Raw genomic sequence first — 58,057 nt, forward strand, 5'->3', positions numbered from 1 at the left:
GTCTCTCTCTGGGTACATTACTCTCTCTGGTTATATTGCTCCCTCTCTCTCTCTCTGGTTACATTACTCTCTCTCTCTGGTTACATTACTCTCTCTCTCTGGTTACATTACTCTCTCTGGTTACATTACTCTCTCTCTCCAGTTACCTTACTCTCTCTGGTTACATTACTCTCTCTCTCTCTGGTTACATTACTCTCGCTCTCTCTGTCGAGCTGCGATTCGAAACCTGTCTGGCGGCGCGTCGCATCTGCACGCATGCGTCTCCGATTGCTGTTGGAATGTGAAGCGGGATAAGTGGTGGTCATGTCCCTGTCTTCGTCGGGAATTCCTCCAGAGAGGAGAAGCGGAATCCCGTGAGCAACTGTTCCCGGGAATGAAGAGGGGTCAGAATGTCCAGGAGTGGCGGGAGGAGGTGCACCTGGTGCCTTTCCCTCTGCTGTGTTTTACTTTCACTGGTAAGTGTGTTGGAGCTGTTGTATCAGTGTCTCCACTTCCTGGTGAGTCATATTTTATAAAGGCCGAAACAAGATTCAGGGTAACAAGTGAACTCGATTTCCCAATAACTTTTGTTATTTAAGTTAGATTAGTTTTGTCTCTAAATTAACACCGGAGAAATCAGGGGTGAACCATTCGGACCAGTAATCAGAAGTCATTTGATGTCAGATTTCTTCATCCTCAAGCACTTTAACCCTTTCATCATGATTAGAACTGTAGTATTTTTATTGGTTCTTGGGATATTAGCATCACTGTCAAGGCCAGCATTTATTGCCCCTCACTAATTGTCCTTGAGACAGTGGTGATGATAAGTCGCTTTGAATTGCTGCAATCCATGTTAAAGCCTGGCTTGGGTATAAGATTAAAACATGACCCGTCCACAGCCAACCTGTACCCAGCCAGAGCCCTTTAATTTTTTTTCGCACCCGATCCGACCCAACCCGAATCTCCTTCATCTGTTCCGGCAGCTGGAGTTGTGGGGAATCATGGGGAAGCCTGATCCCGTGACTTCCTGGAAGCAGTGTCCAGCCCAACTTGGACTTTCGACCCAACCCAACCTGAACCCAACACACGTCGTTGGATCTAGTCGGGTTTGGGTCGGGTAGCCAGGCTTTAATCCATGTCATTGAGTTATTTACTGCATAGAACGAGGCCATTTGACCCATCAAGTTGATGCCAGGTCTCGGCAGAGCAATCCAGTCCACTCCACTCCCCCACTCGATCCCTGCAAGTTTATTTCCTACAAGTGTCCATCTTCTTTCCTTTTGAAATTGTTAAGGGTTTATTCAGGGAAGGTTATGTCTTACTAAATTAATTCAGTTTTTTGAGGAAGTAACAAGGACGATTGATGTGGGTAGTGCAGTGGATGTTGAGTAAAGCATTTGACAAGGTCCCACATGGCAGACTGGTTAGAAAAATAAAAGCCTGTGGGATACAGGCGAATGTGGCAAGTTAGATCCAAAATTGGCTCAGTGGCAGGAAACAAAGGGTAATGGTCAAGGGATGTTTTTGTGAATGGAAAGCGATTTCCAGTGGCATTCCACAGGGCTCAATGTTGGGTCCCTTGCTGTTTGTGGTATATATTAACAACTTGGACTTAAATATGGGAGGCATGATTGGGAAATTTGCAGATGACACAAAAATTGGTCGTGTAGTTGATAGTGAAGAGGATAGTTGTGGACTCCAGAATGATATCAATGGTTCAGTTGAATGGTTGGAAAAATGGCAAATGGAATTCAATCCAGAGAAGTGTGAGGTAATACTTTTGGGGAGGACAAAAAGATCGAGGGAATACACAATAAACAGGAGGATATTGAGAGGGGTAGAAGAAGTGAGAGATCTTGGAGTGCATGTCAACAGGTCCCTGAAGGTGGCAGGACAGATAGATAAAGCAGTGAAGAAGACATATGTGATGCTTTCCTTTATTGACCGAGGTATAAATGACAAAAGCAGGGATGTAATGCTCGAACTGTATAAAACGCTGGTTAGGCCACAACTGGAGTATTGCGTACAGTTCTGGTCACCACATTACAGGAAGTACATAATTGCTCTGGAGAGAGTACAGAGGAGATTTACAAGAATGTTGCCAGGGCTTGAAAATTGCAGCTATGAGGAAAGATTGGATAGGCTAGTGTTGTTTTCCTTAGAGCAGAGGAGGCTGAGGGGTGAGTTAATTAAGGTGTACAAAATTATGAGGGGCCTAGATAGAGTAGACAGGAAGAACCTGTTTCCCCGAGTGGAGAGGTCAATTACGAGGAGGCACAGATTTAAGATTATTGGTAGAAGGATTAGAGGGGACATGAGGAGAAACCTTTTCACCCAGAGGGTGGTGGGTGTCTGGAATTCACTGCCAGGAATGGTGGTGAAGGCAGAAACCCTCAACTCATTTAAAAGGTACCTGGACATGCACCTGAAGTGCTGTAACCTGCAAGGCTACGGACCAGGTGCTGGAATGTGTGATTGGATTGGGTGGCAAGTTTTTTCAGCAGGTGCAGACACAATGGGCTGAATGGCCTCCTTCTGTGGCCTGTTTCTGTGCCGTAACCTTTCTGTGGTTCTATGAAATCATTGATTGCCTCCATTTCCAGCACCTTCACGAGCAGCACGTTCTGGGTCATTACCACTTGCTCTGTAAAAAAACAAAATCCTCACATTCCCCTGCATCTCTTGTCTTAAATCTGTGTCCTCTATCCTTATACCATCAGTTAATGGGAACAGTTTTTCCTTGTTTAACTAATCTAAACCTGTCATAATCTTGTATACCTCTTTCAAATCTCCCCTCAATCTCCTTTGCTGCAGGGAGAACAGCTCCAGCTTTTCCAACCTAATTTTTCAGCTAAAATCCCTCATCCCATGAACCATTCTGGGAAATCTCCTCTGCACCCTCTCAAGGACCCTCTTCTTCTTTGGCCTCCTTTATCTCGAGAGACAATGGGTAAGCGCCTGGAGGTGGTCAGTGGTGTGTGGAGCAACGCCTGGAGTGGCTATAAAGACCAATTCTAGAGTGACAGACTCTTCCACAGGTGCTGCAGATAAAATTGGCTGTCGGGGCTGTTACACAGTTGGCTCTCCCCTTGCACTTCTGTCTTTTTTCCTGCTAACTGCTAAATCTCTTCAACTTGCCACTCTTAAGCCCCGCCTTTATGGCTGCCCTCCAGCTCTGGCGATCACTGGCAACTGACTCCCATGACTTGTGATCAATGTTCACAGGACTTCATGTCGCGTTTGCAGACGTCTTTAAAGTGGCGACATGGACGGCCGGTGGGTCTGATACCAGTGACGAGCTCGCTGTACAATGTGTCTTTGGGGATCCTGCCACCTTCCATGCGGCTCACATGGCCAAGCCATCTCAAGTGCTGCTGGCTCAGTAGGGTGTATATGCTGGGGATGTTGGCCGCCTCAAGGACTTCTGTGTTGGAGATACAGTCCTGCCACCTGATGCTAAGGATTCTCTGGAGGCAGCGAAGATGGAATGAGTTGAGACGTCGCTCTTGGCTGACATACGTTGTCCAGGCCTCGCTGCCGTAGAGCAAGGTACTGAGGACACAGGCTTGATACACTTGGACTTTTGTGTTCCGTGTCAGTGCGCCATTTTCCCACACTCTCTTGGCCAGTCTGGACATAGCAGTGGAAGCCTTTCCCATGTGCTTGTTGATTTCTGCCTCGAGAGACAGGTTACTGGTGATAGTTGAGCCTAGGTAGGTGAACTCTTGAACCACTTCCAGAGCGTGGTTGCCGATATTTATGGATGGAGCATTTCTGACGTCCTGTCTCATGATGTTCATTTTCTTCAGGCTGATGGTTAGGCCAAATTTGTTGCAGGCAGCCACAATCCTGTCGATGAGTCTCTGCAGACACTCTTCAGTGTGAGATGTTAATGCAGCATCGTCAGCAAAGAGGAGTTCCCTGATGAGGACCTTCCATACTGTGGTCTTTGCTCTTAGACGGGCAAGGTTGAACAACCTGCCCCCAGATCTTGTGTGGAGGAAAATTCCTTCTTCTGAAGACTTGAACGCATGTGAGAGCAGCAAGGAGAAGAAGATCCCAAACAGTGTAAATGCTAGAACACAGCCCTGTTTCACACCACTCAATATAGGAAAAGGGTCTGATGAGGTACCGCTATGCTGAGTTGTGCCTTTCATATTGTCATGGAATGAGGTGATGATACTTAGTTGCTTTGGTGGGCATCCGATCTTTGCTAGTAGTCTGAAGAGACCACGTCTGCTGACAAGGTCAAAGGCTTTGGTGAGATCAATGAAAGCAATGTAGAGGGGCATCTAATGTTCGTGGCATTTCTCCTGTAGCTGGCAAAGGGAGAACAGCATGTCAATGGTAGATCTCTCTGCACAAAAGCCACACTGTACCTCAGGGTAGACACGCTCAGCCAGCTTCTGCAGCCTGTTTAAAACGACTCAAGCGAAGACTTTCCCCACTATTCTGAGCAGGGAGATTCCACGGTAGTTGTTGCAGTCACCGCGGTCACCCTTGTTCTTATAGAGGGTGATGATATTGACATCGTGCATGGCCTGTGGTACTGCTCCCTCATCCCAGCACAGGCAAAGCAGTTCGTGGAGTGCTGAGAGTATAGCAGGCTTGGCACACTTGATTATTTCAGGGGTAATGCTGTCCTTCCCAGGGGCTTTTCCACTGGCTAGCGAATCAATGGCATCACTTGAGTTCCAATTTTGTTGGGCTGTTCGTCCAGCTCATCCATGACTGGCAGAGACTGGGCTGAATTGAGGGTGGTCTCAGTGACAACATTTTTCCTGGAGATCAGTTCCAGGTAGTGTTCCATCCAGCATTTGCTTGCGTTGGTCAGTGATTATGTCCCCTGATTTAGATTTGAGGGGGGCGATCTTCTTGATGGTTGGCCCAAAAGCTCTCTTAATGCCATCATACATTCCTCTGATGTTTCCGGTGTCGGACGCCAGCTGAATACGACTGCATAGGTGTTGCCAGTAGTCATTTGCACAGCGCCTGGCTGTTCTTTGTGCAGCGCTTCTGGCTGCTTTAAGTGCTACGGATGTTAACTCGCTGGGGGCTTTCTTGTAGTTCGACAGTGCAATGCGCTTAGCGGCTATGACAGGTTCCAGCTCTTCAAAGTGAGATTGAAACCAGTCTGCATTCTGCTTCTCACGTTTGCCATAGGTCATAGATGGTGTCTCTGATGTGGGCCCACTTGGTCTCTGCATCCCCTGTAGGAGTGTTTTGAAGGGCTTTTTCAAGTGAATTTAGAAACTTATGTAACAGCTGTGGATAAAAAAATTCTGTCCGTGTTGGTGCGCTGGTGGCCCTTCTGCTTGGAGTGATGCAGCTTCTTTGGTTTGAGTGTAACCTTGCTGCACACCAGGGAGTGGTCCGTGTCGCAGTCCGCACTGTGGAAGCTGCACGTGATTTGAACGCTGTTTAAAGAGACTCGCCTTGTGACAATGAGGTCCAGCTGGTGCCAACGACGTGATCTTGGGTGTCTCCAAGAAACCTGGTGACAGGGTTTAGTATGAAAGAATGAGTTGGTGATGCACAGGTTATGATAGGTACACAACTCCAGCAGTCTCTGTCCGTTCTCATTCATCCTTCCAATGCACAAGGCAGGAGGGCCATGAGTCATGGTCAGCCCCAACCCTGGTCTTAAAGTCCCCCAGCAGGAACAGATGTTCGGTATTGGGAATGCTACTAATGATATTATGGAGTTCCTCGTAGAACTGGTCTTTAACTTCAGGTGGGGAGCTGAGTGTTGGAGCATAGATGCTGAGTAGGTGTACTGGACCAGAGGTGGTGAGCAGTTGGATGGACAGTATGCGTTCTGAGCCATTTGAGGGAGGCTCTATCATACTGAGCAAGGAATTTCTGATGGCGAAGCCCACTCTGTGCTGTCTTTGTTCTTCAGGATCCCTACCCTGCCAGAAAAAGGTGTAGTCTTGCTCTCTTAGAGATCCGCTCACAGGGAGGCGTGTCTCCTGAAGTGCTGCAATGTCTACATTGAGTCTACTGAGCTCGTTGTTAATGATGGTGGTCTTCTGAGAATCTTTGATTTGTGTAAGGTCTTCCGACAGGCCAGGACACATAGTTCTGACGTTCCAGCTTGCAAAGCGAAGGGCTGCTACCTTCTTTCCTTTTTTTGTCGTGCTGTTTGGTGCGGTGTCACAGTCCACTTGTCGGGCAGCGACCCTGAGCTCCAAGCACCCATTGAAGCAGGTGGACTGTGGCGGGACAGAACCTTACTGACCGGGGATTGCCCGGTTTGAGGCGGGTGGTTGCTGTCCAGTGAGATGCGAAGACCTCTCCCACTGACAAAGGCAACCCATGGCGCCCAATCTCTACGCCAATTGAGCTGGGCTTATAACCCGTAACTGCTGCGTTATTTTGGTTGCTGTGAGGCGACTATGGAGTGACCTCTCCATGGCGCATGCCTGGGCGGATGTATGGAGGTTGTGAGTTGCCCAAGCGTCAAAACCCCCCTCTCGGCCTTCCTGGTTGGGTCCAAAGGAGTGCAGAGCACGACGTTTGGCACCGGTATGGCTGCAGGAACTGCCGGAAACATGCCAAAAGTGACACATGACCGGCTTCGGGGTTCCGCTACGGATTTTCTGTTAGGGTTTACTCCCTTAGCTTTGGTCTCTCTCGAGACGCCCACAAGGCAGTGGGGTTGTTAGGGCCCCTGCTCAGGTACAGGAACTAACAAGTAAGCTGTGTGATTTCATGGCGGAAGGGGGAAGGGGGTGCGTTGTTGCCAGGGGGAGGAGGTGGAGGGAAGGGGTTGCAAGGTGGGGATTGGGTGCGGGGGGAGGAGGTGAGGTAAGGGGGTCCGAGGGGGAGCTGGGAAAGGGGGGTGCAGGGGAAGGGGGTGCGAGGGAAAGATAGGGGGAGGGGGTGCAGGGGAAGGGGATGCGAGAGGGGAGCTGGGAAGGGGATGCGAGGGGGTGGGGGGAAGGGAGTGTGGGGTGGGGGGAAGGGGGTGTGAGGTGGGTGATCTGGGAGGGAGTGTGAGGGGGAGGGGCAGGGGGTGGGGGGAAGGGAGTGCGAGGGGGGTGAGCTGGGAGGGGGAAGGGGGTGTGAGGGGGAGCTGGGAAGGGGGTGGGGGGAAGCGGGTGAAAGGTGGGGGGAAGGGAGTGCGGGGGGTGCGGGGGGAGCTGGGAAGTGGGTGCGGGGGGTAGCTGGGGAGGAGGTGTGAGGGGGGAGCTGGGAAAGGGGTGCAAGGGGGGAGCTGGGAAAGGGGTGCGGGGGTTAGGAGGTGGGGGAGGGGGGTGCGGGCGGAAGGCGGTGCGAGGGGTGAGCTGGGAAGGGGGTGCAGGGGGGATGGGGGTGCGGGGGGTGAGTGGGGAAGGGGGGTGAGCTGGGAAGGGGGTGCAGGGGGGAAGGGGGGGTGCGGGGGGGAAGAGGTGGGGGAAGGGGGTGCTAGGGGGCAAGGGGGTGCTATGGGGGAAGGTGGTGTTGGGGGGAAGTGAGGAGGCGTCCGGCGGGGGTCGCGTCCCTGGTGAGCTGGCCAGCGCACAGCCTACACGGCCTCCTCGATATCAGCGTCCTCCAGGCTGACGATGCGCTCGTGGTCGCCATCCAGCTGACAGTGGAGCTTCTTTCCCGGCTCCCAGCAGTGACGGCGGAAGGACGACCGAAGCCGGATTGAGGCCCTGAGCCTCGACGACAGCCTCATGGGCACTCAGGCCGCCTTTCATGTCCCTGGCCAGCGCCTTCCAGGTGGGCGCGTCAAAGAACAAAGAACAGTACAGCACAGGAACAGGCCATTCGGCCCTCCAAGCCTGCGCCGATCTTGATGCCTGCCTAAACTAACACCTTCTGCACTTCCGGGGCCCATATCCCTCTATTCCCTTCCTATTCATGTATTTGTTAAGATGTCTCTTAAGCGTCATTCACATAGTGGCCGCACCAGGACAAGTAGAACTCCACAACCCAGGCGGACGACGCGTTCCTCAGCAGATGATATCCAAGCAGTAACTTGCAAGCAGTAATAAAGCGGTAAGCGCAAAGGATCAACATTACCCTAGTCCTTTGGAGAGTCGCTGATCAGGTCACATTGAGTTACTTCGGGCCTACAGCGTTCTGGTAAATCTCCTCTGCACCCTCTCAAGGACCCTCACATCCTTCCTAAAGTGTGGTGATGCAATACTTTAGTTGGGGCCTAACCAGAGCTTTATAAAGGTTCAGCGTAACTTCCCTGCTTTTGTACTCTGCCTGTATTTATGATGGCCAAGATCCCATCTGCTTTGCTCAACACTCTCTCAATCGGTCCTGCCACTTTCAAAGCTCAATGCACATGCACCCCCAGATCCCTCTGTTCCTGCATACTGTGGTCCACCCACAATCCTGTAAGGGAGGAAGGTCCAGGATTTTGACCCAGTGACAATGAAGGATCAGTGATATATTTCCAAGTCAGGATGCTGTGTCATTTGGAGGGGAACTTGGTGGTGGTGTTCGCTTTGACATTCAATGGCATGAGCATCGCTGAATCCCCTACCATCAACTACTCGCGGCTTTTGTTGCTAAGTTTGATCAATAGCAAACTAGATTTAAGAGTTTGTTTTTCTTTACATTGCAACAGTTACTGCAATTCAAAATTACTTCACTGGCTGTGAGGGCTTTGAGACTTCTTGAGGATGTGAAAGGTGCTCTATAACTGCACATTATTGTTTTTCTGACATGTATTCTTTACTGCTGTACAATTTTCATCTAATTGCATGTAATTTAGATTAGATTAGAGATACAGCACTGAAACAGGCCCTTCAGCCCACTGAGTCTGTGCCGACCAACAACCACCCATTTATACTAATCCTATATTCCTACCAAACATCCCCACCTGTCCCTATATTTCCCTACCACCTACCTATACTCGTGACAATTTATAATGGCCAATTTACCTGTCAACCTTTTGGCTTGTGGGAGGAAACCGGAGCACCCGGAGAAAACCCACACAGACACAGGGAGAACTTGCAAACTCCACACAGGCAGTACCCGGAATTGAACCCGGGTCCCTGGAGCTGTGAGGCTGCGGTGCTAACCACTGCACCACTGTGCCGCTTGTCAAGCATACAAACACTCCAGGCCAGGTGGAAAAGTCTGGGAACTTCCTGTACTTGAATCAATATCCATACATCATCTGTCTTAAAAGGAAATACATTTTTAAATTACATCGCATGAATAGCAATGATAGAATTTCATTCAAAGTACATTTTAACAGTACAGCTAATAAAAGGTTATACAAAGCTGAAGCGAGATGAAACTTTTGTTAGATAGTCTGCATGCTCTTCCAACATGTAGTTCGACTCCTGGGTCTCTCCACAAATAATAGTTTCTGTTTTCTGACAGTGTTTCCAGATCCTCCTAAAGATTCTTCCATCATAGGATCTTACAGTGTACAATCTGATACCCACTTTCTGTTGCATTTCTCCTGGCATCCATTTCCTTGTTCTTGTTGGCTGAATTGTAATAATGTCTGCTTCTCTAATCTTATCAAGCTTATATAAGGAAATCGTGGTTTATCTGCCAAATAGTCTTTGAGTTGGTGGGGCTGCCCATTGTCTCAGTTGAGAAGAGTGATTTAAGAGTTTGACAGACTTGTGCACTTTTTCCTGAGAGTGCTGTCTACCCAGGTTCATCGGTCACTCTTAACTGCATCCTGCCTGCTGTGGTCAGCACTGCACCTTTACTGCTTTGTGTTCAATTAAATGATAGCATGCTCCATGGAACTGTAACATAGATCGCTTGTCATGTATACTGGTTACTTTGGCCTTGCATATGCTCTCCTGCCGTTACAGAGGAGGGAATGAAAAGCACACTCGTGAGATACCATAAAAAACAAAAAATTATGGGGCTCTGCCACTATTCTGGGCCAAATTCACTTATAATCCAGCTGGTTCCGGATTTGGGTTACAAGCACTATGGGAGCTTTTGTATGTGCCTGAAGAGAGAGAGAGCTCTGCCAATGTGTGTTTGGACAAAAAGCTTTTTAAAAAAATAATTAGTAACTGCAATGAGGATTTCATCCACTTTGACTCAAAGCAAAGGAGACCATCTACATGGATGAAAATATCTGTTTTCTCAAGGATAGTCCTGTTTGCCGATTGACCTGTGTGTTTTCCATTTTTATCATGTAACAGCCTGATGCAAAATCTCTTCCACACTACAAGTCCAAAATATTACAACTGCCTTTGCAATTTCAACAGTAATCTCTGCCTCAACATTTGACTGTGAATACTTTAGTGAGCTGGTGACATGACTGTGCTCAAATTGTGTGAAGTATTGGAATTCCCTGTTGTCTGATGTAACCTCATTTGAAACACCATAATGTGCAAAGTGAGCTTTGATCTTAGCTATGACATTTTCCTTTTTTGAAAATCAGATAATCTGCTTCTTTAAAATAAATCAGCACAATAATAAGAACACACAAAATAGTTTCTTCCATCAACTTCAGACAGATCATGCGCAGTTTACTTTCAGGGTGGGGGATGTTTCTGGTACTTGGCTACTAATAAGCACTTCTCTCCTTTATTAAAATTGTTGGCATACATCACATCCTAAACTGTGTGTCTCTATGTCCTTGTTTGTTAGAACTTGGTAAATCTAGCTGTCTAGAGTCAACTTTGCCTTCTGGTATAGCTTAAATGAACTCTGTTTCATCTCTTCTCTGATGGAGTCTTATAGCTATTTGATAATCCTTGACTATTGGACCATCCTCCATCCTCTAGAGTTCATTTCTAATGTTTACACACATTGCAATCTGGAGTGGTGCTTCTCTTGTGTCAGACCATATTTTGCTGTCATTCAGATTTTCATTGCAGATTTTCAACTATACCAGTAGCTTGCTTAATGTTGATCAGTACGTCCTCATATGGTAAATATTGCAGCAAATTGATGGTCTTTGAACATATCACTTACCATTTTCCTTATTGTGAACCTTTCTGATCATAGATAGACAGGAAGAATCTGTTTCCCCTAGCGGAGAGGTCAATTACCAGGGGGCACAGATTTAAGGTGATTGGTAGAAGGATTAAAGGGGACATGAGGAAAAACTTTTTCATCCAGAGGGTGCTGGGTGCCCAGATTCACTGCCCAGAGACAGAAACCCTCAGCTCTTTTAAAAGGTACCTGGATGTGCACATGAAGCACTGTAACCTGGAAGGCCGTGGACCAGGTGCTTGAAGGTGGGATTACATTGGGTGGCTAGTTTTTTTCAGCTGGCGCAGACATGATGGGCTGAATGGCCTCCTTCTGTGCCATAACCTTTCTGTGGTTCTACATGAGTGCATACAGTTTATACAGTATACCAGCAAGAAACAGCCTTTGTTGTAGACATGAGATTTGTATTTTTGAAGATGGAGCATGGTTCCCTGACATCGATTGGATGCACAAGTGAAACCCTTTTTCAAAACTTCTTTCTAAAAGAATATTGTTCAAATTCCTCCAAACCAGAAAAAATGGCTGTCAGTTCTTTTTGATCAGAATATAATCGCTCTCCATTTCAGTTAGAAGTTTAAGGCGTAAGCCACAGGCTGACTTTGTGCATGATACATGCGCTCAATTCTTTTCTATTGTGTCGCATTTCCGAGGTACATCCTATTAATGCCAGAATATTTTAATATTGATTGATTGGGAGATCATCACTGTTTGACCTCATCCAGATGCTTGGCATGGTGATATCCCCACGTAAAGTCAACCTCTTCCCACAGTACCCCCTGCTTGATCCCCATAGCCCCGCAAGTTCATTTCCTTCAAGTCCTCATCCAGTTTCCTTTTTAAATCATTGATCATCTCCACTTCCACCACTTTCGTGGGAAGTTAGTTCCAGCTCATTACCACTCGCTGCGTAAAAAAGTGCTTCCTCATGTTGCCCCTGCATCTCTTGTCCAAAACCTTCAATCTGTGTTCCCTAGTCCTTCAACCATTAGTTAATGGGAAGTTTTTCCTTGTCTAACTTATCCCTAAGCCTGACATAATCTTGTACACCTCTATTAAATCTCCCCTCAATCTCCTTTGCTCCAGGCAGTTTGACAGATTTTTGTTGGCAGTGCTCCAAAGGCTGTAGATAGACTAGAATGCCATCCACCATGACAGTTTACATTCAGGTTTTCAAGTGCCTCATGAAGTCGTCTTTTACATTCACAGCGGCTAAAGTGACATTGTGCTCTGGTTTTACAATCATGTGTATCTTCCAAATTGTCCTGAAAAGGTAGTTAGCAGATTACATACTTTATCTAATACAACATGCCAAAGTTCATTCTTTGCATTCATAAACATGAGTAGTTTTGCTTTCACCAGTTCAGGTAGAATATCATCTATAACTTGAAGTGGGTGGGCAACTATTATATTTGAACACTTTTTAAAATGGCTTTTGATGAATGCACAGGTGATCTTTATCACTCTCTCTTTCAGCACCATCACCACCACTGAAGCACCAGTCACTATCTTGACTGATAGATCACTCATGTTTTTCCTGACATGCTCTTTTATAGCTAGAGAATTTTCTGTCTGGCAACTGTATAGGTGGAATCTTAGCATAAAATCTCTTAGCATGGGCAGCACAGTGGCGCAGTGGTTAGCACCGCAGCCTCACAGCTCCAGCGACCCGGGTTCAATTCTGGGTACTGCCTGTGCGGAGTTTGCAAGTTCTCCCTGTGACCGCGTGGGTTTCCTCCGGGTGCTCCGGTTTCCTCCCACAGCCAAAGACTTGCAGGTTGATAGGTAAATTGGCCATTGTAAATTGCCCCTAGTATAGGTAGGTGGTAGGGGAAATGAGGAAAGGTGGGGATGTAAGAGGGTAATGGGATTCATGTAGGATTAGTGTAAATGGGTGGTTGATGGTCGGCACAGACTCGGTGGCCTGAAGGGCCTGTTTCAGTGCTGTATCTCTAAATAAAATAAATAAATAAAATTGGAAGTGCAGCGTTCCTTCCTACTTCCAGTCTCCTTTGAGGATTAGGAATTGTCGTACTTGATCACTGCATTTTATTTTGTAAGTTTTGACAAACATTCCATCATCATAATGTTCTTTTCATTCACTGTCACAAGTAATATGTGTTGAAAGGCTCTTGCACCCAGAAGAGATCTACTCGACGAAGCACTATTGGAACCTCAATTAGATCACAGAATGACAGAATCATTACAGCACAGAAGGAGGCCATTCGGCCCATTGTGCCTGCACCGGCTTTCTGAAAGAGCAACTCTTTCAGTTCCATCCCCCTGCCTTCTCCCCATAACCCTGCACATTCTCCCTTTTCATATACCCGTCTAATTCCCTTTTGAATGTTTCATTTGAACCGGCCTCCACCACATTCTCAGGCAGCGCATCCGAGACCTTAACCACTCGCTGCGTGAAAAAGTTTTTCCTCATGTCACTTTTGCTTCTCTTACCAAATACTTTAAATCTGTGCCCTCTCATTCTCGATCCTTTCACGAGTGGGAACAGTTTCTCTCTATCTACTCTGTCCAGACCCCTCATGATTTTGAATACCTCTATCAAATCAACCTTCAATTCTCCAAGAAAAACAGTCCTAACTTCTCCAATCTATCTTCATAACTGAAATTTCTCATCCCTGGAACCATTCTCATGAATCTTTTCTGTACTCTCTCCAAAGCCCTCACGTCTTTCCTCAAGTGCGGCGCTTAGAATTGGACGCAATACTCCAGCTGAGGCCGAACTAGTGTCTTATACAAGTTCAACATAACTTCCTTGCTCTTGTACTCTATGCCCCTATTAATAAAGCCCAGGATACTGTATGCTTTATTAATGACTCTCTCAACCTGCCCTACCACCTTCAATGCCTTACGCACATATACACCTAGGTCCCTCTGCTCCTGCACTCCTTTAGAATTGTACCCGTTATTCTATATTGTCTCTCCATGTTCTTCCTACCAAAATGAATCACTTCACATTTCTCTGCTTTGAGATTCTTCTACCACCTATCACTTCATTCTACCAACTTGTCTATGTCCTTTTGAAGTTCTACACTATCCCCCTCACAGTTCACAATGCTTCCAGGTTTCATATCATCTGCAAACTTTGAAATTGTGCCCTGTCCACCAAGGTCTAGGTCATTAATAGATATCAGGAAAAGCAAGGGTCCTAACACTGATCCCTGGGGCACTCTACTACAAACCTTCCTCCAGCCCAAAAAACATCCATTAACCACTACTCTTTGTTTCCTATCACTCAGCCAATTTCGTATCCATGTTGCTACCGTCCCTTTTATTCCATGAGCTACATGTTTTCTCACAAGTCTGTTGTGTGGCACTGTATAAAACGCCTTTTGAAAGTCCATGTACACCACATCAAAAACATTGCCCTCATCAACCCTCTCTGTTACCTCCTCAAAAAACTCCAGCATATTAGTTAAACATGATTTTCCCTTAAGAAATCCATGCTGGTTTTCCTTAATTAACTCTCATTTCTCCATGTAACTATTGATTTTGTCCCTAATTATTTTTTCTTGAAGTTTTCCCACCACTGACGTTAAACTGACAGGCCTGTAGTTTCTGGGTTTATCTTTACACCCTTTTTCGAACAAGGTGTAACATTTGCAATTCTCCAATCCTCTGGCACCACCCCTGAGTCTAAGGAAGACTGAAAAATTATGGCCAGTGCCTCTGCGATTTCCACCCTCACCTCCCTCAGTATCTTTGATGCATCTCATCTGCTCCTGGTGCTTTATCCACTTTAAGTACAGATAACTTATCTAATACTTCCTTTTTATCAATTTTAATCCCCTCTTGCATCTGACTTACCTCCACTTTCAACATTGCCTGGGTTGCATCTTCTTCCTTGGTAAAGATAGATGCAAAGTATTCATTTAATACCTCAGCTATGCCCTCTGCCTCCAATAAGATTTACGGTAGTTATGGAAAAGGACAAAGACGGGCCAGAAATAAAGGTACTGAATTGAGGGAAGGCCTATTTCAATATGATTAAACAGGATCTGGCAGAGTGGACTGGGAGCAGCTACTTGCAGGAAAGTCTACATCAGACCAGTGGGAGTAATTCAAAGAGGAAATAGTGAGGGTTCAGAGCCAACATGTACCCATTAAGGTGAAAGGTCGGACCAACAAGTCCAGGGAACCCTGGATGTCAAGGGATATAGAGGATTGGATCAGGAAAAAAAAAAGAAGCTTATGGCAGATTCGGAGTGCTGAAAACAGCGGAGACGCTAGAGTATAGAAAGTGTAAGGGGGTACTAAAAAAAGTAATTAGGAGAGCAAAGAGGGGACATGAAAAAACACTGGCGGGCAAGATAAAGGAAAATCCCAAGGCATTTTATAAATATATTAAGGGCAAGAGGATAACCAGGGAAAGAGTTAGGGACCAAAGTGGCATTCTGTGTGTGGAGCCGGAGGATATAGGTGAGGTTTTAAATCATTACTTTTCATCTGTGTTCACTATGGAGAAGGACGATGTAGGTGTAGAGATCAGGGAGGGGGATTGTGATATACTTGAACATATTAGCATTGAAAGGGAGGAAGTATTAGCGGGTTTAAAAGTGGATAAATCCCCAAGCCCAGATGAGATATCCTAGGCTGCTAAGTGAGGCAAGGGAGGAGATAGCAGGGGCTCTGACACCAATTTTCAAATCCTCTCCGGCCACAGGGGAGGTGCCAGAGGACTGGAGGACAGCGAATGTGGTGCTATTATTCAAGAAGGGCAGCAGGGATAGACCAGGTAATTATAGGCCGGTGAGTCTAACATCAGTGGTCGGGAAAATATTGGAATAAATTCTGAGGGACAGGATTAATCTCCACTTGGAGAGGCAGGGATTAATCAGGGATAGTTGGCATGGCTTTGTCAGGGGGAGATCCTGTCTAACTAACTTGATCGAATTTTTCGAGGAGGTGACTAGATGTGTAGATGAGGGTAAAGCAGTTGATGTAGTCTGCATGGATTTCAGTAAGGCTTTTGATAAGGACCCGCATGGGAGATTGGTTAAGAAGGTAAGAGCCCATGGGATCCAGGGCAAGTTGGCAAAGTGGATCCAAAATTGGCTTAGTGGCAGGAGGCAGAGGGTGATGGTCAAGGGTTGTTTTTGCGAGTGGAAGCCTGTGAACCAGTGGTGTACTGCAGGGATCGGTGCTGGGACCCTTGCTGTTTGTAGTGTACAGTAATGATTTAGAAGTAAATATAGGAGGTATGATCAGTAAGTTTGCAGATGACACGAAAATTGGTGGTGTCGTAAATAGTGAGGAGGAAAGCCTTAGATTACAAGACGATATAGATGGGCTGGTAAGATGGGCAGAGCAGTGGCAAATGGAATTTAATCTTGAGAAGTGTGAGGTGATGCATTTTGGGAGGACTAACAAGGCAAGGGAATATACAATGGATGGTAGGACCCTAGGAAGTACAGAGGGTCAGAGGGATCTTGGTGTACTTGTCCGTAGATCACTGAAGGCAGCAGCACAGGTAGATAAGGTGGTTAGGAAGGCATATGGGATACTTGCCTTTATCAGCCGAGGCATAGAATATAAAAGCAGGGAGGTTATGAAGGAGCTGCCTAAAACACTTGTTAGGCCACAGCTGGAGTACTGTGTACAGTTCTGGGCACCACATTATAGGAAGGATGTGATTGCAGTGGAGAGGGTGCAAAGGAGATTCACCAGGATGTTGCCTGGGCTGGAGCATTTCAGCTATGAAATTTCAGTGCTGTATCTCTAAATAAAATAAAAATAAAATAAAGAGCGACTGAAAAGGCTAGGGTTGTTTTCCTTAGAGCAGAGAAGGCTGAGGGGGGACATGATTGAGGTATACAAAATTATGAGGGGCATTGATAGGTTAGATAGGAAGAAACGTTTTCCCTTAGCGGAGGGGTCAATAACCAGAGGGCATAGATTTAAGGTAAGGGGCAGGAGCTTTAGAGGGGGTTTGAGGAAAATTATTTTCACCCAGTGGGTGGTTGGAATCTGGAACTCACTGCCTGAAGAGGTGATAGAGGCAGGAACCCTCACAACATTTAAGAAGTATTTAGATGAGCACTGTGGCGCAGTGGTTAGTACCGCAACCTCACAGCTCCAGGGACCCAGGTTCAATTCTGGGTACTGCCTGTGCAGAGTTTGCAAGTTCTCCCTGTGACCGTGTGGGTTTTCGCCGGGTGCTCCGGTTTCCTCCCACAGCCAAAGACTTGCAGGTGATAGGTAAATTGGCCATTGTAAATTGCCCCTAGTGTAGGTAGGGAATATGGGGTTACTGTAGGGTTAGTATAAATGGGTGGTTCTTGGTCGGCACAGACTCGGTGGGCCGAAGGGCCTGTTTCAGTGCTGTATCTATAAATAAATAAATAAAAAAGCACTTGAAACACCATAGCATACAAGGCTACGGGCCAAGTGCTGGAAAATGGGATTAGAATATTTAGGTGCTTGATGGCCGGCACAGACACAATGGGCCTATTTCTGTGCTGTATAACTCTGTGATTCCATGTGTAAATCCCCTTTCTGGTCCCTAATTGGCCCCACTCCTCCTTTTACCACCCTTTTGCTATTTAGATGCCTGCAGAAAAATTTGGGATTTTCTTTAATGCTAGCTGCCAGTCTCTTTTCATGCTCTGTCTTTGCTTCTCTTATTTGCTTTTTCACTTCCCCTCTGGAGCTTCTATATTCAGCCTGGTTCTCAATAGTATTTTCTACCTGGCATCTGACATAAGCACACTTTTTCTTCTTTATCTTAATCTCTATTTTTTTTGTCATCCAAGGAGCTCTGGATTTGTTTGCCTTACTTTTTTCCTTCGAGGGAACATACCTGACTGTGCCCGAACTATCTCCTCTTTGAAGGTAGCCCATTGTTCATCTACCAGTTTTCCTGCCAGCTTTTGACTCCAATTTATTTGTCCCAGCTCCATTCTTACCCCATTGAAGTTGGCCTTCCCCCAATTAATTATTCTTACCCTGGATTGCTCATTGTCCTTTTCCATAGTCAGCCTAAACCTTATGATATAATGATCACTATCCCTTAAATGCTTTTTGATGTTTGGGATTTTTTAAACACTGACTCCTTTCCCCAGTAACTTCATTTCTGTTTTGTTCAAAATGAGTGTGACACCATGTGTTATCAAACAATTTCAAGATATTCAATCTCAGTTTGAACAGTAACAGTAGCTCTATTTTCCAGCTGAAATCTGATTTTGTTATGAGCACATTGGCTTATTGGTGTTCCAGAGATCCATCCACTTCAATGAGATAATGTGAACTTCACTTGAGTTAATAGCAACTCGATCTACAGTATATAGTTTCTATTTGCCTTTTTCCAATGTTTGGACTTCAACATTATGCTGAGAAATAGTTCATTTTTCCAGTGTGTTACACTTTGCACATCAAGCAAGACAGACTTTTTTATATGGTGTTTTCCATAGTAATAGCTGACCTCCTGTGCCATTGCACATACAGAGACGAGATCAAGTGCCAGAAGCAGGTCAAGCAGGGGTAGAGGGTGGGGGAAATAACTGGGTCCAGACTGGTGTGGGGAAAGAGGAGCAGGAGGAGGGAATAAATGGATAGGAGGAAAGGAGAGAGCAGGGAAATAAATGGGAGAGTGATTGTAGAGAGGGGGCAGGGAAGAGGAAATAGTGAAGAGGCAGTGGTGAAGGAGAGGGAGATGTGGAGGAAGTAGTGGAAATGGATGGGGAAGGAAGAGGGACAGATGGAAAGCCAAATGCTGCTTATGGTAGGATGAGAAAGACTGGAAAGCAGTCCAGTGTGAGAAGTTGTCAGGTTAAAGTATTGTACGCTAAGAGGTGAGGAGGGTGGCTGGGGTTGGAGGCCCAATGGTGCTTCCTTGAGTGAGTATGGATAGGTGTGATTTTAGGGGCTCCCCTGAGGCGGGGGGCGGCATAGAGTACCCCAATGGCTGGTGGGGTGGACGTGCCGGGCCTGTCGCCGAGCAATCTTTCTGGGGCTTTCCCACCCAGAGGCCAATTGAGGCCCTTAAGTGGCCTATTAAGGGCCTCTTCCTGCCACCGGCGGGATCTTACCAGCGGCTAGTGGGTGCCTCCCCCATGTGGGGAGGATGCCTTGCAACACGAGGCAACCTCCCTACAGGTTTGTTGGGGGGGGCCCTCCTCTGTGAGCAATTTTTTGCCCAAGGAGCACCCCCGCCGGGAACAGCTTTACCCTCCGACATCTCCCCCCACCCCCAGATGTCACGCCCACCCCCCTCGCCGCACCAGTGAACCCTCCTCACCTATCTCTTGTCCATGGTTCCAGCGCTGAGCCTGGGTCCAAGGCCTCTGCGGTACTGGCAGTAGCCACTGCTCCCCGTGGTGCTGCTGATACTGCTGAGCTGTTATTGGTTGGCTGCTTATGGAGGCCAGATCCCCGTCTTTAAAGGGATGGGGATCCCAGCTCTTGAATCTTGACTTGAAAAACACCGGAGAATTGCTCTGGGGGGGGTGCGGAAGTACAAAGGTGGGGTTCCTCCTGCCTTTTCGGCCTGGCGCTGGGAGCCCCGCCTCCTTCATTAAATCCAGCCCGATGAGTCTGAAATAATTCTCAGTTTTGATTTAATGACTTTCTGCAACATTAAATTGTTTTAGCTTGCTCAGAATTGCCTCTTACACCAATTTTCATCTGTCTCAAACGGAAAGGCCCAAATTTTCAGGGCCCCTGAGCCCATACTGCTAATTAGTGTAGCATTGTTCTATAGTGTACTAGTTCTATTAATAGGGGCATAGAGTACAAGAGCAAGGAAGTTATGTTGAACTTGTATAAGACACTAGTTCGGCCTCAGCTGGAGTATTGTGTCCAATTCTGGGTGCCGCACTTGAGGAAAGACGTGAGGGCATTGGAGAGAGTACAGAAAAGATTCACGAGAATGGTTCCAGGGATGAGGAATTTCAGTTATGAAGATAGATTGGAGAAGTTAGGACTGTTTTCCTTGGAGAAGAGAAGGCTGAGAGGTGATTTGATAGAGGTATTCAAAATCATGAGAGGTCTGGACAGAGAGATAGAGATAAACTGTTCCCACTCATGAAAGGATCGAGAATGAGAGGGCACAGATTTAAAGTATTAGATAAGAGAAGCAAAAGTGACATGAGGAAAAACTTTTTCATGCAACGAATGGTTAAGGTCTGGAATGCTCTGCCTGAGAACATGGTGGAGTGAGGTTCAATTGAAGCATTCAAAGGTAATTAGACAGTTATATGAAATGGAAGGATGTGCAGGGTTATGGGGAGAAGGCAGGAGGATGGAACTGAGAGAGTTGCTCTTTCAGAGAGCTGGTGCAGACACGATGAGCTGAATGGCCTCCTTCTGCACTGTAAGGATTTGATTCTGTGATTGATGAAATGTAATGTTTGTCCTGAATTGTCTCAAAGGTTTTCCAATTGTTTCCTCGATTGTTTGCCAGCTCTACTTTTTCAGCACAGTACATTTCGAAGAAGAGATTTAATTTTGACTGACAGTTAAACAAAAAAAAAACTACAGTACTTGGTTTAGAGTCCATGTAGATACTGCGCTGAACAGCGTCTGGAGTTGTAGGGATCTGCCCCGAATGAAGATTAGAAGATTATGGCAAACCCTTCCGTTATTTCCATCCCCACTTACTTTAGCAACCTGGGATGCAAACTATCCGGACCAGGTGACTTATCAACCCTAAGCATAACTAACCTTTTAGTACCTCCCCCCTCTCAATTTTTATCCTATCCATTGCCTCTACTCTCTCCGCTTCTACTGATATTTTGTCAGCCTCCATTTCCTTAGTGAACACTGATACAAAGTTACTCATTAATTATATTAGCCTTGCCCTGCCCCTCTAAGCATATATTACCCTCTTTGTGCCTGATTGAGCTCACTCCACCTTTTACTACGGGCTTACTGTTAACATGCCGGTAGAAGATTTTTGGGTTCCCTTTGTGTCCACTGCCATTCTATTCTCATATTCTCTTATTCTCTCTTTGCCAGTCTTATTTTCCTCTTCACCTCCGTTCTCAACTTACCGTATCTCGCATGGTTCTCACTTGATGAGTTCACCTGACGTACATCATACACCCTCTTTCTTTTGTTTCATCATAATCTCTTTCTCCCTCGGCATCCAAGGAGCCCTGTTCTTGGTTCCCTTACCTGCCATCCTTTTTGGAATGTTACTAGCCTCTACCGGAAGCATCTATTCCTTAAAGATAACCCATTGTTTTGATACAGCTCTTCCTGTTGGTCTTTGTTCCATTTTACCTTGGCTAGATCCCTTCTCATCGTGTTGAAATTAGCCATCTTCAAATCTAGACATTCTGCCTATTTTGTTCCTGGCTTTTCTGCATTACTAGTCTAAGCCTTATGGTACAATGATCATTCTTACCCATGTGCACCCCCACAGACACTTGGGCCACCTCATTTCCCAACAACAGATCCAGTAATGCCTCCTTTCTAGTTGTGCTGAGAACATACTGATCAAGGAAGTTCTCCTGAACACATTTCAGAAATTCCCCCTCCCCTCCTAACCCTTTACTCTAAAATTATCCCAATCGATATTTGGGTAATTAAAATCCCCCAGTATCGCCACTCTCCAGTTCTAGCACATCTCTTTCAATCTCCCTCTCCCTATTTGGAAGCCTATAGAATAGTCCTAGTAACGTGATCATAGTTTTTTTTGCTCCTCTAACCAAATGGATTCGGTCCTTGCCCCTTCAAGGATATCCATCCTTTCCAGTACTGCAATGTCTTCCCTAATCAGGACTGCCACCCAACCTCTCTTTTATCATTTTCTATCTTTTCTGAACACTTTCTATCCCTTGTATATTAAGTGCCTTATCCTTGCCGTTTTTAAACTACGTTTCCACTATTGCCACTACATCATATTCCTATACTGCTATTTGTGCTTGTAGCTCACCAGCGTTATTCACCATACTTTTTGCATTTACACACATGCATTGAAATCCTGTCTTTGCATTCCTCGTAGTCCTTCTCAGTCCACTCCCATCTAATACAAGAACACAAGAAGCAGGAGTAGGCCATTCAGCCCTTCGAGCCTGCTCCACCATTCAGAAAGAACATGTACACATATTGCGCCTGTTTTAGCTAAATGAAATAAGTGACAGCAATTTGCTGGTTCATTCCTCAGGGCAATGCCTTGACCAATCAGAGTCAAGCTGCCTGGTTTAAATTTCAAACAAAGCTTGACAGTTAACTGTCAATCACCATAAACTGGTACATTCTCCATGGTAACGCCTCTACCAATCAGAGTCCACTTGCCAACAAATCAGTGCTCTCTTCTCATACCCTATAAATTTGTTGCGTCCCTTACATTGGTATTTTTGCGAATTGTCCTGATGAGTGCAAGATGAAAAGCTTCGACAAAATGTCTCTATTTTCAGCAATACTCAAGTTCTGTACTACCAAATGACTATTAGCTCTTTTTCCTTGCACAAATCTAGATCTAAAATAGCCCATTCCCTAGTTGGTTCCTCAAAGTACTACTCTGGAAAACCATCTCACATACATTACAAGAATTCGTCCTCTATAACATTAGTACTAATAAAGTTTCCCTAGTTTATATGTAGATTGAAATCCCCATGATTACTGTATTACCCTTGTTACATGCACCTCTAATTTTCTGATTTATACTGTGATTTACATCACCACTGCTGTTTGGTGGCCTATAAACAACTCCGACTAATGTTTTCTGCCAGTTGCTGTTTCTTAGTTCCACCCAAACTGATTCTACATCTTGATCTTTAGAACTAAGGTCATCTCTCACTGATGCCCTCTTTAACAGAACTACCCCACCACCTTTTCCCAGCTTCCTGTCCTTTCTGTCACATACCCTTGGATATTCAGATCTCAGCTTTGGTTTCCTTGTTGCCAGGTCTTTGTAATGGCTATCAGGTCATACATATGAATTTCTATTTGAGCTGACAATTCATCTGTTTTATTGTGAGTGCTGTGAGCATTCAGATACAAAGCCCTTAATTCAAGTTTTCTTACTGTTTTTGTAAACTCTGACCGTATCTGCTGGCACACTCTTAAGTTTGTAGTCACTGTCCCTTCCTGCCATACTCTGATCATCATTACTTTTATTGCTACCTTGATGTATTGTCTTGTCATTTTCCTTTAATTTACTCAATCTTCCCCGACATGATCTCTTCCCCCCCCTCTATTTAGTTTAAAGTCCTCTCTACTTCCCTAGTTATATGACTCAATAGAACACTGGTGCCAGCATGGTTCAGGTGAAGTCTGTCCCAATGGTACAGCCTCCACTTTCCCCAGTACTGCTGCCCCACTTCTCCCTCACCAGTATTCGAGCCACGCATTCGTCACACTAATCTTATTTACCCTATGCCAATTTGCATGTACTCAGATAATATTATTACATTTGAGGTTCTGCTTTTTAATTAGTGCCTAGGTCCTCATACTCCCAAAACCTCTTTCCTAGTCCTACCTATGTCGTTGGTACTTATATGGATCACGATCACTGGATTCTTCCCCTCCCACTGCAAGTTCCTCTCCAGCCCTAAGCAGATGTCTCGAACCCTGGCACTGGTCAGGCAACACAGCTTTCTGGACTCTTGCTCTTGGCTACAGAGAACAGTCAAACCCCCTGACTATACTATCCCCTAATCCCACTGCATTCCTTTTAACTCCCCCTACTTTAATGGCTTCCTGTACCATGGTGCCATGGTCTGTCTACTCATCCACACTACAGCCCTCTCTCTTCTCCATAGAAGCTGCAAGAACCTCGAACTTGTTGCTCAATTGCACTAGCTGAGGCTGCTCCACTCCCACTTTCACAATCCCCTTACCTGCCTGACCTGTATTTACACCCTCCTGTCCCTGCCCATTGACCTAATCGGACGGCCCTATCCTAAAGGGTGTGACTGCCTTCTAGAACAAAGTGTCCAGGTATGTTTCCCCCTCCCTGATGCATCACAATGTCTGCAGCTCCGCCTCCAGCTCATCTACTCTGAGCCGAAGCTGCTCGAGCTGTAGACACTTACTACAGACATGGTTGCCATGGATTGCAATGGCATCCAGGAGCTCCCACATACTGCAGCCAGGACACATCACCTGTGCTGCCATCTTTATTGAGTAAATTAAATTTATTTTTCTTAATTAATTTATAGTTACCCTCTTCACCGAACTGCCTCACTCACCAAACCCTCTTCTTCAAACTCTGTGCACTCAAGCAGCACTCAATATGGAACTACTCCCCTCCTTAGTACTGAATAACACTCTCACTCTGATCCCACCTAATACTTTGCTATTTTCTACTCTAGTGCTGTCTGTCTCTTCCAATTCTCTGTGCACCTTGGTGTATCATCTCCAGGTTCCCACACTCCTGCCAAGCTAGTTTAAACCCTGCCCAATAGCACCAGCAAATCATCCCAAAAGGAAATTTGTCCCAGCTTTGTCCCAACTGATCCTAGTGCCCCAGGAATCTAAAGCCCTCCTTCCTGCACCACCTGTCTAGCCATACACTGTTCTATATTCACTTGCACATGGTACTGGGAGTAATCTGGAAATTGCTACTTTTCAGGTCCTGCTTGCTAATTTCTTACCTAGCTCGCTAAATTCTGACTGCAAGACTACATCCCTCTTCCTATGTCATTGGTACCAATGTGGACCACGCCTCCTGGCTGTTCACCCTCCCCCCCTCAGAATGCTCTGCAGCCGTTCTTTGACCACCTTGACCCTGGCACCAGTGAGGCAACACACCATCCTGGATTCATGACTGTGGCCACAGAAACGCCTGTCTGTTCCCCTGACTATCGAATCTCCTATCCCTATTGCTTTTCGAGTATTACTTGTGCCCTACTGTGCAGCTGAGCCAGCCCTGGTGTCATGACCTTAGCTCTGGCTGCACTCCTCAGATGAACCATCACTTTCAGTATTCGGAACTGAATACTGGTTGGAGAGTGAGATGCACTCACGGGTCTCCTGCACTACCTGCCTGCTTCTTCTTGACTGTCTGGGGGTCACCCATTGCCTCTCTCCCTGCCTAACCAGCATTCCATACAGTTCCACCATTACGTCCCTGCTTTTGTATTCTATACCTCGGCCAATAAAGGAAAGCATTACATATGGCTTCTTCACCACTTTATCTACCTGCCCTGTCACCTTCAGCAACCTGACGACATGCACTTCAAGGTCTCACACTTCCTCTACCCCTCTCAATATCCTCCCATTTATTGTGTATTCCCTTGCTTTGTGAGTCCTGGAGTTCCCACGTAGCACAGGATGTGCACTCGAGAGGTCGGAGCAGCTGTGCCATTCCTCTATTTATTAGATAATAAACTTTGATACTACAGATAAACCCTGTTTCTCATAAACCCTGCCACTACTAGTACTATTAAACCCTACCAATAGTGATAAACCTTACCAATAGTAATAATAACCTTAGTGCTGCTAATAATAAATTTTACCAATACTAATAAACCTTACCACTATTAATATACCCTACCAATACTAAAACACTACGAATTGTAGTAATAACCTCACCAATAGTAATAAACCTTATTTACTTGTCACTTAACACTCACTTGTCACTTGTGGTTAATGCTTGATATTTTTAATGTTGTTTAGACTCAGTCCCTAACCAGTAATACTCACCAGCCAGTCAACTCTAGACTTATTTGTGATGTCACGGTTTGATACTTCTTCTCAAACTCTGGCGGGCCCCCAGAGATACCGCTGCTGCCATCACCCTGACTCCCTCCATGTATGTGAAGGCCCCGAGCCTGAGTCTTGATTTAAACTGTGCCCGGTAGTTCCTCGCAGGTATGCTGCCGTCACCACTCCCAACTCCCTCAAGGTAAGTGAAGGCCCCGAACCTGGGTCTTGATTTATATTCTTTCTGGTAGGTTCCTCGCAGGTCTGCTGTTGCCTCCTCTCCTGACTCCTCCATGGATGTGAAGGCCCCGAGCCTGTGTCTTCCCTCCAGCCTGAAAAAAAGAATTGTTCACCAGAACTCTGCTTTCACTCCATATCCAATTTCGTATCTATGCAGTCACTGCCTCTTTAATCCAATGGGCTTCAATTTTGCTAAGAAATCTATTATGTGGTACTTTGTCAAGCTCCTTTTGAAAGAACGTATACACAACTTCAACCACGCTACCCTCATCAAGTCTCTCTGTTACTTCATCAAAGAACTCAATCAAGATAGTTAAACACGATTTGCCTTTAATAAATCCGTGTTGGTTTTCATTCATTAACCCATTTTTTTCCAAGTGGCAATTCATTTTGTCTTGTATAACAGTCTCTAAAAGTTTCCCTATCACAAATGTTAGGTTGACTGACCTATACTTTATCCCTTTTCCCATTTTTGAACAGGGGTGTAATATTTGCAATTCTGCAGACCTCAGACACCACTCCCATATCTAAGGAGGGTCGGAAGATTGTGGTCAGAGCCTTCGCAATTTCCACCCTTACTTTCAGCAACTTAGGATGCATCTTTTTTTTAATTCATTCATGGGAAGTGGGCATCACTGGCTATGCCAGCATTTATTGCCCATCCCTAATTGCCCTTGAGAAGGTGGCGGTGAGCTGCCTTCTTGAACCGCTGCAGTCCAGGTGAGTTGGGTACACCCACAGTGCTGTTAGGAAGAGAGTTCCAGGATTTTGACCCAGCAACAATGAAGGAACGGCGATATAGTTCCAAGTCAGGATGGTGTGTGACTTGGAGGGGAACTTGCAGGTGGTGATGTTCGCATGAATCTGCTGCTCTTGTCCTTCTAGGTGGTAGAGGTCACGGGTTTGGAAGGTGCTGTCTAAGGAGCCTTGGTGTGTTGCTGCAGTGCATCTTGTAGCTGGTACACATTGCTGCCACTGTGTGTCTGCGGTGGAGGGAGTGAATGTTTGTGGATGGTGTGCCAGTCAAGCGGGCTGCTTTGTCCTGGATGGTGTCGAGCTTCTTGAGTGTTGTTGGAGCTGCACCTGTCCAGGCAAGTGGAGAGTATTCCATCACACTCCTGACTTGTGCCTTGTAGATGGTGGACAGGCTTTGGAGAGTCAGGAGGTGAGTTACTCGCCTCAGGATTCCTAGCCTCTGACCTGCTCTTGTAGCCACGGTATTTATATGGCTACTCCAGTTCAGTTTCTGGTCAATGGTAGCCCCTAGGATGTTGATAGTGGGGGTTTCAGTGATGGTAATGCCATTGAAAATCAAGGGGAGATGGTTAGATTCTCTCTTGTTGGAGATGGTCATTGCCTGGCACTGTGTGGCGCGAATGATACTTGCCACTTATCAGCCTAAGCCTGGATATTGTTCAGGTCTTGCTACATTTCTACACGGACTGCTTCAGTATTTGAGGAGTCATGAATGGTGCTGAACATTGTGCAATCATCAGGGCACATCCCCACTTCTGACCTTATGATTGATTGAAGGAAGGTCATTGATGAAGCAGCTGAAGATGGTTGGGCCTAGGACACTACTCTGAGGAACTCCTGCAGTGATGTCCTGGAGCTCAGATGATTGACCTGCAACAACCACAGCCATCTTCCTTTGCACTAGGTATGACTCCAACCAGCAGAGAGTTTTCCCCCTGATTCCCATTGACTCCAGTTTTGCTAGGGCTCCTTGATGCCATACTCAGTCAAATGCTGCCTTGATGTCAAGGGCAGTCACTCTCACTTCACCTCTTGAGTTCAGCTCTTTTGTCCTTGTTTGAACCAAGGCTGTAGTGAGGTCAGGAACTGAGTGGCCCTATTGGAACCCAAATTGGGTTTCACTGAGAAGGTTATTGCTAAGCAAGTGCCGCTTGATGGCACTGTTGATGACACCTTCCATCACTTTGCTGATGATCGAGAGTAGACTGATGGGGCGGTAATTGTCCGGGTTGGACTTGTCCTGCTTTTTGTGTACAGGACATACCTGGGCAATTTTCCACATTGCAGGGTAGATGCCAGTGTTGGAGCTGTACTGGAACAGCTTGGCTAGGGGCGCAGCAAGTTATGGAGCACAGGTCTTCAGCACTATTGCAGGAATATTGTCAGGGCCCATAGCTTTTGCAGTATCCAGTGCCTTCAGTCGTTTCTTGATATCATGCGGATTGAATCGAATTGGCTGAAGTCTAGTATCTGTAATACTGGGGACTTCAGGAGGAGGCAGAGATGGATCATTAACTCGGCACTTCTGGCTGAAGATTGTTGCAAATACTTCAGCCTTATCTTTCGCACTGATGTGCTGGGCTCCCCCATCATTGAGGATGGGGATATTTGTGGAGCTACCTCCTCCAGTTAGTTGTTTAATTGTCCACCACGATTCACGGCTGGATGTGGCAGGACTGCAGAGCTCAGATCTGATCCATTGGTTATGGGATCGCTTAGCTCTGTCTATTGCATGCTGCTTATGCAGTTTGGCATGCAAGTAGTCCTGGGTTGTAGCTTCACCAGGTTGACACCTCATTTTGAGGTATGCCTTGTGCTGCTCCTGGCATGCCCTCCTGCACTCTTCATTGAACCAGGGTTGGTCTCCTGGCTTGATGGTAATGGTAGAGTAGAGGATATGCCAGGCCATGAGGTTACAGATTGTGGTTGAGTACAATTCTGCTGCTGCTGATGGCCCACAGCACCTCATGGATACCCAGTTTTGCATTGCTAGATCTGTTCGAAATCTATCCCATTTAGCACGGTGATAGTGCCACACAACACGATGGATGGAATCCTCAATGTGAATGTGGGACTTCGTCTCCACAAGGACTGTGGTCACTCCTACCAATACAGTCATGGACAGAAGCATCTGCGGCAGGCAGATTGGTGAGAACAAGGGCAAGTATGTTCTTCCCTCGTGTTGTTTCCCCCACCACCTGCCGCAGACCCAGTCTAGCAGCTATGTCCTTTAGGACTCGGCCAGCTCGGTCAGTAGTGGTGCTACCGAGCCACTCTTGGTGATAGACATTGAAGTCCCCCACCCAGAGTACATTTTGTGCCCTTGCCACCCTCAGTGCTTTCTCCAAGTGGTGCTCAACATGGAGGAGTACAGACTCATCAGCTGAGAGAGGGCGGTAGGTGGTAATCAGTAGGAGGTTACCTTGCCCATGTTTGACCTGATGCCATGAGACTTCATGGGGTCCAGAGTCGATATTGAGGACTCCCAGGGCAACTCCCTCCCTACTGTAGACCACTGTGCCACCACCTCTGCTGGGTCTGTCCTGCTGGTGGGACAGGACATACCCCGGGATGGTGATGGCAGTGTCTGGGACATTGTCTGTAAGGTATGATTCCGTGAGTATGACCATATCAGACTGTTGCTTGACTAATCTGTGGGACAGCTCTCCCAACTTTGGCACAAGCCCCCAGATGTTAGTAAGGAGGATTTGCAGGGTCGACAGGGCTGGGTTTGCCGTTGTCGTTTCCAGTGCCTAGGTCGATGCCGGGTGGTCCGTCTGGTTTCATTCCTTTTTATTGACTTCTTAGTGGTTAGGTACAACTGAGTGGCTTGCTAGGCCATTTCAGAGGGCATGTAAGAGTTAACCACATTGTTGTGGGTCTGGAGTCACATGTAGGCCAGACTAGGTAAGGACAGCAGATTTCCTTCCCTAAAGGACATTAGTGAACCAGATGCGTTTTTACAACAATCGACAGTGGTTTCATGGCCATCATTAGACTAGATTTTAATTCCAGATTTATTAATTAAATTCAAATTCCACCTACTGCTGTGGTGGGATTCGAACCCATGTCTCCAGATCAATACTCTGTATGCCACCACCTCCCCTTAGCTGGACCCTACTTTGAGCACTGCCAACCTTTTTGGTACTTATTTATCTACGTTTATCCTATCCAATTTCTCTGCCACCTCCTTCACTGTGGCATTGGCAGCATCCTCTTCTTTAATGAAGGTCTTTTTTGCCCCACCCTTCCTTTGACTGCCCTTTTACTATTTATAAATGACTGTTGGGTTCCTTTTTGCCACTAATCTATTCTCATACACTCTCCTCCTATTGGCTTTACTATTTCCTTGCTCAGTTCTTCCCTGTACTTTTTATATTCATCTTGGTTCTCTACTGTATTATGACCCTAACATTTATTATGAACTTACTTTTCAAATTTCATTTTAATCTCTAGTCATCTAGGGAGCTCTAGCTTGGGATGCCCTTCCTTTCCCCCTCTTGAGAATGTGTCTCGTCTGCACAACAACTATCTCCTCTTTGAGGACCTCCCATACATATAAATGAAAGCCACAAGATACCTGTATTTGAATTGAATGGCTTGGGCTTCTCCTTCTGGGCTAATGTTTTGTGATTGAACCTGGTTTTCAATTGTCTGTGTAGAATCATGGAATTATGCAGTACAGAAGAAGGTCATGTGATGCATTACGCCTGTTCCTGCTTTCTGAACCATGTATCCATGATATCTCATTCCCCTGCTCTTTTCCTTTATTTAGTTTTTCAAGAATTTATCTGTTTCACTTTTGAAAGCTATCATGGATTCTGCTTCCACTATTTCTGGTCGGGCAGTCCATGTCCTAACAACCCTCCACGTAACCTCTCCCTTCCTTTAAGTTTGTGCTGACCTTAAATTTATGCCCTCTAGTTACCAACCGGTTTAAGTAGTTTCTACAATTCCCTGTTTGAATCCGCTGATCAGTTTTATGTGACTCCTGCAACACTGAAACAGCCTTAAAGCCATAATTAGTCTGTGGCTTTGACAAAGTTGCATTATCTATACTTATCCGCCTCAGCCTCTCTGCAGAGTCTGACATGGCTGATCATATCATCCTTCTCCAGTGTCTGTCTTTTGTTGTCTGTCTCGATGGTCTTGCTTGGTTTCACCTTTACCTATCCAATTCGAGCCAGAGCATATTCACCATCAGCTTCTCTTCCCACGCACCATCTCCTTGAAGTCCATGTGGTCAGCTTCTAAATGTACATTGGTGGCACTCAGTCTATTTGCCACTGAAACCCTCATTCATGCGTTTGTTATCTCCAAATTTGGTTATTCTAATGCTCTCCTGCTGAGCTGCTCATCCTCTATCCTCCATAATTTCAGCTCATCCAAAGCTCTGCAGCATCCACCCTATCTGTACTAAGTCCTGCTTACCTGTCCTCACTGTCCTCACTGACATGCATTGCCTCTCAGTCCCCCAGGGTTTCAAAGTTCATATCTCACATTCTCATCCTTGTATTTAACTCCCCCTCCTCCTCCTTACCCTATGCTGATAATGTCTCCCTATAACTATCGCTAAACACTCCATTTGTATGACTAGCCTTTTTTTTTACATCACCATACTTTTATTTGGGAGCAGCAACACCCATGATTTAGTACAATGCCAATCAGCCTGCAGCAACAGCTGGCCAGCTGATTGGGCTGCAAGGTCAAGCCTGGTCCAGTGCCATTTGAAAAAAATTTGAAGGAAATGAGGTCATGGTGTGAAGGCCATTACTTTGGCAATAATTAACCCAATTAAGATCCAAAGCTGTGGCCTGAGCAGTCAGATCTGGTCTCTTGATCCCTTTTTAAGATCATAAGAACTAGGAGCAGGAGTAGGCCGTCCGGCCCCTCGAGCCTGCTCCGCCATTCAATAAGATCATGGCTGATCTTTTCATGGACTCAGATCCACTTACCCGCGCTCTCACCGTATCCCTTAATTCCTACTGTTTGGTCATTGGCTTGATGGCAATGGCTGCCTCTTTGTTCATTGCGTACAGAACTGTGATCACTAGGTCTTCTCCAGCATCATATCTCTGTAGTATTTCTTTTCCCAGGTCACTATCTGCCAGCTAAAGATTCTCGCGTATCTCACCATTATCTGTCATCAAAGAGAGGTAGCTATCTGTAATTCTGATCAACTGATAATCATTTCTCTTGACATTGGCGACATCATCCCCCCCTCACTTTATCTCATTGTTGGTTGCCGTTTCTTTAATCACCTCAGCCAACCTAATTACCCAGCCTCCCTAAACCCCTCTACCTCTCCACCTCCCTCCTCCTTTAACATCTTCTTTAAAAAAACAGCCTATGGTAATCCTCCTAATGGCTCAGCATCCAATTTCTTGTACCACAGTGAAAGATGTTAGAATATTTTTCTACACTAAATGTGCTTTATAAATACAAGTTGTTGTTTCTTCTTACCTATCAAAACCCTCATAATTTTGAGTGTTTCTCTTGGAGCTCTACCCATTTTGCTCTAAAGAATCCCAGTTTCTCCAGCTTCTTTCTGCTTGTAGTTAAACCTCTCACATTTTGCATGGCTATGGCATTCTTCCTAAAGTAAGCCACCTGAAACTGCAGCCTAATTGGTAATTTGCTTTTGTACTCTGTCGTCTTTATTAAACCTAGGTTTCCATGTGCTTTTCCTACAGTTCTACTAATTTGTCTTCCGACTTTTAAAGGGTGATATATTTGAGCTATTTACCCTTCCTCTTTTAAATTTTACTGTTTAGTGTATGCATGTGTTCACGGTGCCTCAGTAATAGCACCCTTACCTTTGAGTGAGTTCAAGTCGCATGGCAGTAAATCTAGGCTGACATGCCAGTGCAGTACTGAGGGGGTGATGCACTGTTGGAGAGGCCATCTTTCAGAGAAGAGCGAGGGTGTTCTCCCCATGTCCTGATCAATCTTTATTCCTCAACCAAAATCATTAAAACAGATTATCTGGTTATCATCTCATTGTTGTTTGTGGGACTTGGCTTTATGCAAATTGGCTGCCACATTTCCTATGTTACCATAGTGACTACACTTCAAAAGTAGTTAATTGGCTGTAAAGTGCTTTGGGGCTTCCTGAGGTTGTGAAAAGTGGTTTATAAATGCAAGTCTTCCTTTTATATGTGTTTTTGCCTCAATTACCTTGCTTGATTGACTATCCAAATATTCATCATATTACCTTTATTTTAACATGTAAGATTGAGGGGAGAGAAATGGCAGGAGGTGGAGGGTGGCAGTTTACAAGTGTGACAAATTTACATTGTTAGAACTCAGTATAAATGTGTCCATAGGAATTTATATTAGAAAAGAAATTGACAATAAGTGTGAAAAAATGTGACGTTAGTATGTCAAGTGACACAAATAGGAAGTGCACATAGATGTCAGTTTTTTAATACAGATGGGCAGATATATATGAGAATTATTACTACAGTTTCATTTAAGGGTCCAGTGGTGTTCCACTCCCCTCACCTGAAGTAATTTAATAAACCTAAATGATATTATGACATGTAATTACTCCTGAGTATTATATTCCCACCTTAATATGTTTAACAGAATAAATGCAGTAAAATATTGGTCTATCAGTATTGTTTCTCTTAATGTATATACAACCTTGATCTCTCTTGTGCAGGTTTGCTTACAGTTTTATTTAAATGAGGTGCCCACTCCAACTTACCGTATATCTGGTCATGCATATAAGGACAACACAACTACCGTAAGTATTCGAGCTGCCTGTCATATGGGTTGCATTATTTGAGTTATCTAGGCATGAATGTCTGGTAAAGAAGTGAATCTATATTTATCTCAATATTTGCATACATAATTTCAATGCAATTCATTGACTGTGAAACACTTTGGGATTTTCTGAGAGGTATGATAAGGCCCTAGAAGCAAGTATTTCTCTCCTTCATACCTCGTTTGATAACCTTTGATAAAAATGGTAAACTGCTTTATTTTACAGTGGGTGAGCCTATAGACTAATGCACTTAGTTCAAGTTAGTACACAGTTCAATTTGTCTGTACATAATAATACAAAAACAATGAAGATGCTACACTATCCCACTTCAGTACATCATCTTGCATGGCTTAAACTAATTTTCTAAATAGTGCCTGCATTAATCAAAGTCATAACATGGCTCACTCCAGTTTTCTTCAAATATTTTCCCTCATGGTCCACCTCCATCACACTGCTCTCTCCTGCTTCCTCTCCTAGCTATTACACTGTATTTATTACATAAACTTGAAAAAGTTTTCTTCCTATATCTGCAAGGTGTATCCAGGGTTCAATGCTTATCTCCACTCTTTTTATATTACATAATTTGGCAGTGTTTTTATCTGGAAGTATGGAGTCACCTTTCATACGTTTGGCCTTGCCATTACCTCCACTAATCCCGCAGTTATTGCAGCTGTCTCTCTGGAACTGAGTTGAATGAAACAAAACCTACTCCAACTTATTGTTAGCAAAACTGAAGCCATCCTATTAGCCTTCCCTGACACTCGCATATCACTGGCTATCCACCTCCCATTCCCCCACCCGATTACCACCTCAGGTTGAGCCCAGAGGTGCAGTGCCCTGGCTTATTGCATGACCTTGAGCTTGACTTCCTCTGATTTTATATCGGATCTGTCACCAAAACCACTTTATTTCATCTCAGCAATGCATGCTCTGCCTCTATCTCCCACTTCTGCTGCCACCAAAACCCTAATCAATGCTTGTATCACCTTGCAGCTCTGATGCTTTCTTTGCCAGTTTCCACCTTCCATAACTTATAAGATTACAAATATCCAGGATACTTTCAGAATGTGAGAAGTAGGCTAATTGTTGGAGGACCAGCAGATGCATGTCGGGACGTAAAAGGAGAAGTTGGGGGTGGGTGAAAGGAAGATCCATGACGTGATTTGAAGGTGAGGATGAGAATATTAGTTGACTCTTGGGGACCCAGGAAACTAGTGGAACTTGTTGAGGGCAGGTGTAGTGAGGTAATGATCTCTCATGTAGTTCTTTAGTGTAGTTTATGGCATCACACTATGTCTATCCCTGCCCTGCTACATCTCTCCCTGCCTTTAAAAATATCCTTAAAATTCTCCTCATTATTAGGTATATGGATAAAGGAGAATGATGGGGTATAGATTAAATTGTCCTTGACAGAGGACAAAGGATCGGCACAACATCGTGGGCCGAAGGGCCTGTTCTGTGCTGTATTTTTTCTATGTTCTATGTTCATCAGTGCTTTTGCTGCCTTCTAGACCTGTTTCCTTTTTTCTCTCCCTTCCCCTGCTTGGTGTTTACATACTATCCACCATCTTTTGATGATATTGGAGCTGTTTGCAGGTAATGAGCGCTGTGAAGAGGTTGGTGCTGTCTAGCCACTGAGCGCTACTTAAGTAATTATTGACAATTGATGCACTGACAAGTTTGCTGATTGTAATACAATTATAAAGCAGCAGAGGGAGCACGATATCACTAAAGCACTTCCTGAAAAATCAGTTCACTACTTTCTTTCTTTCTTTCTTTTGGGCCTCCTTATCTCGAGAGACAATGGATACGCGCCTGGAGGTGGTCAGTGGTTTGTGAAGCAGCGCCTGGAGTGGCTATAAAGGCCAATTCTGGAGTGACAGGCTCTTCCACAGGTGCTGCAAAGAAATTTGTTTGTTGGGGCTGTTGCACAGTTGGCTCTCCCCTTGCGCCTCTGTCTTTTTTCCTGCCAACTACTAAGTCTCTTCGACTCGCCACAATTTAGCCCTGTCTTTATGGCTGCCCGCCAGCTCTGGCGAATGCTGGCAACTGACTCCCACGACTTGTGATCAATGTCACACGATTTCATGTCGCGTTTGCAGACGTCTTTATAACGGAGACATGGACGGCCGGTGGGTCTGATACCAGTGGCGAGCTCGCTGTACAATGTGTCTTTGGGGATCCTGCCATCTTCCATGCGGCTCACATGGCCAAGCCATCTCAAGCGCCGCTGACTCAGTAGTGTGTGTTCACTACTTTAATTTGATTATATTTGTCCATTTGTTTGGAGGATGCAATGAGCTGAGACACGTTCTTTGCTCATCTGGTATTTGGATTTACCTCCAGTTCAGACTGTGAATTTTTTTCCTCTGCTGGTTTCACGAATCATTTTGCAGATTATTTGGATTGGTATAGTCTACTAAAGTCTGTTAGTAGGCCAATTAAAAGGAATCTGAATCGAACATGCACTACACCAAATAATGGGTACAAAAAGCATGTGAAATAGATTCCATTTCAAGCACGGAGATATCTGATTTGATGAGCAGCATATTGTTTCCCCCGACCTCGAGAAAATGATAAACATGATTGCACAAAATTTTTGAAAATATTCTTGAAAACGGTAACAATAAACCATTTTGGAAAATTGAAAAATTCAACATTTTATTAAAAGAACTGGAATTCTTAGACAAAACTGTAATTATATTTTTGCAGACAATAATTTACTCTGTAGTAAGAAAAATTAACTTCTCCAGTTGTCAAATTTGTACCTTTAATTTTTTTTAAATTCAGAGGGGCAGATTTTCAAACCCTTTCTTTCTGAAATAGCATTGATAGCATTTAAGGTAATATTTCCATGTGTTGTGTTTTCTCCCCACTTCTTAAAGTTGTTGACAAATGCTGCTTGCAGTTTTGTGGACATAAGCAGTGCTGTGGTCCCTCACCCAAGTGGCAATTTTTCATGAATGATTCTGTCTGAGATCTCTGTGCTTCTCCAATTCTGGCCACTTGCGTACCCCCGATTTCCTTCACTCTACCACTGGTGGCTGTGCCTTCAGCTGCCTAGCCCCTAAGCTCTGGAATTCCCTCCCTACTTCTCTTTCCTCCTTTAAGCTGCTTCTTCAAACCTACCTCTTTGACCAAGCTTTTGTTTACCTGCCCTAATAGCTTATTAAGTGGCTCGATGTCAAATTTTGTCTGCTAACACTCCTGTGTAGTGCGTTGGGATATTTTACTATATTAAAGGTGCGATGCAAATACAAGTTGTTGTTATTGCCTTTGCTTGATTTCCATGCACATGCACTTTCCACCAGATGTCAGGGGATGGTACTCGGGAGCAGCAACCCTTTTAAATTCCACACATTTGATTCTAGAGATGATCAGAACTACAAGTGGACTTGGGACTTCCGACACTTAAGCTTTTGTGCAAAATCATTTACATTACACGATAGGTAGAAATCCCATAAAAATTCCAATAATTAGAATTGATTTTAAATAATTGTACTAAGTGTTAGGAAGCAGGAAACCAAATGCTAACAAATGTTAAAAGGATGGGCCACTAGAGCAGGAGTTTTCCAATTTCTTTTTGTCCACCATCGACCCTTTAGGGAGGCACATAGAGAATAGAATTTACAGAAGGATTTTTCTGATCACTTGACATTACATTGGCAAAATATCAGCAGAAATTCTGGAGGAACTTCAGACAGCCATTTTACACTGTCCAGAGTTACTGCCAAATTCCTACTAAAACTTTGGACAATCAGGAGAATCCATAGGAAAATTCCATATCTAAATCCTTGTTTCCTTTAATTTATATATATCTCAGGTGATGCTGACAGATCTTGATTTTGTGAGTTAGAATTTATCCATCCAAGAAACAACAGTGTCCAGAGCAGTCATTTCCAAACCTTGAAGCTTACAAAAATTCAAATAGGACAAACTAGCAAATAAGAAATAAAAGTGTTTCAAGAGTCAGTTTGCTGGAGCTTGAGAACACACATTTGGACATATCTGCACTAGAACTCTGAAGTCTCGACTTGCAAACTTGAATCTTTATTGCGGTTTACTCAGTATGCTGTAAGCCAGTGGGTTTATAGTCTTGATTGAGTTTTCTGATTGGAAGGGAAAACTGAAATTAGCATGCTTTCCTGTTTATCTTAGGCATATTTTCTTCAAAACTGATCAGTGACATTGATTGTTTTCTAGACCATATCTCCTGGGTGTCAAAATGATGGTGGTGTTGTGGAAAAATTATTTTTTTAAATTGGTAATGAAACATTAACATTTATTCAATAATTGCATTTAACTTGTATTCTGCATTCTTTACAGTACAAACCAAACCTTAGCACAGTCAGTACCAGGCTGAAAATTACCCAGTACGATGATACCTGCCCAGTTTTCAGGCTGCACGCAGACGAAGAGAGACCCCAGGAGGAGGTAACATGTCGCCGAGCAGACTTTGTACCAGGTTCTTGCCGCATCATGAAAGAGTTGTTTGCCGATAAAAGACCTGCTAACTGTTCATACCAGTTATCGAATACGATTTGTGAGATTTTGGTATGTATTTTTAATCAAGTGTTTCAACTCCCTACAGGTGCATCCACAAGAAACATTTGGAAAGAATGTTTGTGCAGCAGGACTGATGGAATGAATAGTCAATTTTGAATAGTTTTTTTTAATTGAAAATAACAATTTGAAAAGCCATGGTCTATTCTGCAGGACAACTAAGATTGAAAAAACTAAAAGAGAAGAGTAGCTAAATTAATGGTTAAGTGACAGTAGGTTATGACAAATGGGCTCAGTGGATAGTTCTTTGATTGCTGGCATAGGCATGATGGGCCAAATGGCCTCCTTCTGTGTTGTAAAATTCTGTGATTCTGTCAAACTTGAATTTTAAAATCCTGAAGCTCACAGGAGAAGAGACTTAGGGAAATAAGCAATTCACATTCTGAGGTTCTGGGAGAGAATGAGCTAGGATATTATACAATAATTCTTGATTTTGATATAAAGTTCCCATCAGTCTTTGCTTCTGCTGGTCGATGCAGACAAGTTTGAATTGGAGACCACATGGATGCTTGAAACTGGTCACCTTTTGGCTGCGAATCATCTCTTGCAGTATTTAGTATTTAGCAAAAAAAGTACAAAATGTACAGAACTAGCCCTCCCAACAGTGAGGGGCCACAGCACTGCATGTGTCCACAAAATTGTAAGCAGTGAGTCTACCAGAACCCTCAGGTCCTACGTTTAGTCCTTGATCTGTGCTGATCTTAGCCAGGGCATTAACGAGAAGGTGCGACAATTTTGCTGAGCATTTTCAGGCTAGAGAGGGGGCCATGAGCCAGAGTTTTCCCCCTCTCTTCCATTCCCCCCACCTGTTCCCATTACTACCCAACAAATATCATTGGGAAGTGTGTGTATGTGGATGTTGGGGTAAGTATAGGATTGCTCCTGCCATGCTTATTTGATAACTTATACAGAAAACGTGTCTATTTGGGTTGCTGATTTCCTATATAGTCGTACTCCAATTTGAATTACTGCCTTAAGGAAAGGAAATCAACGCAGAAAAATAATGTTTTCTCATAAAAGATCTTTTCAGATTATTTAGCATTTTTCAAAATCCGTATAATAGTTTAAGATGTGTGATCCCCTTCCCCCCCACTACTTATTTTCCATTAATTTACTCCCGATTGTTTGTTCCGCATCTCCTGAAATGATTGACATTTTGCTGGGGTATGGTTCTCACTCCAGTGGCCATGCATCATGTGTGAACCTTGAAAGTGAGCTTCTAATATTTGGCTGCAGGGTCATCACATTGTGACCCTGATCTTGTCCTCAGTTTGACATCCACATACATGTACTCCCATCAGAGGTCAATGGATAATAATGAGGAATGGGAACATTATAAATTATAAAGATGACTAATTATAAATTCCCTAATTTGGGGGCATTCAGACTAATTGTTCCATCCTAACTGCTGTCAAATTGAATTCAGCTAATTAAGCACAGAATGGAAATCAAGTGCAGGATGTTTCTGGTTTGCAAAGCACAATTACTCACTGCTTAATTCTTCATTGAGGAATCTTTTGTAGTGTTAATTCTAATTCTGTACTTTCCCTTTTTTGTTACTTTCTGTAAGAACTACAATCCAGAAAACCCTGAAGTAACTTGTCGCCATGATCTGTGCAGTGAGTTATCCTCCGTAGTGGTAGGATTGTACAGTGAAGATATGGGTGTTAATCAGTGGAAGAAGTTTAAATCCACAGTGGAAGCCATGATGTTTATTAATCAAGAACTGCTAATAGATTGGAGGACGCATCACCATGGTTACTGCTTTATACGATGCCTCAGCCGTGATGGAAGAAAGATGTCACAGCTTCTTATTCTGCCTCCTGTGTTACGTGCAGTTGGGAATCCTGCTAACAAACTAACAAATGAACATGCACTGAATGTGAATATTTTACTCTTAGACTCTGTGTCCAGGCATCATTTTTATAGAGTTTTGCCAAAAACTATTAATACATTCAGAAATCTGAACACGAACGTGTTTAAAACTGGGCGCGTGTTTGACTTTGAGTTGGCTCAAGGTATAAAAAGCAGAACATTTGAGTCTCTCCAAGCTCTGTTTGGTGGTGAGTCATTCAACCCTCTTAAACCATTTAGTTCATTTGTGCTACCACCAAAGGCTGTGGATTTCAACAAGACATTTGGAAGTTTTAAAGAATTTGGATATGAGATTTTATATTTGGAGGACATGTGTTGGAAGTGGGATTGGGGTTTGGTGAAAGAACTGAGAGCTCTTAAGAAAAAGGCACCATTTTCAGAAAGACTAAAGTTGTTCTTGGAAGCAGTCAAAAGAAGTGGAATTGATAGGGTGGATGTTTCATACTCTAGCTGTGATATTCTTCAAGAAAATAGGGTGAAGGATATGTTCCATGGACCAGCTGCTATATGTTACAATGGATTCCATCAACATACCTACCTCCTGCAGTATATTGAATACTTTATCTCTCGTTTCTCTTTTCTGCAAAAGCCTCTGTTCAGTTTTCTCATGTTGGACACCAATCACGAAGATACAGGCTTCAGGTTAAAACAAGTGGATGAAGATCTAGCCAAACATGTATCTTTCTTAGCTGATCAACAAAACACTGTGACCTTCATTCTTTCAGATCATGGCAATAATTATGGGCAGTTTGTTTCAATGACCACAGAATCTCAGGTGGAGGTATTCCACACCACATTATTCATGATTATCCCAGACACAGCAGCTGTTTTATTGGGTGAAGAGAAGATTCAATCCTTGCACACAAACCAGCACAGGTTGATCAGCCTCCTTGATATTCATCAGACTTTACAAGGTCTATTGCCACCTGCTGGGACTATGAAAGGGAAAGATTTGAAATATGGAATGAATGCTGATGGGCTACTGAGCCCAGTTTCTCCAAGTAGGACCTGTAACAGCATTCCCAGGATTCCTCCAAGCTTTTGCATTTGCCAAGACTTTGAGAAACCAGCAGTAAGTGATTCTAGTTTTGCACTGTTTGCTGAATTTGCACTTGGTCAGATGAACCATGAAATTCTTCAACAGATAACTGCTAAAAATTCTCACAAAGGGTACACGGTCTGTCAAAGATTAATTGGCATTAGATTTGACAATGTGAAAATTCATGAAGAACACAAAAATGAGACCATTGTGAAACTTGACCTCTATGTAAAGGCTTCAGAAAGTACAGGTCACTTTGAAGAAAAATACTTGGTGGTCATAGACTTCCGTTCTCAGGTAGATGCTACAATGACTTTAGTAGGGTTTGACCGCTTGACTCCTTACAGCCCTTATGAGGTTTGTGCTGATGGTAATGTTGATTTAAGATTATGCATCTGTGATTTAGAAAATGGCCATGAAGCAGCAAGTTCATATTGGAAAAATGTTTTGACCTCGTCAGTCTCTTGGACTGAGACTAACTTTAGCTCAATTCATGAGTCTTGTCTGTATCTCATCAAAAGACAGTATAGTTCAGGCATTGTTCTGGCAGTGGGTAATGCCTGCCCACATATGCAATATGACATTGAATTTGACTTCCGGTCTGTAAACATGTACTCTTCATCAGTCATGCCTGTAAATCTGACACTTTGGCCAGGAACAGAGGAGCTCCTGACTGTTGGACTTCAGAAAGCTAAGGGAAAACCTTGGAAATATAAATATTCTTTGAATTACAGAGCATTCACATTGTAGGTACAAAAACACATTGAAGTTAACACTTATTCGTGAACAGGGTAATCACTCCAGTAAATTGTATGGCTTGCAGTGGCTATTCAGGGTCAAATATAAGTTCTGATAATGTATAGCTGGGGTTACAATTGGAGCAATTGTGTGAAGTGCAGTGTATCTTGCTGTTGAAATCAAGAGGGCTATAAAAGAAACTGTCCACAAATCTTGGATGAAAAATCTTAACCTGCACCAAAATCATCTGCTTAAAAATGATCCATTGCATGGAGGAGATGCAGTTTCCAGTGCTGCCCCAATGGCTGTCACAACAGGGGCTTCCTCAGAAATCCTCATGACATGTTTTAACCTTTATTGTTATAAAATATTATTGTGTCAGTGTAATTTTTTAATGAGCTTCTTGTTTGGATATGCACAAAGCTATTTGTTTGTGATGAGAGTCTGGAGTGTTGTCTCTTAATCACTAGAAAAAAATCTGAAGGGTTTGTGAGTTGGCAGATTTATTGGGAAGAGTTGTATAATCTGTTTGATCTTAGCTTATTTTCAGTTTTCACCACAGCTTTCCTGAAGTTACTGCCTTTGTTTTGTATTTAACTCTAACTGTAAAGTGTTACATTGTTTAGAATTTGAGACAGTCTTATGGGCATTATTCGGAGTAATTGTGATTCCAACATCCATATAGTATGCTCCCTGTATTTGGGCTCCCAAAGTTGAAGCACCAACAAGACCATGAAACCCAAAAGTGAAGTACTGGAATAACAACAGAATGCTGGAACTGCATAGCATTTCTGGCGAGAGAAACAGAGTTTATATTTCAGGTCGATGACCTTTTGTCAGAACTGGAAAAAGTTACAGATGTAACAGATTTTAAGCAGGGTAAGTGGGAAGGGGAAGAAAGAGCAAAAGGGAAGGTCTGTGATAGGGGGCAGAAGAGATTAAATGACAAAAGGATGATGGTGCAAGGCAAAAGGAGATGGTGATGGTGTCAAATTTTGTTAAAACTCCTGTGAAGTGCCTTGAGACAATTTATGACATTAAAGGCACTACATAAATACAGGGCCATTGAGTGAAGTACATAGAGGACTGCCAGCTGCTGATAAATTACAGCAACAATTAACAATCGTAGCAATAGAAAAGAAGTGGAGAAAACACAGTTGCGCAGTGATTAGCATTGCAGCTTCACAGCTCCAGTGACCCGGGTTCAATTCTGGGTACTGCCTGTGCGGAGTTTGCAAGTTCTCCCTGTGACCGCGTGGGTTTTCATAGGGTGCTCCGGTTTCCTCCCACAGCCAAAGACTTGCAGGTTGATAGGTAAATTGTCCATTATAAATTTCTCCTAGTGTAAGTAGGTGGCAGGGGAATAAAGGGGATGTGGTAGGAATATGGGATTAGTGTAGGATTAGTATAAATGGGTGGTTGATGGTCGGCACAGACTCGGTGGGCCGAAGGGCCTGTTTCAGTGCTGTATCTCTAAATAAATAAATAAAATAAAACTGGGCCTTCTGTTTAGTAAGATAATGAATTCAAAGAAAGTTGCAATATGTTTTCTGACAGCTTTCTTGACAGGGTCATTTACAGTGCAGAAGGAAGCCATTCATTTGCTTGTGAAAGAATAAATCTGAAAATCCAAAAGGAAAAGGACAAAAATGCTGAACAAAATTTAACCGCTAGTGTAAACAATATTTGAGTATTTACATCCGACAACTGAAGCAAGTCAGATTTATTTCGTTTCCAGCGTCATGATTCCCAATTCTTTCTCTTCCTCTTCCTCCCACATCCTTTCCAAAGAATATTAACGATGTTATCGATTGGATGTCAAGGCTATAAATGGCTTGTAAAGTCAATGTGTTAAATAAATTTAAGATGAAGCATTGAACAAATACTTGGACAATGGGGGGATCTTTTACTTCCCTGCTCTGCAAATCGTGGGGAACCTGCAATTCAGGATTCCTCCACACTTCAACTCCACAGCATGTCAGAAACGTCACTGTTTGGCTCCCAGCCCGGAGGCCAGCCTCATTGACAGGCTTGCCTCCAGTCGGACTGGAAGCTGATCAGTGATGGTCGCAGCAGCAGGTAAGTCTGCACTGGGAAGCATGGAGTTGCTTGGAGATGTGGGGTAATGGTCGATCAGAGTGAGGAAGAACGGGGAATTGTTTGGGAAGGGATGCGATTGGGGAGGGGGCAAGTTTGATCAGAGGGTGTTGATCAGAAGGGGGTCGATTGGGGGGGGTAGGGGGGTTGAGTGGAGTGCCATCCCCGAGGAGAGATTGGGATTGGGGGTGGGGAGGGAGGTTGAGTGGGGTCCCATTCCCGGGGAGAGATTGGGATTGGGGGTGGGGAGATGCTCTGAGATAGGGGAGGTCAGAGCCCTGGGTTGTGCAAGGGGAATTGGAGGCCTCAGTGTGGATAACAGAATTCGGAGGCTGGTGGGCTGGCGAATTGGAGGATTGTTTTGGGGGGATTGCAGGCCTGTGGGAAGTGTAAGATCTGAGGTCTCGGGTGTGCGGAGTGTGGGAGAAGATCGCTGGGGGTGTGCCTGATCATGGAGGCTCCTCAGGCAGGCACCTAGATCGAGAAGGTAGATATGAAGGCACTTAACATCTGAATCCATCAAGTTCTCCCCTCAATAAAGCTGTCCTGCGCTCAGGAAACCGGGTCAACAGCAGTAAAAGTCGAAAACCTGAATACAACACAAGAAATAGGAGTAGAACGAGGCCATTCAGCCCTCCAAGCCCACTCCTACCATTTAATGAGATCATGGCTGATCATCTACTTCAACACCATTTTCCTGCACTATCCCTGTGACCCGTGATTTTAATATGTAGAAATCTATCAATCTCAATCTTGAACATACTTGACAACTGAGCCTCCATAGTCCTCTGAGGTGGAGAATTCCAGAAATTCCTCCTCATCTCAGTCCCAAATGGCCTGCCCCTTATTCTGAGACTGTGTCCCCTGGTTCTGGATTTCCCAGCCAGGGGAAACATCCTTCCTGCATCAACCCTGTCGAGCCCTGTAAGAATTTTGTATGTTTGAATGAGATCACCTTTTATTCTTCGAAATTCCAGAGAATAAAGGCCCAGTCTATTTAATCTTTCCTCATAGGACAAACTCTTCATTCCAGGAATTCGTTTGGTGAACCTTCTTTGCACTCCCTCTATGGCAAGTATATCTTTCCTTGGAACAAAAACAAGAAATGCTGGAATCACTCAACAGGTCTGGCAGCATCTGTGGAAAGAGAAGCAGAGTTAACGTTTCGGGTCAGTGACCCTTCTTCGGAACTGAGAAATATTAGAAAAGTCACAGATTATAAACAAGTGAGGTGGGGGTGGGGCAAGAGATAACAAAGGAGAAGGTGCAGATTGGACCAGGCCACATAGCTGACCAAAAGGTCACGGAGAACAGGCAAACAATATGTTAATGGTGTGTTGAAAGACAAAGCATTAGTACAGATTAGGTGTGAATACACTGAATATTGAACAGCAGCAAGTGCAAACCTGAAGAAAAACAACCTGAAAAAAAACAGTGGGTAAGCAAACTGAACAAACTAAGATGAAATGAAATAAATGCAAAAAAAATTGTAAAAAATGTAAAAGGGAAGAAAAAACAACTAAAAATGAAAGTAAAATGGGGGGCTGCCATGCTCTGAAATTATTGAACTCAATGTTCAGTCCGGCAGGCTGTAGTGTGCCTAATCGGTAGATGAGATGCTGTTCCTCGAGCTTGCGTTGATGTTCACTGGAACACTGCAGCAATCCCAGGACAGAGATGTGAGCATGAGAGCAGGGGGGAAGTGTTGAAATGGCAAGCAACCGGAAGCTCAGGGTCCTGCTTGCGGACTGAGCGGAGATGTTCCGCAAAGCGGTCACCCAGTCTGCGCTTAGTCTCCCCAATGTAGAGGAGACCACACTGAGCAGCAAATACAGTATACTACATTGAAAGAAGTACAAGTAAATCGCTGCTTCACCTGAAAGGAGTGTTTGGGGCCTGGGATAGTGAGGAGAGAGGAGGTAAATGGGCAGGTATTACACCTCCTGCGATTGCAGGGGAAGGTGCCCTGGGACGGGGACGAGGTGGTGGGGGTAATGGAGGAGTGGACCAGGGTGTCGCGGAGGGAACGATCCCTTCGGAATGCTGACAGGGGAAGGGAGGGGAAGATGCGACTGGTAGTGGCATCACGCTGGAGGTGGCGGAAATGGCGGAGGATGATCCTTTGGATATGGAGGCTGGTGGGATGAAAGGTGAGGACAAGGGGAATCCTGTCTCGGTTCTGGGAGGGAGGGGAAGGGGTGAGGGTAGAGGTGCGGGGAATGGGTCGGACACAGTTGAGGGCCCTGTCAACCACAGTGGGGGGAAATCCTCGGTTGAGGAAAAAGGTCATATCAGAAGCACCGTCATGGAAGGTAGCATCATCAGAGCAGATGCATCGGAGACGGAGAAACTGGGAGAATGCAATGGAGTCCTTACAGGAGGTAGGGTGTGAAGAAGTGTAGTCGAGGTAGCTGTGGGAGTCAGTGGGCTTATAATGGATATTGGTAGACAACCTATCCCCAGAGATGGAGACAGAGAAGTCGAAGAAGGGAAGGGAAGTGTCAGAGATGGACCATGTAAAGGTAAGAGAAGGGTGGAAATTGGAAGCAAAGTTGATAAAGTTTTCCAGTTCGGGGCGGGAGCAGGAAACGGCACCGATACAGTCATCAATGTACCGGAAAAAGAGTTGGGGGAGGGGGCCTGAGTAGGACTGGAACAAAGAATGCTCGACATATCCCACAAAAAGACAGGCATAACTAGGACCCATGCGGGTACCCATAGCGACACCTTTTACTTGAAGGAAGTGCATGGAGTTGAAGGAGAAGTTGTTCAATGTGAGAACAAGTTCAGCCAGGCGGAGGAGGGTGGTGGTGGATGGGGACTGGTTGGGCCTCTGTTCCAGGAAGAAGCGGAGAGCCCTCAAACCATCCTGGTGGGGGATGGAGGTGTCGAGCGATTGGACGTCCATAGTGAAGAGAAGGCGGTTGGGACCTGGAAACTGGAAATTGTCAAAATGACGTAGGGCGTCAGAAGAGTCACGGATGTAGGTGGGAAGAGACTGGACCAGCGGAGAAAAGATAGAGTCTAGATAGGAAGAAATAAGTTCAGTGGGGCAGGAGCAGGCTGACACAATGGGTCTGCCGGGACAGTCCCGTTTGTGGATTTTGGGAAGGAGGTAGAAGCGGGCTGTCCAGGGTTGTGGGACTATGAGGTTGGAAGCTGTAGAGGGAAGATCTCCAGAGGAGATGAGGTCAGTGACAGTCCTTTGGACGGTGGCTTGATGTTCGGTGGTGGGGTCATGGTCCAGAGAGAGGTAGGTTGGCGTTGAGCTTCTGCAAGGTAGAGGTCGGTACGCCATACAACAACAGCACCACCCTTGTCTGCAGGTTTGATGACCATGTCGGGGTTAGACCTGAGAGAACGGAGTGCCTCAAGTTCAGAGGGGGACAGGTTAGAGTGAGTGAGGGGGGCAGAGAAATTGAGACGACCAATGTCCTTATGGAGGCTGGTGGGATGAAAGGTGAGGACAAGGGGAACCCTGTCACGGTTCTGGGAGGGAGGGGAAGGGGTGAGGGTAGAGGTGCGGGGAATGGGTCGGACACGGGTCTCCTTGGGTAAGGAGATCAAAACTGAACACAATACTTCAGGTGCGGCCTCACCATGGCTCTATATAATTGCAGTAAGACATCTTTACTCTGATACTCAAATCCTCTTGTAATGAAGGCCAACATGCCATTTGCCGCCTTAATTGCTTGCTGTACCTGCATGTTGGCTTTCAATGACTCATGAACAAGGACACCAAACTCCTTTTGAAATTCAACACTTCCCACCCCCTCACCATTTAAGAAATACTCTGTATTTCTGTTTTTCCTACCAAAGTGGATAACCTCACATTTCTCCACATTATTCCATCTGCCATATTTTGACCCACTCGTTTTGCCTCTCCAAATCCCCTTGAAGTGTCTTTGCATCCACCTCACAACTCTCACTTCTACTTAGTTTTGTGTCATCTACAAACTTGGAAATATTACATTTGATCCCCATATCCAAGTCATTGATATAGATTGTAAATAGCTGGGCCCCAAGCACTGATCCTTGCTGTAACCCATTAGTATATTCCCCTGAATCCCCTATGTGTTAAGTGTGCTCTGAATGACAATGAGACCTATATTTAAAGTTCAAACGCACCTCCATGGAGCGGTTTGGTCACCTGTCCACCCACCGGCCTCACTTAAAGCCAGAAATGGGCGGGTTTGGGTCAGTAAACAGACTTCTCAGACTTTAACCCACACCCCCCCACACATGACCCAAATCCGTCCATTTTCTTCGTTAAAACTTCCCCCCAATGTATTTGTCGCACAGTCCAGAAATGTTTTTTTAAAGTAAAAGCTGTAGGGAACAGTTGTTAATTTTCTCAGAGTTCACAAAGGATATTAACCTGGTGATTTTGCAGTTCAGTGAAATACTTGCTACTAAATTCACACTTCAAATAATGTATTTCTCTTTTGGATCAGTGATACTTTACCAATGTGGTGTGCACAAGTAAAGCTTGAACATTCTAACAGTGCACTATTCCTGTCATTTAAAAACAATAACTTGGCTTTTGATAGTTTCTGGCTGTTTTGAAACCAAATAAACAAACAGGTCCCATGCTTCCATTCCAGCATTTCAAAACTGCAGTTTTCCACAATCTAGCTTGAGGACTGATTTTAACTTCCCTAATATTGACTGGGACTGCCTTAGTGCTAAGGGATCACTTGGGGAAGAATTTGTTAAGTGTGTCCAGGATAGTTTTCTGAAGCAGTATGTGGATGGCACTACTAGAGGAAGGGGCTACACTCGACCTCCTCTTGGGAAATGAGGCTGGGCAGGTCGTTGATGTGTCAGTGGGGGAGCAGTTTGGGACCAGTGACCATAACTCTATGAACTTCAAGATAGTTATGGAAAAGGATAGGACTGGTCCTCATGTTGAAGTCCTAAATTGGGGGAGGGCTAATTTCGATGGCATCAGACAGGAACTCTCAAAAGTTGAATGGGAGAGGCTGTTTACAGGTAAAAGGACGGTTGGCATGTGGGAGGCTTTAATAAGTGAAATAGGAAGAGTTCAGGGCCGGCATGTTCCTGTTAGATGGAAGGGCAAGGCTGGCAAGTTTAGGGAACCTTGGTTGATGAGGGATATTGAGGGTCTGGTCAGGACAAAGAAGGAGGCATATGTCAGGTATAGGCAGCTGGGATTGAGCGAGTCCCTCGAGGAGTATAGGGGATGTAGGACTACGCTTAAGGAAATTAGGAGGGCAAAAAGGGGCCATGAGATTTCCCTGGCAGATAAGATAAAGGAGAATCCTAAAAGATTCTATAAGTATATTAAGAGTAAAAGGGTAGCTAGGGAGAGAGTAGGTCCCCTTAAGGATTAGTGTGGCAATCTATGTGTGGAGCCACGGGAAATGGGCGAGATCTTAAATGAATATTTCTCATCCGTATTTACGGTGGAGAAGGTCATGGAAGCTAGTGAGTTCAAGGGAGGGAACACCGATATCCTGGAACATATCAACAACATTACAAAGGAAGAGGTGTTGGAGGTTTTGAAGCGCATTAAGGTGGATAAATCCCCAGGGCCTGACCAGGTGTATCTTAGGATGCTATGGGAAGCAAGGGAGGAGATTGCTGGGGCCCTGGCAGAGATTTTTGTATCATCGTTAGCCACGGGTGAGGTACCGGAAGATTGGAGAATAGCTAATGTTGTGCCTTTATTTAAGAACGGCAACAGGAATAAGCTAGGGAACTACAGGCCGGTGAGCCTTACATCAGTGGTGGGAAAGTTATTGGAAGGGATTCTGAGAGACAGGATTTATATGCATCTGGAAAGGCATGGTCTGATCAGGGATAGTCAGCATGGCTTTGTGCGTGGGAAATCATGTCTCACGAATTTGATTGAGTTTTTCGAGGAGGTGACCAAGAGGATTGACGAGGGCAGGGCGATGGACGTTGTCTTCATGGACTTTAGCAAGGCCTTTGACAAGGTCCCTCATGGTAGGCTGGTCCAGAAGGTTCGAACACATGGGATCCAGGGTGAGCTAGCAAATTGGATACAAAATTGGCTTGGTGATAGGAGGCAGAGGGTGGTAGTGGAGGATTGTTTTTCAGATTGGAGGCTGGTGACCAGTGGTGTGCCGCAGGGATCGGTGCTGGGCCTTTAGTTGTTTGTGGACAGTGAAGAAGGTTGTCGAAGGTTACAACAGGATATAACAAAGAACAAAGATAATTACAGCACAGGAACAGGCCCTTCGGCCCTCCAAGCCTGCACCGATCCAGATCCTCTCTCTGATATAGATCAACTGGGAAAGTGGGCAAGGGAGTGGCAAATGGAATTTAACACAGACAGGTGTGAAGTGATGCATTTTGGGAAGTTAAACCAGGGCAGGACATATACAGTGAATGGCAGGGCCCTGGGGAGAGTTCTTGAGCAGAGAGACCTTGGGGTGCAAGTACATAGTTCCCTGAAAGTGGCAACACAGGTAGACAGGGTGGTGAAGAAGGCGTATGACATGCTTGCCTTCATAGGCCAAGGCACTGAGTACAAGAGTTGGGACGTCATGTTACAGTTGTACATAATGTTGGTTAGGCCGCATTTGGAGTACTGTGTGCAGTTCTGGTCGCCACACTACAGGAAAGATGTGATTAAGCTATAGAGGGTGCAGAAAAGATTCACAACGATGTTGCCTGGTTTGGAGGGCTTGAGTTATAAAGAGAGATTGGATAGGCTGGGTCTGTTTTCCCTGGAGCGAAGGAGGCTGAGAGGGGACATGATAGAGGTATATAAAATTATGAGAGGCATAGATAGGGTAGATAGCCAGAGTCTGTTTCCCATGGTAGGGGTGACTAAAACTAGAGGGCAGAGATTTAAGGTGAGAGGGAGGAGGTTTAAAGGGGATCAAAGGAGTAAATATTTCACACAAAGAATAGTGTGTATCTGGAATGAGCTGCCTGAGGAGGTGGTGGAGCCAGGAACAGTAACAACATTTAAGAGGCATCTGGACAGGTACTTGAATGAGCAAGGCATAGAGGGATATGGAATTAATGCAGGCAGGTGGGATTAGTATAGATAGGCATTATGGTCGGCATGGATGCGGTGGGCCGAAGGGCCTGTTTCTATGCTGTACGACTTTTATGACTCTATCTATGACTGGAAACGAAGTTGCACGACAGCACTCCACATTTAAAACTTATTCAGATTTTTGTGATGGAAATATTTTCTGAAATGAATTTGAAGTGATCTGTTAGTGTGCAGCTTCCATTTACGGTCTGGCAATTGTAATAACATGGTCTATTTGTTTCTTTAACAAAAAAAAGTGTATTTATGTAACTGAGTCCTGGCTACATTCTAGATTTCTGCCCCATGTTCTCTGCTGTAGGAGCTTTCATGTCAATGGAAATCCAATGTTTAATTTTAACTTAATCTTCCCCTCTACTTAGGTAGTTGTGTTTTTCTGTGTGTATCCTATTTTGCTTTCTTTTTCTGTGAGTTGCTTTTCATCATACTTAATTGTTGCTGTGTCAAATTTCTAACAATGTAGGAACACCATCAGTGCAAGGACATGTGGCTTACTTTCTCAAGGTAACTAGGGATGGGCAATAAATTTGGTTTTGCCAGTCACCCACATTGCAAGAATAAAATTTAAAACAATCTGTTGACTATTTCCCTCTTGTTTTTTTAGATGACGTCAGTAGATCCAGCCCAAAAAAGGCCAAAAGAGTTACTGTTACATTTTAGTATTTTGAGCTTTTTTTTCCCTCCAAGGTTGGATTGAGTTATGTTTTAACTGCTGTGTTTTAAAACAGTGATTTTACACCGATTTAAAAACTTGGTGGGTGATTTAGAGCGACTGGGAAATGTTTAAAAAGGGCCTTTAGCTTTATCCCTGGTTTAAAAGTCTCAGTTATCATCATAGGCTCGGAGTGCTGGGTCTTCTTACACTTTATAAGTGTAGACTTTGGGATGATTTAATTGAAGTATTTCAGGTGGTGAAAGGACTAGACTGTGTCTGTCTGGACAGACTGTTTATGACAGATTTGGGAAAGCATGTAAGTGTTGTAAGCATCGAACTAGGTATAGAAGTCAGGAGGAGATATAGGCCTTTGGCCTGGAGCTGGAAGCTAAGATTCTGTGACTCCAACCTTGGTGGATAACCGCTCCTCCACCTCTCCATGGAGATAAACATGGTTTACTCCTGAATCTTTCTCTACTCTTTCTCCTCTGTGGTCCACCTTCAGGGGACTGCCTCTGTCTTGTTCCACTCACCTTAGTAGAGCTTGTATCTGTCCAGCAAGTGATTCTGCTGCCATCTCTACATAGTCATTTCCAGATTATTCTGAGGTTCCATCCTTTATGCTTTTGCCTTCCTTATTTATATGCACTGCTTAGGAAACATTACCTGGAGAAATGGGTTAGCTTGCATATGTATGATGACGCCCAGGTGTAGCTCTCCATGACCACACTTTATCAAACTGCTTATCTGATATCAGGCTATAGATGAGCCAGAATTTAATAATCGTTGGGAAATATCTTATTTTGTACCTGGCAAAAATCCATATCTTTGCATTCAACTCTATCCATCTTTCCTGTTGCTCACTCAAATGAACTAGACCTGGTGACTGCAATGGGTTCCTGTTCCCAATACACTGACTTCAAACTTCTCCAGTTACAAACCACTCCATAGCCCTACCGCACCTTGTCCCAGCTCTGTTATCCTCCTGTACCTCCCTTCCCCACTATCCCCTGCTAACACTCCTTACTTTTTTGCGGAGCTTTTATCTATCTAAGCCCTATCCTCTCGAATTGCCACACTAAATCTTTTCATCTTACCTCTACTCATTTCTTTATTTTCATTCAGTCCATTTTCTCCTGTTGCAAAGGGCTTTGGGATGTTTTATTGCATTGAGTTGTTCTGGTGTCCCCCAAGGGTCTATCCTTGGCCCCCTCCTATACCTCATCTCCGTGCTGCCCCTCAATGATATCATCTGAAAACACAGTGTCAATTTCCACATGTACACTGGTGACACCCAGCTGTACCTCACCACCACCTCTCTCAAACCCTTCACTGTCTCTAAATTGTCAGACTGTTTGTCCAATAGCCAGTACTGGATGAGCAGAGGTTTCCTCCAATTAAATAGTGGGAAGACCGAAGCCATTGTCTTCGGTCCCTGCTAATAATGCTCCATTCCCTAGCCACCGACTCTATCTATCTCTCTGGCAACTGCCTGAGGCTGAACCAGACTGTTTGCAGCCTTGGAGTCATATTTGACCCCAAAATGGGCTTCCAACCACGTATCTGAGCCGTCACTAAGACTGCCAATTTCCACCTCCATAACATCACCCGACTCCACCCCTGCCTCAGCTCTTCTGCTGCTGAAACCCTTAACCATGTCTTTGTTACCTCTATATTTGACTATTCTAATGCACTCCTGGACGTCCTCCCAGGTTCTACCCTCCATATTCTTGATGTTATCCAGAACTCTGCTGCTCGTGTCTTAACTTGCTCTAAGTTCCATTCACCTATCACCCTTGTCCTCGCTGACCTACATTGACTCCCGATTGAGCAGTGCTTCAATTTTTGAAATTCTCATTTGTGTTTTCAAATCCTTCCATGACCTCACTCCCTCACATCTCTGTAATCTCCTCCAGCCTCACAGCCGTCTGAGATATCTGTGTCCCTCTATTTGTAACCTCTTCAGCATCCCCAATTTTAATCATTTTAGTGTTTAATCATTCCACCATTGGCCACCATGGCTTCAGCTATCAAGGATCTAAGCTCTGGAATTCCCTCCCTAACCTTCTCCACCTCTCTACCTCTCTTTCCTTCTTTAAGATACTCCTACCTCTTTGACCAAGCTTGTGGCCATCTGCCCAAATATCTCCTTATATGACTCGGTGTCAAATTTTGCTTTATAACAAATTGATGAAGCACCTTTATATTTTATTATGTTAAAGGCGCTATATAAATACAGGTTTTGTTGTTGAAGGTGCTGTATAAATGCAAGTTGCAGCATTTTAAAAATGAAATGTTTCATTAGAAGTTTAGGTTTCAAAGTTTTAAATTTAGCAAAGTCAACTATGAAAAAATAAAACTTTGATCTATTCGAGAACATAAATAGCATTAATGTTAAATGATTTTTCTTTTGGAAAAGGCTTGTACTTTTTCAAATGTAATATCAAATTTGGCTACACCTCTTAATTCCTTTCGACTGATAATTGTAAAACTGTTATGAAAATCTCTTAACTTTCAGGAGTTCCTTTTAATTGAAATTAAAGGTGAAATATTGGACATATTTGTGAATAGTATTCGTTAATTCTTGCTTCAACAGAGCAGGCAGTTTTTCATTCCTAATGTATCACAATGTTCAGAGTATCTTTTAGATGTTTTAGATTCCTCAGCCAGCGAAAACAATCTCTCAATGTCTACCCTATCCAGCCCCTTCAGAATCTTGTATGTTTCAATGAGATCGCCTATCATTCTTCTAAACTCCAGAGAATATAGGCCCAATTTACTCAGCCTCTTATCATAGGACAGCCCCTCATCCCAGGAACCAATTTCACTGTACCGCCTCCAGTGCAAGTATATCCTTTCTTAAATGTGGAGACCAAAACTGCACACAGTACTCCAGGTGTGGTCTCACCAAAACCTTGTGCAATTGAAGGAAGGCTTCTCTATTCCTCTACTCTTATCCCCTTGCAATAAAGGCTAACATATCATTTGCACTGCCAGAGGTGCCGTCTCTTGGTTGAAATATTAAACCCAAGGGCCTGTCTCCCCTCGCAGGTGGATATAATTAATCCTCTGCCATTATTTCAAACAAAAGTAGGGGCGTTCTCCCCAGTGTTCTAGCCAATAATTATCCCTCAACCAACATCACTAAAACAGATTAGCTAGTCATTATAACATTGCTGTTTGTAGGACCTTATCATGTTTCCTACATAACAACAGTGAGTAGACTTCAAAAGTACTTAATTGGCAGTTAAGCGCTTTGGAATGCCATGAGGTTGTGAAAGGTACTATATGAATACAAGTTCTTTCATAATTGCTAGAATTTTTCAGTTTGTGCAATGACCAAAATAAGTGGAAGAATCATCTCTATTTGGAAGGATAGGAACAGTTGGAGGAACCAGGAATGTTTATGCATGTGGATTTAAGTTTAAAGACTATGCAATTGTTTACATGCCAGGAATCCAAAATGCTTCAGGGTGGGATCGTGGCAGAAAATGAAGCAAAGTCTGGGGGCAAGGCCTGCATGAATGGTGCCTCTTCCCCACCAGCCACGCGTAAGTTATGATGGGGAAGCAGGTCCAAGGAAGTCATCTGATTTCCCTGCTTCCTGCCACTACTAGCTATGACCACAGGGGCTACCGTGAAAGAGGAAATGTTTGTCCCTGATGCTATGTCCAGACTGGCCAAGAGAGTGTGGGAAAATGGCGCACTGACACGGAACACAAAAGTCCGAGTGTATCAAGCCTGTGTCCTCAGTACCTTGCTCTATGGCCGCGAGGCCTGGACAACGTATGTCAGCCAAGAGCGACGTCTCAATTCATTCCATCTTCGCTGCCTCCGGAGAATACTTGGCATCAGGTGGCAGGACCGTATCTCCAACACAGAAGTCCTCGAGGCGGCCAACATCCCCAGCTTATACACACTACTGAGTCAGCGGTCCTTGAGATGGCTTGGCCATGTGAGCCGCATGGAAGATGGCAGGATCCCCAAAGACACATTGTACAGCGAGCTCGCCACTGGTATCAGACCCACCGGCCGTCCATGTCTCCGCTTCAAAGATGTCTGCAAACGCGACATGAAGTCCTGTGACATTGATCACAAGTCGTGGGAGTCAGTTGCCAGTGTTCGCCAGAGCTGGCGGGCAGTCATTAAGGCGGGGCTAAAGTGTGGCAAGTCGAAGAGACTTAGCAGTTGGCAGGAAAAAAGACAGAGGCGCAAGGGGAGAGCCAACTGTGTAACAGCCCCGACAATCAAAGTTTTCTGCAGCACCTGTAGAAGAGCCTGTCACTCTAGAATTGGCCTTTATAGCCACTCCAGGCGCTGTTCCACAAACCACTGACCACCTCCAGGCGCTTACCCATTGTCTCTCGAAACAAGGAGGCCAAAGAAGATGCAACAGTGGAAGTCCTATTGATGTGCCTTTTAGAGGAGAGGGTAAACAAATGGATAACTCTCCATTAGGCCTCGAACTCCTACCTTTTTGGACCTTAACCAAGTCTCATGTGTCTCAATCCCGGAATTATGTCTGACTCACCGTCACAGGCAGAACTCTCCACTCTTCACTCCCCCAAGAAGGATGTATCCATCCCCAAGTCTGATGTGGGCCCAGACCAAAACAGTTTCGAAAATACCACAAAAGGGAAAAGATCAACCATTAAATAATTCCAAAAAAATGACGTAATGGAGAATTACTTCCTAATATTGCCCAAGGGTATTTTCCTGTTCAATATAAGTAAGTGATATTTCTTTACTTAATCTCAATATTATTATGTAGTAATTTAATCAACAACTATCTAACCTTTTACACAGAACTTGTACAGTTATCCACTGTAAATTCCTTCCAACCCATTTAATTTCCTGAAGCCAAAATCTGCATCATTTCTGCATACTTTCCCAAAAGAAAATCGAGAAAAACTTCAGAATATCATTGTACTTTATACATCTTTGACCAGTTACCTTTGTTAACTTTCAAACCTCCATTTATTTAGATGAGCACTTGAAATGCCATAGTGTACAAGGCTACGGGCCAAGTGTTGGAAAATGAGTTGAGAATAGATAGGTGCTTGATGGAAGGCACGGACATGATGGGCCAAAGGGCCCGTTGCTGTGCTGTATGACTATAACTCTGAGCTTTCAAATTATCATGCTTCAGATCACTCGTACATGAATCACAAAAAGTTAGCATTTAGTTACAGGAAGTATTTCAGAAGAGAGATGGTATGTTGGCATTTATTGTGAGGGGGATGGAGTATGAAAGTAGGGAAGTCATGCTACAACAGTACAGAGCATTGATGAGATTGCAACTCAAGTACTGCATAAAGTTTTGGTCTCCTTACTTAAGGAGGAATATACTTGCATTGGAGGCAGTTCGGAGAAGGTTCACTGGGCTGATTCTTGGGATGAAGGGGTTGGCTTATGAGGAAAGGTTGAGCAGGTTGGGCCTATACTCAGTTGGGTTTAGAAGAATGAGAGGTGATCTTATTGAAACATATAAGATTCTGAGCAGGTTTGACAGGGTCAATGGTGAGATTATTTTCCCCTCGTGAGGGAATCTAGAACTCGGGAGCACAGTTTCAAAATAATGGCTCTCCCATTTAAGATGAAGATGAGGAGAAATCTTTTTCTTTCAGAGTGTAATCAGCCTGTTAAATTTGCTTTCTCAGAGAGCAGTAGAGGCTGGGTCATTGAATAATGATAGAATTGAATATATTGAATATAGTTAGATTTTTGATAGACAAGGGAGTTATGTGTAATGGGGGCAGACAGGAAAGTGGAGTTGAGGCCACATTCAGATCAGCCATGATCTCATTAAATGGTCGGGCAGGCTCGAGGGGCCGAATGGCCTACTCCTAATTCGCATATTCGTGTGTATGTTCATCCCAAACTGCTTCACGGCGAAGAAAGTATTTTTGAAGTGTACTCACTGGTAGAACGAATAAAACACAACAGCCTGTTTGTGTACAGCAAAATCACATGAACAGCAAGAAGATAAATAATAGCATCTTTTTTAGGTGATTTTGGTTGAGGGCGAAACATTCACCAGTACACACCTGGAGAATTTCCCTGCTCTTCCATGAAACATGCCATGGGATCTTTTGCATCCGTCTGAGAGGGCAGATGTGTCTTCAGTTTAACATCTCATCTGAAAGGCAACACCTGTGGCAGTCCCTTAGCACTGCATATAAGTGTCAGCTTAGATTATGTGCTGAAGTCTTGGGAGTGGGACTTAAACCCATAATCTTTTAACTCAAAGAATTCTACCACTGAACCATTGCTGATGAGATGAAGTGAACATAAGGTAAATATAATCTAACATGAACAAAGGTAGATTCTTAATGTTCAACATTTTTGTTTGCTTCTATTTTTTGCCTGACTTGGAAAATACTTTTGCCCCTTGGTATGGATTTTAAAAGTATTTGGCTATAAATTCTTGGGCTATGAAATTCGGCTCCTTAGCACCCATTTTCTGGTGTTACGACTGCCGTTTTGCCTCCAAACTGGCATCTGGGCCATGTGCCCTCACTTCTGATGCTAACCCTGCCAGATGCCATTTGTTGAGGGCATTAGCATAAGCGCAGGAAGTCCTCCGGAAGTATGCACAATAGGCAGATTATGATGTCAGCTGATTTGTTGCTGGAGCTTAATGTTCCAGCTAACACCCTCCTTTAATCATGTAAAGCTGAACATATGTTCAGCAGTAGGAAGGACCCTACCAGCACTATTTAAAGAGATCATCAACTACTTTCAGGTTAGTTGATTGATTTC

At 44.5% G+C, this 58,057-nt stretch overlaps 1 protein-coding gene across 1 annotated transcript; it reads left to right on the forward strand.

Annotated features, from left to right (window-relative positions):
- The first annotated feature begins 268 nt into the window (after window positions 1-268).
- On the forward strand, window positions 269-42,120 carry LOC137373682 (uncharacterized). The gene is made up of 4 exons (XM_068038850.1): window positions 269-455; window positions 33,173-33,256; window positions 37,604-37,831; window positions 39,411-42,120. Exons 1-4 carry the CDS (start codon window positions 390-392, stop codon window positions 41,502-41,504), a joined length of 2,472 nt encoding a protein of 823 aa, XP_067894951.1. The 5' UTR covers window positions 269-389; the 3' UTR covers window positions 41,505-42,120.
- Window positions 42,121-58,057: the final 15,937 nt, after the last annotated feature.

Source organism: Heterodontus francisci, chromosome 1 (genome assembly GCF_036365525.1).
Source record: "Heterodontus francisci isolate sHetFra1 chromosome 1, sHetFra1.hap1, whole genome shotgun sequence".
Classification (NCBI taxonomy): domain Eukaryota; kingdom Metazoa; phylum Chordata; class Chondrichthyes; order Heterodontiformes; family Heterodontidae; genus Heterodontus; species Heterodontus francisci.

Excerpts from the sequence above, each read along its gene's own strand:
- LOC137373682 (XM_068038850.1), top strand. The coding sequence starts at position 390 with ATGTCCAGGAGTGGCGGGAGGAGGTGCACCTGGTGCCTTTCCCTCTGC. Across the intron at positions 456-33,172 it reads GCTGTGTTTTACTTTCACTG|GTTTGCTTACAGTTTTATTT; the intron begins GTAAGTGTGTTG and ends TCTCTTGTGCAG. Across the intron at positions 33,257-37,603 it reads ATAAGGACAACACAACTACC|TACAAACCAAACCTTAGCAC; the intron begins GTAAGTATTCGA and ends CATTCTTTACAG.